Source organism: Neopelma chrysocephalum, unplaced genomic scaffold, assembly GCF_003984885.1.
Source record: "Neopelma chrysocephalum unplaced genomic scaffold, ASM398488v2 Primary Assembly neopelma1_45, whole genome shotgun sequence".
In the NCBI taxonomy this organism is placed as follows: Eukaryota; Metazoa; Chordata; class Aves; order Passeriformes; family Pipridae; genus Neopelma; species Neopelma chrysocephalum.
In genome coordinates this window covers 16,241,441-16,313,529 of record NW_020897704.1, presented here as the reverse complement: position 1 = coordinate 16,313,529, position 72,089 = coordinate 16,241,441, and the positions used below count along the sequence as shown (strand labels likewise).

The following is a 72,089-nucleotide window of genomic DNA, read 5'->3' as shown; positions in this document are numbered from 1 at the left end:
ACAGAGATGTTCTATGTTATATTCTAGTGAACAAAGAATAGAGAGGAAACTAAGTAGCTATGCTTTAAAATCACAGAATCATAGAATGGTTGGGGTTGGAAAGGATCTTACAGATCACCTAGTTCCAACCTCCTGCCATGGGCAAGGACACCTTCCTTTAGAGGCCAGGTTGTTCAAAACCTCATCCAACCTGGCCTTGAATAGTTTCAGGGATGGGGCATCCACAGCTTCTCTGGGCAATCTGTGCCAGTGCCTCAAACAGGAAATAATTTTTTCCTGATATCTAATTTAAACCTAACTTTTTTCAGTTTAAAGCCATTCCCCCTTGTCCTATCTCTACATGCCCTTGGGAAAGTCCCTCTCCAGCTTTTTGGCAGACCCCCTTTATGTTCTGGAAGACTGCTGTAAGGTTACTCTAGAGCCCCTTCTTTTCTGCAGGGTGAACAATCTCCTCAGCCTTTCCCCATAGGAGGGGTGTTCCATGCCTCTAATTATCTTTGTGGCCCAACTCTGGATTCACTCCAACAGATTTATGTCCTTCTTGTGCAGAAACCCATCACTTTCATGATGCTGGTTCATTGCTGAGATGGAACAGTAGCCTATATATCCCACCTAGTATCTTTTAAATGAAAAGGTCCCAACTACAGTCCCAGATGCCAACTCCACATTTCACCTTCACACCAGCGCTATGGTTTAGACAATGCAACCCCACGTGTGGTTGCCCCATCAGGTGTTAAGCAGTAACACTGATCTGCTGATGTTTTTCATCTGTTCACGCACCACAGTAATTTACAGACAGGGGTATAAATATTGGATCCCCATTTTCATCCCAGTGAACCAAAGGTATTTTAGTGGAAGGTAGGAGGAGAGTATATTGTGGATAATCATTGTTTGGAGGAGAGAGATGATGGTATGGGAATGGAAAACCAGAGGTCATACACCTGCTTCTGAGAGCTTGTCACAGGGCCAATGCTCTGGACTTTCCTGAAAGGGTCTTATGGACAGTGCTATCATGGCAAATTAAACCTGGGATCCTTTCCCTGAAACTTTTCATCCCTCAGATACGTACTCTTCCAACACATTCTTTGTTACCTCTGTAATATTCCGAGAGAGGGAATTCATATTGATCACAGCTGTCTGTTTCTTCAAGATTCCAGAAGCCACATGTTCATCTCCAAAACAGGACATCTGCCATGATGATGTCATGGGGATTTTCAGGGTATTTGCACTGATCTGACTGAGGATGATCAGCTCTTTGCAACACCATCTTCCTGCACAAGGGGTCTAAGTTTCTAGTGATGTTCTCACAACTTGGGTGCCACTGTGACGACAGATATTGAAAGTCTCAGAATCTGATCTGAAAGGCAGATCTGGATTTTGTCACATGCGTGAGTATCCCCACTGCACTGATTGAACTGTTTAGTCATTTGGAGCAATATTCCTATATCAAGACAGCTCATTCCATGTTGCCTACAGTGTTTCAGTGAACATGGATAAGTAGGTGTTTGAACTCATCCTTACTCACATCTCTTGCTACAGTTGAATGCCCCATATTACCTCCATAGATCATTTAATCAGTTAATTTACAAAGAAAAGGGATTGTAATGCTTCAAACACTGGTTTGTGGTGCTTTATTCTCTTCTGTACAGCTTCTTTCTGAGAAGGGTGATCAATTTGCTGTAGGTAATGTGAATGGTACAATCCATTAAGTGTTAATGTGTCAAACCATGCAGCTTCACCTCCCTAGATCCCTGGAATTTCTCCCCATTCACACGCAACTGTTCCTCATGTTAATGAGGAAATCATGCTCTTTGAAGAGGAAATACAAACATCACACTTCACATCCTAAAACACTCAAAATGTTTTTTGACCTGCCAGAGATAAGTAGTATAAGGCACAAATACATACAATACTTGATGAGGTATCTTACTCCTTGATGAGATACCATAATACACACATACTCACTCAGCTGTCTTCCACTACACATGCTGAGACTATCAATAATCACACTTGGTTTGGATTTCTGGGTAATATTTTGAGTTGAATTCAAATACAAGTATAATCTGGCGTTAAACCTTTTTTCCTGTGCTACAGGAAAAGCAGAGCTAATTTAAAAATATTGGATTCCATGAGAATTTTGAAGCATGTATCTGCAACTATTTTGTGCAACTTCTTTTTTTTGTTTTACATCCCCTTTCTTCTCTGTTTTTTCAGCTTTAACTTAAAAATGCACAGAAGATGAAAGTAATGATTTAGTTTTCTTATATTTATGAGAAAATTGTGAAAAAAAACGAACATAAATTGAGTCTCACTTTTTCTTTTTGACAAAAGTCTGGCTTTGGTCATCTGCCTTTGAAAAACAAAATAATAACTACAGAAGCTTGATCAGACTCAAAGGTCATGCTAGATCAAGAATCATAGTCAAAGAATTAAAACACATGTAACAAGCCAAAAATATGATAAGCATTTTAATGTAGTCATAGAATTAAAAAGAAAAAAAAAAATTGACTGGAAGACTGAGCACATGGAAACTTGCAGCTGGCAAAGAAAAGAATTAAATATGTTCAGTGGAGCATTTTAGACTCATAGATTGCTCCAGCAATTTAAAAATAGGGTTTGTAATAGGATCTGTAATCCTTAGCCAGAGCCTAGCTGGTACTTTTGTTTTCCATGTTGCCAATGAATCAGGAAGTAAATGCCTAAACTGCTCTGCAAATGGATGTGGGGTTTGCACTCATGCTATTATGTTTGCAAGCTCAGGTTCCTGATCTACTCATGTAGCAAAAACTCATGACAATGAATACAGATGTAAGAAGAATGCTGTATTTCACCTAATTTCTGTATTCAGTAAAATAGAACAAAATTTGGTTATAAGTGGTATGAAATAATCACTCTAAGAAAACTTCTCCGTCTGGATGTATGTACAACCTTCAAAGAACTACACATAATTACCTGGAAATGGACATTGTTTGCAAGACTAATGGATAAAATTTCAAAACCCTTTCATGAACTGAGAGCAAAAGTAGTAAACTAACCTAAATACTAAACTGCTCTGAGTTGTAGGCATGACCAGAGAGAGTAAAAGGATGAAATAGCATCTCAAGTCCCTGCTTTGACATGTAAACAGGACTCTGAATCAACTGTATTTTGATGCTTCCTAATATATATCTTGTTATAATTCCAATTTTCTTCTTTACTAGTTATATTTTTATTCCTTTACTGATTACATTTTTTGTGTACCTTTGTGAACCTTTAAGGGGAATAACTCCCATGAACTCCCAACTTCACTCAAATCTTTGGAAAAACACAGTGGGGTTTTGGGTTTCAGTTCTCTCCTAGCTCATGGTATGTTTTTATTGTTAGGGCCCTATTTCTGTTTCCAGAGATTACATAAAAATGGGTTTAACTCTTGCATTGATTGAATTACACTTCCTCCAGATTAGAAGACACGGCACCGAATATGGAAGCCTATACTGGGGTATCTTTGTCTATGTGATTCCACCTCAGTGTGAACATATGACCCTAACTGTCAATAATTAGGCTGATATCATAGTTAAAGTTTTCTTTCCTCAAGATATTTGTGAAAAGTGTGGATAAGGAATTTCAAGAGTCAGAAGAAGGAAACATGGGAATCTGACTACTCACACAGAATCACGTCACATAGGTCTGAGCTTTGCAATGGCCTTGACATGGGGTATTACACCTTTTCCTCTCTATCCAGAGTCCATCCTCTATTGCACTTCCTTGGTTATTAGATAAATTTTCATTCAGTGTTGGGTTTTGCTGATAGCTGAAAAACTCAGCACCTATAGTCAAATATATTCTACAACTTTGAAAGAAGGAACGTGAACTGAGGAGGACAAAATAAACAGAAAACACATACTTAAAAAGTCAGATCCTTACATGCCCCCTCGCACAAATGTATTGCCATTCTATTTTATTGTGTGATCCTCTATTTCCTGCAGTGCAACTGTATCCATCAGAGCACATGATGAGCAGTATTTCATGAGTGAGATCTCTGCATTTTTCTTTCATTTGTTACCCTTCAGTATAGCATTATGCCTCCATTACTCCCTGCTAGATGAAGTCTGCACAGAGGAATCTTCTTTGTTGTTGGCCCTCTGATTCTTATTCCAACAGTATTTGAGCGCATCTTCAGTAAGACAAAACTCCTCCTTAGCTCCCAATTTGAGGCAGAAAAGTATTATCCACATTTTGCAGAAGAAGAAGACATTAAGAAGACACTTTATTTCTATGAAATAGAGATCAAAAGCCAAGGGCTCAAAATATATCCAGCTCTGTCACATTGCACTCCAGTGACCTAATTCATAGAGCAATTAGTCTCTTGTGTGCTTGGTGGCTTAAATCGCTACACATGGTGGTCTCTCTGCAATGAATGTAACAGCACTAAGACTAGCAAACAGGACTGGGGGCAACGCACTGCAGGGCAGCGCTAAGTTTGGCTGTCCCTGCTCAGCAAGCAAACTGCACGTGAGCACTGTGGAACAAACAGTACGGGACCATCTAGCAAAGCCGCAGATCACTCTGGGTTTCAAAAGCTGTTTCCCTGCCAAGTGTGTCACTGGGACAGACTCATGCTGGTTTTATTGAACTGTGCAGCGGCAGAAGAAAGAAGCAATTCCACTTTGTAGCTCTATTTCCTGGGCAAATATTGGATAGTAGTCTGGAGAAAGGACAGCACTGAAATGGTAGAATTGTTTCTATGATTCAACACTGAGATGGTGACAAAATTGGTGGAAGTGTCTTTTTGCTGTGCCAGATACTGCCTTCCACAGCCAAAGGACCTGGTACTTCCATTAGCCAGTCCTACGAGGAGGGAGACAGAGGTTTGGGAAAATGGAGTTTTACCACTTTGTATTTGCTGACTCCTGACACTGTGGTAGGGCAGCAGGCCACCCCTAAATTTTGCCCCTAAGGTTTCTCCATCCTCATGGAGCCCTACTTGCTCCACTACAATTCTCATTCACAGGGGAGAATGGGGAGGTCTTTTCTTCTTGAAGGTAATGCAAATTTTCTACAAGGAAATATGTTTACTTTCCTGGAGCATTGTTATGAAGGACTGCTCTGCAAAGCCTGACATCCCTCAGTATGACTGATAGCTGCCACTTGACCTTGACAGGCTCGACAAGCTGGTGGGAAATATGTGAAGTTCAACAAGGCCAAGTGCAAGGTGCTGCACCCGGGTCAGGGTGATCCTCAGTATCAATACAGGCTGGGGGACGAATAGATTGAGAACAAGCCTGCTGAGAAGGACTTCGGGGTGCTGGTGGATGAAAAATTGGACATGATCCAGCAATGCATTTTTGTAGCTCAGAAAGCCAATTGTATCCTGGGCTGCATCGAAAGAACTGGGCCAGCAGGCTGAGGGAGGTGATTCTGTCCCTCTACACTGCTCTGGTGAAACCACAGCTGGCTTGCTGCATCCAGCTGTGGGGCCCTCAACACAAGAAAGACACTGACCTGCTGGAACAAGTCAAGAGGAGGATCATGAAAATGGTCAGGGAGCTGGAGAACCTTTTCCATGAAGACAGGTTGAGAGAGTTGGGGTTGCTCAGCGTGGAAAAGCGAAGGCTCCAGAGACAACTTACTTCAGCCTTTCAATTTACAAACAGGGTTTGTAAGAAAGAGAGAATTTTCACCAGGGCTTGTAGTGACAGAACAATGGGTAAGAGTTTAGAACTAAAAAGGTCAGGGTTAGGTTGGAAAGAGGGAAGAATTTTTTTTATAATGAGCATGGTGAGACCATGGCACAGGCTGCCCAAAGAACTTGTGGATGACCCACCTGTGGAAGAGTTCAAGGCCAGGCTGGGCAGGGCTTTTGTCAACCTGATATAGTGAAAACACATCCTGCCCATGGCAGGTGTTTGGACTAGGAGATCTTTAGGATTCTTTCCAACCCAAATCCTTCTATGACTGATTCTATGATTCTGTGATTCTGTGAGCTAAAAACTACTCTAGAAAATCTACTATGCTCATACAAAGGTATTATATATGTCCTTAAAGCTTTGACATATAATTCAGTTTACACTTGCTTTCCAGCAAGTTTCTGACCTTCCTATTACATTTCAAGTAGAATCCTGTAGTCATGATGTATTTGAGATTCAGTGGTAAGCTTTTCTAATAATGCAAAATACACAATTTCCCATCTATCCCTTATTTTTGAAGATTGGACTTTCTAGGGAAAAAATCATTTAGGACTACTACTTGGACTGAGCAGAAACAAGATATTCCAGATGGAAAAATTAAAACAGAGAGGTACATGGAACTGAAAGAGGTCTCAGAGAAATCTTGGTGTAGCTTTAGTGGCAGGAATTGCTTTCCATTCTGACTATAACAAACATGCATTTCATTGCAGCTTCAGCTCCAGCTGGGAGCCCAGCTATGAATGTTGTAAAGTAATACAGAGTGAAAGGATAGTTTAGTGGTAAAAACAAAGTACTGGGTAACAGGATGAACTAGGCGCTGAAATAAACTATTTAGTCTGTTTCTCTTTCCCTTTGAATAACTACTTGTAAAATTAATGTAGTGCTTACATACCTCTTGGAGGCAATGGACTGCTAAGTTGCTTTCATGGAGGACTCTTTTGGGTGGAGCACAAGGTGCTGAAACGTGACTTGAGACACTGATGGGAGTATTCCCTGTCTGCTTTTAGCATAATTCTCAATCATTTAGCTAAAAATATTTCTGTTGGTAACATGTTTTAGCCAGTATAATTGGTATAATCAAAAAGTGTTTAAATGTACTGTTTTGATGGAAGGCAGGATTTTGGGTTTGATATTCTTTATTTGTTTGTTTGTTTGGTTTTTTAGATATCAAAATTTAAGCCACTGAAAGTCTAAATTTAACTTAACAGAAGTCTTCCTGTGTTATCTGTATTACACACAGAGAAGACTATCTTCCACCAAAGGGTTGTACTGAATCCCTAAATTAGTTTCCTTTTAAACTGGCTTTCTGAAGAGTATTCGCTGACTATGCAGTGACTAGAGGATAATTAAATATGGGATGCACCAGGTTTCAATGCCTGATAGGTACATGTCTTTACCTGAGTAAGTCATTTAGGCTCAGTGGGGAAAAATAAACACTTCAGACTGCAAAATATACACATCTCACAAAAGGTGTATGTTTGTCCAGGCAGTCATAAACAGAATTCACCGCCTCCCTAAGATCCTGCTCTATGGTGAACTTGCCACTGGCTGTCGCGAGAGAGGAGCTCCAAAGAAAAGATACAAGGACTCCCTGAAGCAACAACTCAGCCTCGGGCATATTGATCACCATAACTGGTCCACTCTGGCCTCTAATCGGGAGGCCTGGAGACAGACCATTTATAACGCTGCTGATGCTTTTGAGAAAGCACGCAGGATCACTCTTGAGGAGAAAAGACAACGCAGAAAGAATCGAGCCTTGCAGAATATACCATCTAAGGAGTCTTTCTGCTGTGTCTTTTGCAACCGGACTTGCCTTTCTCGTATTGGCCTTTTTAGCCACCAACGCGCTTGCATGAAAAATGGGTAGAGCCCTTCCCAAATCTTCGTTCGCGAAGCCTAGCCATGACTGACACATAAACAGAATTTATAGAGCTGATATTAAGTAAACCTTTCCACTGAGGAAGTCTCTAGTTTTATCCCTAATGTTTAAATACCTCTTTCTTTCTGGTCGTCTACCTGTTCTGCCATGGAACACATGTCCTGTTTAATCTTAGCATTTAAACACTAATACCTTGATTTTCAACAAACCTTGAACCAAATATTGTTATACCCAAAGCATAAGTTTTGGTAGTATATAGTTTGGTCTGTCTCTTACTCTACAGTGACAAAACTTTTGTTAAACTAACTTCTTGGGTTCAGTATGTAACTTTAAGGCAGGAATGCCAAACCCAAAAAGCCCAGCACTCAGGGCAATCTGCCTGATTCAGAAGAGGAACATGAGGCTCGATTCTTTTCATGCCAGATGAGAACCTTATCCTCCACATTGTTGACAGCTCTTCTCTGGGCCTCTCTTTTTCCTCTGCCTCCCACTCCCCTTGTCTCCTTTCCTCCACCTCTGAAAAAGTTTTGCCAGGTTTGATTTGATTTCCTTCTCCATCAGAACAGAAACATATTTTAAAGTCTAAAATCTGTGAAAAAACAGAAGCTTTGTTTTCAGGTCAGTCTGCTTATAAGAATCCTTAGCATCAGCGGGGCAATACAATCAGTTTTCCTTAAGTGGTCAAAAGCCTCTGTTTAAAAAGGTAAAAAAATGCATTGCAGCAGCATTAAATGAAAAAGAAATGTATTTAGAAAATGAAAATCAAGATAGCCTTTCAAAATAACTTATAAAATAATGTTTCATTTCATTTTCTGGCTTCATTCAGTTTTCTGTTTCTATGTGTTCCAGTTGCAGTTTTGTAAAGAGATGTATTATTGCATTCTTTTTGCTATAGATACTGGTTTGTGGTAAACTGAGTTTGATCCCTCTTTTTCCAATACTTTTGTCAGGCTAAAGAAAATTGCTCTAATGCTTTCTGAGTTTTGTTTAACAAGAAGTACATTCACATCTTCTGATTTAATTTCTTTCAGAAAATTAAAGAATGAAAAATCATTCTACCTGAATATTTTTTACACCTTCATTTTTACTCTTTTTAACTATTACTCTCTCTGCTCTCATCCAAATAGTAGCACTATATTGGGCTATGATCTGAGAGACTGTCACAGGAAAACTGGCTCTTACACAGATGATTTTGCTGACCAAGGGTTACAAAAGTTTTTTATGAGACTCTAGTTGGTAACAGAAAAAGGAGTCCAGCACAGTCCTGTTCTGAAGATCCTTAGGTAACAAAGCCCATCTTTGTTTATCATAAAGGTTTTCACCTTGTGCTTGACCATTCTTCATCTTTAGTCTTGCTGCTCACTGTCTGTTCCATGATCCTCTTATCACCTTTTTCCTTCTGATTTCTGGATCTCCAGAAGCAAGGTGCTTCAAGAACCTGTGTTACATTTATATAAATCAGTTGCTTGTTCACCCCAGGCCACTTCTATGTCTCCAACCATTTAAACAGTGACATTACTATGGAGAGAAAAACTGATGCACTTAGAATCATAATCATTGAATCATTAAGGTTGGAAAAGACCACTAAGACCGAGTACAACCATTAACCCAGCACCACCATGTTTACCACTAAACTGTGCCCAGAAGTGCCACATCCACGTGCTTTTTTTGAACACTTTCAGGGGTGGTGGTTCCACCACTTCCCTGGGCAGCTTATTCTAATGCCTGGCCACCCTTGCAGTGAAGATTTTTTTCCTAATATGTAGTCTAGACCTTCCCTGTGTACCAGGCTCTCAAAGCAGGTGATTTTCAGAAAAATGACTTCTGCTGTGTTCCTTGTACTACAGCCTGTGCTAGATATGTTGTATCATCTTCTGCACAACTACAGCAGCTAGTTCAGGATATTTCTGCTCTATCTGATTCTTGTCTGGGTGTTGATTGTGTGCTCAGTCTTGTCCAGTGCTTAAGAACATATTGTTCTCTCACAGAAGGTTGTTGCATATGTATTGGATATACAATGCAATTCTAGACCTTAGAAGAGTTCTCTCAAAGTGATTTTTTTTCACTTACTAGTAAAAAAAGGTCAAAAAATCACTACATTTTTCAGTCTGAACCAAATCAAAAGCAGAGCTGGATGCATAGGAATTTGTTCTGCCAGAGATGATGTTATGCTTAGAGCACAGGGATCATTAAATATACCAGCACGCTCTTACAAGAATAAGGTACAAAGGCTTCAGCTTCAGTGATAGATACTAAAGGTATTATAAGACAGATACTAAGGCCTATTTAAATCTGAATCCTGCCATGATTTTTCAGGTCTATCTACGTACTTCAAATTTTATAATAAATTTCTCAATTCCTAACTACTGTCAACTACATTTTAGAAATTAATTAAATGATTACTGTGTAAAACACTTTTTGTGAATAAAGGTAAATGTATGTTGGCTTTCAACAGGAGAAAAATCCTCTCCAACCTCTTCTGGTTTAATTAAAACACAAGTTTAAACCAAACATGTCATCACTTAAAGTGGTGAACATATGCTGTCTGGAGAAAAATAATTTCTGCCTTTGAAATGGCAAAGTAGATACATAAATATTAAATGACTTGCCATGAATGAAAAGTAGATACAAAGTCCAGCCTTTCAGACTTCGTCATTTGTACCACATTTTCAGAGCTAGAACCTGGGAATGAAATCTTGCTTTCATTATGTAGAGTAAAAAAATCATCATCTGCTTTGAAGTCAGGTTTTCACAATGGGTTTTTCTAATAGATTTATTTGAGCTAAAGAAAACCTCTGGCAGTAGACAACTGCAGGAGACATTTTTCTTCTTAAGGCAATTAATTAAAGAGTGTTGCAGACATAAATACACAACTAGTGCTGTAGTTGGAACTGGTCTTGTTGCAATAAATGAAATGACGTGTTGTGCATCTTGTCTAACGTTGTTAGATGTCCCTCATGTAGATGTCTGTAGCAGACCTGACTATTAGAGAGCATCCAAAGAAGGGATATGAAGGGATATGAAGGTGGTAAAGTGTCTGGAGGGGAAGTCATACAAAGAGCAGCTGAGGTCACGGGCTTGTTTAGCCCAGAGAAGTGGAGACTGAGAGGAGACCTCATGGTTGTCTGCAGCTTCCTCATGAGGGGAAGCAGAGGGGCAGACACTGATCTTTTCTCTGTGGTGACCAGTGACAGGACTCGAGGGAATGGTCTGAAGCTGTGTCAGGGAAGGTTTAGCTGGGATATTAGGAAGAGGTTCTTTGCCCAGTGTGCGATTGGGTCCCCTGAGGAGTGTTCACAACACCAACCTGACAGAGCTCAAAGAGCGTTTGGACAACACTCTCAGGCACATGGTGTGCCTGTTGTGCAGGATTGGGAGCTGGACTTGATGATCCTTCTGGGTCCCTTCTAACTCAAAATATACTATGATTCTACGGTTTGTCAGGAATGTCTGTTTTCTCCATCACCTTTCAAGTGACTTTGCGGTGGCCTTCATATCCTGCCACTGACTTGATGAGGCCTTTTCTCACTCTCCAACCACACTTTCACAATTTTCCAATTGCAATTGTACTTCCATTTCAGCATTTGAATCCAGCTCCAAGGCTTCTCTGTCAAATAAATCCCAGAGTGGTTTAGCATCTGTACATGTGACATATTGCAGACACAGTACACTGAAATACGTCGTAAAAATTCAGATTTTATGTGGTACTTTAGGATACTTGAGTGAAAGCACAAACTGTGCAATCCAAGAGCAGATGTTAATTAATCAGCCTTGTATCATGTGTGTTCTTTGCTCTTTATTGTGCTGTTTCAGAAGTATATTTCCAGACTAGCTCACCAGTCTAAGAAGACAGTTAAATTCTTACCTTTTGGACAAGATATTTTGTCTGAGCAGTTCCATGTGTGCTAAAGCATATCCATCTGGCATCCCTGAGAGAACTCAGTGTGATAAATATTACTACAAATTAGCATAGTTTGAAACTTTGGCTCCAAAAGAAGTTTTTAATTAACTGTATTTACTGAATGGCCTTGAGATATGTTTAAAGACTACTCCCTGCAGAGACATGAAGGTAAACAGAGACTTTGACACTGCATGCATGTGTTTTTGTGTGCACGCATGTATCCTCTGAACTTTTTTCTTGTCCAAAATACAGGTTTTATTTTCTTGTTCCAAATGGAATATTCAGCAACTTAGTCATTGGCAGTAAAACTTCTGGGTGCCGCAGCTCTTCAAAATAAAATGTCAATAGCTGGGGTTTTTAACATATGACTCAGGGTAAAAGTGTTATTGCCAAGGTTTATCAGTCATTAAACTTTCACTCAGTGCAGATACAATCTCTTTGCCTGTGAGTTGAAACAAGAAAGAACACGTATTCCAAAGTATAAACAAAGATCTCATATGATTATAGTGCTGACCTATCTTTGGTTAAAATACTTCGCAGAACAGCGATCGATAACCAGACACATACTTATGGAGAGGTATTTGTTTGCTAGATTGATGGAGGTTCTCCTCTTGGCAGCAGCAAATATTAGGTGTAGGATGGACAGCAGTAGAGAAGCAGACAGTGTTGTGAGGAAAGGTAAAAGTAGCAGCAGAACATTATATAGGGCAATTGGAAACACTTCTGTGGTTAGACAGATGGAAATGGATTCAGACAGTTTGAAAAGCAAATTAAATTGTAACTCACGTATGTGCAAAAATTAAGAGACTGCTAAAAAAAAATTAGGAAAACCTAAAAATAAATAAAAAATCATTCAACTGCTCAGCTTTGCTGTGTTAGGTGAAATAAAACTCCAGATGGATCAATATCAAGATATGTAAATATAGTGAAGATACTTCAGATTCACATCATGTAACTATACTGTACACTAAAAGACTGATCCACCTGCAAAATATCACACATTCATAATAATGTTTTTGGGAAGACAGAAAGAATATTACTTCACAGTATGATACTGAGTCAGGTCCTCAGCTGATGCAAATTGGCATAGTTACCTTGATTTCAGTGGAGTTATGCCAGTTAATTCTGGACTAAATCATCAAGTGAAGTTTTTACTTGTAAAAGTTTCAAAAGTTTCACTTAATACCTTCTGTGCTGGAAAAATTCTCTCTTCCACTTTTCCTGTATGCTTCTGACTTGTTCCTATAATTTACTCAGCTTCTTTTTTCAATGATTACTGCCTTATTTTGAATTAATTAAATTAGAATAAATATGTTACAGGAACATGTAATAGGAATAAGGAATGTATCACTTGTATTCATCTGAAAGACAGAGCTATCCCAGTCAAAATGGTGTTTCAGTTATTCATTTTGGGAATCTACAGTTACATTGGTATTTGTCTTTTATTTGCTGGAATCTTGAATTTACTTTCATCATAATTTTGGGGTTTTTATAAGACTCTTGACTCAGTGCTGTACTATGTCAGATTTGGTGTCAACATAACATGTGGAGATATACATATGTATATATACATATATATATATAGTCAGTTTCCTTTGGGGTTTGAAAAACTGAGTCTAAAAAATGAGTAATATATCATTTTAATAAATAATATATAACATACTTATAATAGGTAACACATGGTGACATTAAGAATGATAGGGCAACCCCCAATATATTGCCCAAGGTCTTTCTAATTCAGAGATTTTTTTATATTATCCTTGGAAACTGCAAACTTATTTTACATCAGTTTCCTTTTACTTGTCCTGGTTTAAACCCAGCCAGCAGTCAAGCCCCATGCAGCTGCTCAGTCACTGCCCCACCAGCAGGATCCAGGAGAGAATTGGAAGGGTAAAAAGCTGGAAAACTCATGGGTTGAATTAAAGATATTTTTAGGTAAAGCAAAGAAAGCAAAACAAGTAATTAATTCACTGCTTTCCATGAGGTAGGTGTTCAGCCATGTCCAGGAGAACAGGGCCCCATCACATGTCAAGGTTACTTGGAAAGACAAAAGTCATCACTCCAAACATCCCCCCTCTTCTTCATTTTGTCTCCCAGCTTCAATACTGAGCATGATGTCACATGGTCTGGAATGTCCTTTTAGTCAGTTTGGGTCACCTGTCCTGGCTGTGTCTCTTCCTAACCTCCCACACACCCCCAACTTCCTCACCAGAGTGGCAGTAGGAAAAGCAGAAAAGGCCTTGGCTCTGTATAAGCCCTGCTCAGCAATAACAAAAACATCTCTACTTTATCAACCCTATGTTCAGCACAAATCTGAAACACAGCCCCATACCAGCCACTGTGAAGAAAATTAACTCTACCCCAGGCAAAAGCTGCACATACTTGAGTTTAATGACACACATTCTCTTTCCTTATCAGTAAATAATGAGGATAAAACTGCTGGTACCTGAAGTGCTATCTGGACATGGTCTGATTCATCCCACACAACTTTGCCTTCAGTGCTGTAGACTTTAGTCTACCTCCATAGACAAAAGAGGAAAAGCTACTTCCAGAGGATTCTTATTCTTACCCATCTCATATTCCTCTCTTATGCCAAGGTGAATCAATCCCGGGGAAGTCTGCTTTATTCTCCTTGGGCTAGAAGGATCTTAGATTTCTAGCTTTCAAATAGCTGAAATTAGAGGACATAATCACACATGTGGTCTGAATATTGGTTATATATACATTCAAATAAACAGTTTTGAGAAGACTAAAATTTATAAATTGTGACGTACATAAACCTATTCACATAATCACTATTGTTCATTGCTGGCTGGAAATTTCCCAACAATTCATAGAAGAAGTGTGTGAAGGAGGAATTTGAGGGGGAACAGATGATTGCAATATAATCAAGTCAATCTGTAGGGAATATTTTGCAGAAGATCAATCATCAACTATCTCTTTGTTATAATCTCCCAGGTATTAGACGAGCCATGTGTGAGTGCTTCTGAATTTGAAGGGGGCAGAATATTCATGACTTAAAGCAAAGTTATGTATACGTTGATAGGCATTGGGAAGATATAAAACTAAATTTAGCCTGGCTTAGGATGAATTACAGGACCATTACAGATCTATCTGAAGGCTTAAATGATGTGTCACCCTTAAGACCTATAAACTTGCCTGTTACACAGGCTACCCATTAAAGTGATCTCATGTCCCTAGAGCGGTTCAGCTCTCCCTCATGTTTTTTTTTTTTTTATTTTTCAATACTTAGGTTATTGGGCAGGCCATAAACTCAAGACCTCTGCCTGGAAGGCAGAAGCTCTTTGTTTGACCTGTGATTGCTATGTTTATGCCAAAGGGTTGGAGGAAAACAAAAAAATAAGTTAGACCTCTGTCACTAGGACACATTATTCTTGACCTCAACTTGCTTTACTGTTGCTGTAACATATGCCTGGCAATTACCTAACGTTTTTTAGTTACTTTGTCATTCTTCTTACAGACTGTTGCAGGCTGGTTAAGAGGAAGTTTTATGTTCCCTTCAAATCCGGAGTTCCTAGAATAGCTCTTGGGCAGATTCTGAAAGATATATATGTGCATGTGCAACATAAATGTATTCTTTTCACCATGATTCAGCTCCAGCATTTACTGGAAGTTCATCTTCAAAATGTTTCAGTTTTGAGGTGTTTTTTCCCTTTTGCAACCAAGTCTTTCCTGCATTCAAAATTAAACACTCTCTGGAAACAAACAAACAAAAAAAAGGGTGATTCTGCTTCTCATTTTATAATGGAGTTTAGTGCAGGGATAAGCTATAACTACCACCAACGACCATTATTATCAACTAGCACAATATATATTCCTGCAAATCTAATAATCAGAAGAATGCATTCTTCTCTGTTATTTAATGAGATCTAGAAGAGATCCAGGAATTTACTTAATCCCTTGTCAAGAGCAGGACAATCAATTGTCTTGAGTAGTAGAAATATTTGCATGATATTCTTTGGTAAAATCTCAAAGGCTTGTAAACCTCCTGAGTTATGATCATTCACCAAGAATGGGATAAACATGGTGATGGTCAGGCACAGTATCCTGTGTTAATTTGCATTTTGTTCTTGTGTTTTAATCTGTGATCAGTAGCCTGGATTGTCAGCTAGTGTTAGGGAGCCCAGAAGGTTTAGGACATGATTTGACTTGCAGTGTAGATACAGATCTACTATATCAGAATTACTTTTTCTTAACATGCCACTCAGGAGGTCTGCTACACTAAAATCTATCGATCAACTCCATGGGAAATTACAGAGATATGAAATGCTGCTATCCTAGCAGTAAAATACTGCATTTTATAATTCATATATTAACCAAGATTACCTTTAGCAAACTGCATAGTTGAAATGAATTTTCTGCTCCACACTGAAAATTAGACTCCTCTTTTAAGCTTTATTTCTCTCAGACAACTCTTTTCTCCTCTGGTTTTCACCTACCTTCAGAGATGATACATTGGGTCTCTGCAGCAGTTCATGCAAGGCATCACTCACTGACAGTGTACTAAAATTGGAGAAGAAGTCATACTAAGAATTTTGAAAAGACATTTTATGAATAGTATAATGAATAATTTCAATTAATTTTCTTTACAACATCTACTGCAAACCTCAGTGCATTGTTACATTTTTTTAACTTTCCATAGAAAGGGGTTTTTTTATCCACCAAATTCAGAAATATATATCTGATAAAAATATGTTAAATCTACTGCAGTATTTTAAACTAAAACCACTCTATGCACACAAACCACATTAACACAACTGTGTAGCTTTCTTTTGACTGAGAGCAGCTCCAGACAAGAAACTCCTAGATTAACTTTACTCTTGCACACAACTTCTTCTACTCAGTTCTAACTCACTGCTGACTAATCAGCTCTCTAGCAGAGCCTAGAGTATAAAAAGCATCAAAGTAACTTAAAGCCACTTTTGTTCTTCCAACACTTATGGGAAGATCTACAAAACACACAATTCAACTCATTATGCTTTATACCACTTCATAACCAGCCCTCATCCAGTTTTCCTCTCACTAAAGGCAGTAAAAGGATGCTGACTGACTTGGGAAAAGTATGGCCTTAAATGCTGGTGGTTTCGTGAACACAGTTCAGATGGTACATACATTCAACCTTTGTGTTTCCTGGGATATTGGCCTAACTACCAAGAAAAGTACAAAAACTTCATTCACAGTTCCTTTTTTAGAAGCAGAAAGGGGTATTATGTAAGTTTGGAAATTTGATAAAGATTCAGCTACAGAGATTGGGTAGTTAATGGAAGCATTCTGGTTTCCTCAAAAGAACTATGTCTTTTTGCAACAATCATGGCTGAAGAGTCCCCCAGGGCTTGGAGTCCCCTTCTGTACTACTGAAAGGATAATATTTACAACAGACACAATCAACTATTCATCCACTGCCCTGATTTATGTTGTACACTTTGGATAACACTCATGCAGTAGCGGAAGTCGTCAAAGCTTTGTCTATCTTTTAAGCTCTGGGCAAGGATGGAAGGGGAATAAGAAGCTTGAATGAATCATTGAATATGATACACTCTGCTGCTGTACAGGGTAGTTATAGACACATTAATATGCTTCTGTGGAAATACTTTCGACCTCAAGGTGTTCAGGGCCCCGTTGCTTTTGCCATGAATAAGAGCTATTTGTCTACAGAATCTGTTCTCTGAGGGACCATAGAGAGTGACTACCGTAGTTTATTCACAGTGTGACATGAGGCTTAAGGAAACACCCAGAAATACCTTGGGAAGAAGAGAGAAGGTCAGAAGACAAGGAAGACTACATTCATCACAGATGAATAAGGAAATCCTCAGCTTGGAAGAAAACCATGAGGTTTGGACATGTGTGTACGAAGACACGCAACTGATAACTCTGACAAGAATGGAGAATTTTTGTTTGATGGTATAAGAATGCTGGGATAAGAATGACGACTGATAGGGGATGTAACTTATTCACATCATGTTTAATAGTTTTGGCATAACTCAAAGAAAATATAGTCCTCTTCTCTATGCTTTTAGTAATTTATTAGACTTTGGGCCACCCAGTTGGACCACTGAACAAGTTCCCTGTAGGCAGCATTGGGGGTACTGGGGGGATTATTCTTCAGACAGCAATAACCCAAATTTTTTTCCAAATAGGTCAGTGGTTCTCAAACTAGTTTTCCTTTGCTTCTCAATGGGAGGCCTTGGGATAGGACACAGTAACAATTATTTGGCTCTATGGCTCCCAGGAACTATAGCCCCTGTCTTCTGCTTCTGCTTGTGAGGTCCATCTGTGCCCCAGTCAAAATTACTTCCACAACCGATAGATACTTTTTGACTGTAACTGCCCCTGCTTCTGGTGGGAATCTGCCTGGCAATGTGCCCCCTCCTACTTTCCACCTTCTTTGCCTCTAGTTTGAGAACTCCGATCTTAAGACTGATTTTTCTTATGTATATATATTTACATATTTGGTTTTAAATTTAAATTTAAATTAATTGGTCTCCTGAGGCTTGCATCTTCCTCGAGGACTTTGGTGAATCATTTCAGACTTTTGCCTTGCTAGTATCTTCTTTATTTCTCCCTTCTCTTTTCGTTTTCTAACTTCTCCTCCCTCATCTTTGTAATATTAAGTTGAGAATTTGGGAGGATAGGTGAGGAAAGGAATAACCCCTTTATATTCTCTCATTACCTTTACTACTCTTATTTTGACACTAAGAAGAACCACTATGATATTGTCATGTTTTTTCATTGGCACAGATTCTGAATTCTGAACAGCATCTGTATTTGCCAGCAAATGACTTATTGGCATATGAGTGGTTACAATCCTTGTTGAAACTGTTAGGTGTTCTAAACACACATGGATGTTTTCTTGGGAAGTGAAAGTTTTGGTTTTGCAGGCGTTCAACAAAGAAGTAATATGTACTGCCAAAGTGGAAAGGATCTTCTTGAATTAAATAGAAATGTTTACAAAAATTGTAAAACAAGAGCTTAAAGAAAAAGGGGAGAACCTTACCACAGATAATTTATTCTTTACTTTGTCTTGAAAAACAATCTCAGCAAGTTAAACCAGGCAGTCGCAACCCTGCCTATGACTGTTCTGGACTCAGCAAAAATATTTGTTAAATGAATCCTCCACCTAATCAGGTGTTAATTGCTCCATGTAGTTGACAGTGTGGTGGATTGACCTTACCTGTCTGCTAGAACCCCCACTCAGAAACTCTTTCAATCCCCCTCCTAAACAGGACGGCAAAGAAAATGAGACAGGATAGTTTGTGGGTTGAGATGAAGACAGTTTAATGAGAAAAGCAAAAACTGTGTGTAGAAACAAACCAAAAAGGTATTTATTCACTGTTTCTAATCAGGAGGCAGATGTCCAGCTTGTAAAGCAAGTCCTCAGTATGCACAGCAGTTGCTTGGGAAGACAAATACCATAAACACAAATGCATCCTCCCCTTCCACTCAGCTTTTATTATTGAGCACAATGTCATATGCTCTGGAACATCCCATTGGCCAGTTTGGGTCAGCTGTCCCAGTTATGTCCCCTCCCAACCTCTTACCCACCAGCAGTATGCTGGCCCTGGTGGGTGTAATTAGAGAGAAGGGCTTGATGCTGTGAAAGATCTGCTCAGTAATAACCAAAAACATTGGTGTTTTGACACTTTTTAAGCCACAAATGCAAAGCACAACATCATAGCACCTGGAGTGAAGAGAGGTCATGCCATCCTAGGCAGACCCTGTACAAGTCCATCACCAAATAATGACAAAGTTTTAAAAATTTTTAGTAGGTGATAAAATACTGTCAAGCAGCACAGGCAAGTGAAAAATGCTTTGGGATAAATATAGTAATAAGTTTAAGGAAATAAATATGATCCTGTATTTATGAGACGTGCAAGTGCTTTCAAGTATTTCCCTGACATCCTTCCTGACATAAGTAATGTTCTTATAGACATTGGCTTGCCTACTGCATTGCCTGGCCAGAAAGCCTTCACATACAGAGAAGGATGATAAACAGAAATTCTGTAGAAGAGGAAAATTCTCTGGGATTAATTACCTGGTTGGCTTCAGTACTTGGTATGGACCAAGAAAGCTATTTCAGAGTGAAGCTCAGTTCTGTTGTCTTTGCCCCAGTAGAGACTAGAACTATTTGAATCAGAAGTTAACATTTGAATGCTTGTAGCCATATTCTGAAATTAAGATAAAATCACCTGGCTTCTCGAATTATTTCTTGGATCCAATGGATTTCCTCTTTTTGAGGGTAAAATTACCATTTCATGAAAATAATATTCAATTAAAATTCATATATTGAATAAATGCATCCCTTGAAATTTAAGTACTAGCAACTGCAGTACAACTAAAGACCTGACATAATTAAATAATATTGATAACAAAAAAGCACATTACTAATTTAGATCTATTTAACTCTTAAACCTGTGAAAAATAAAAAATTTTTTCATCAATTTAGTGTGAGAAGGTGGAGGAAGAATGCATTATTAGTCAAATGCATAACTTTATCCAAATATCTTATATCTTTAAACAGCATAATGTTTATATACTGACCTTTCCAGAAAAAAACACTGGAAGATATTGGAGACGATAGAGTTCATTGTAAATGTTGTAATATCGAGACAGGATCATAAGCTTTCCTATAAAAGTATTCTTTTGGGATGATAATTCTGACCAGCCATAAAAATCACCAAGCCCCAACTCCACCTTCTGTGCCTGATACTGCACAATTGTACTGTCAATCATCATACTCAATACCGGGATTTGACATTTTCAACGTGACTGGAAGTGCTTATATGATTAAATTAAGCTCATGAAAATACTGCCAACTAGAAATCTTCATTGACAAAAGGAGGAAATGTCTAATACAGATGCACTTAACCCAGTTTAACCCTCATTTAGCTTGTGAGAATAAATCTTTGGGGTTTATCACTGTAAAGAATAAATGTGTGCATGTCATTGTTTTGAATAGGTTGGGTAAAAAAACCATTTAAACCAGTCCAGCACTCCAAACATTGACCATGCTTTAATCACACACAAGCACTGGCAGGCAAGGGCCTTAAATTCTAAGAGCATGTCCCAGTGGAAACATTAAAGACCTTGCTAGTGGAAATGGGCTATCTAATATCAAATTGAATATAAATCTGCTTGGAAAGATCATGATTATCCTGGAAGTCTAACAAATTGAGGCACTTGGTTTTTGGTTCAGAGAAAGCTTTCAAGTTCTGCAAGTGTTATCAGCCCAAGTTAATGAGCCATGACATTCATTCCACCTCATGAAACACTTTTAGATTTATACTAAATTGAGGTGTACAGGCACTTTTAATTTTATCATTATTATTTTTTAGTTTAACAAATTGTTTTAGAGTTCCTATGTCTGAGGCTGGATGAATTAAAACACAAGCTTTGGTGTGAATTGTAACTAGAAAAGCACATTTGATCAGAAATAAGAAAATAAAAAAAAATAGTTAATCTGTTACAGTCCTTCAGTTTTATATTGCCATTATCAGACCTAGAAAAATTACAATGAACCATAATCATTATGTAATTTGAATTTGGCCAGTGTCTAGTATGATGGATTACTTCAAATAGATGGTTTGAGTAAATCCTAGCTGCCAAGAAGATATTTGTAAAGGCCTTATGTCCATATAAATATTCATCTCAGACCTCATAATTTTTCTTGTGCACAAATAACTAAATTATTGTTTGGGAGTAGAAGAAGGAAATTTTTCATCCAAATCATTAATTTTTTGCTATTAAACTAGTCATTAGAGTTCTGAAAATAATCTTCTGTATGTCAGATGAAAACGGACTTTTAGGGAAGAAATGTTTTTTTCTTTGATGTAATAAAAGAAGATTCTGCATTTATTATTTGTTATTCAGGGATTTAAAACAATGAATCTTCTGAACAAATCCAGTAAATACTGCTCTGGTCGAAAAACTATCAAATTTCTAATATTTGGCTGATCGGCTTGAACAGGGGCACTCTGTGCTGGGTTAGGAACTGGCTTGAGGGCTGGGCTCAGAGGATGGTGGAAAATGGTACTGCATCCAGTTGGCAGTCAGTCACTACTGGTGTCCCCCAGGGATCAGTGTTGGGCCCAGTTCTGTTTAATATCCTTATTTATGATTTAGATGAGGGGATTGAGTCCACCATCAGCAAATTTGCAGATGACACTAAACTGGGGGGGAGTGTCGATCAGCTGGAGGGCAGGAGGGCTCTACAGAGGGACTTGGACAGGCTGGGGAGTTGGACCGATTCCAACGGGATGAGGTTCAACAAGGTCAAGTGCTGGGTCCTGCACTTTGGCCACAACAACCCCCTGCAGCGCTACAGGCTGGGGACAGAGTGGCTGGAGAGCAGCCAGGCAGAAAGGGACCTGGGAGTTGGATTGACAGGAAGCCGAACATGAGCCAACTATGTGCCCTGGTGGCCAAGAAGGCCAATGGCATCCTGGCCTGTATCAGGAACAGCATGGCCAGCAGGTCCAGGGAAGTGATTCTTCCCCTCTACTCAGCACTGGTGAGGTCACACCTTGAGACTGTGTCCAGTTCTGGGCCCCTCAGTTCAGGAAGGATATTGAGGTGCTGGAGCAAGTCCAGAGAAGAGAAACGAGGCTGGTGAAGGGAGTCGAGCCCAAGTCCTATGAGGAGAGGCTGAGGGAGATAGATTGGTCAGCCTGGAGAAGAGGAGGCTCAGGGGAGACCTCATCACTCTCTACAACTCCCTGACAGGAGGCTGTAGCCAGGTGGGGGTTGGTCTCTTCTCCCAGGCAGCTACCAGGAAGACAAGAGGGCACGGTCTTAAGCTCTGCCAGGGGAGGTTTAGGTTAGATATTAGGAAGAAATTCTTTACAGAGAGTGTAATCAGGCTTTGGAATGGGCTGTCCAGGGAAGTGGTGGATTCTCCGTCCCTGGAGATTTTTAAGATGAGACTGGATGTGGCACTTAGTGCCATGGTCTGGTAACCACGGCAGTGCTGGATCAAGGGTTGGACTTGAGGATCTCACAGGTCCCTTCTAACCCGTCTGATTCTATGATTCTATGATTCTATGATTATGAGCTTTAGGCTATGGATCTTACACTGGACCGATGCCACCAGTTACATTTATTAGTATTATCAATGACTGTGTGTTGTTGGTAACTTCTAATGCTTTGATGTCTTCTGGATAAGGCCTAAAATCATAGTTTATTTTGTGTTGCCTTGTATGCTTTAAGGATTCAAATTATTCATGCAGAGTGGAAGTAAGTATTTGATATAACTGATAAAATCTAGACATCAAAATCTGTGGTTGGTCACCTGAGACTCTCTCTATAGAGTTACTTAGCAGAGGTACATTTCATCACATCTTAAAATAGATGTCGAAAATAGGTCAAGTGTATCCCACCATGGAAGTCCTTATTTCTGTCTACTGACACTTACAAACTCAGCTTTTGATGTCTGCTGCAGAAATCCGAGCACAAGTGTTTATGCTTTCATTTTCAGATGTGATTAGGAACTTGCAAATAGCACAGAAGTGATTGAACAAACATTCCTGAAGCCTCCAATCCAAATCTGTCCAGCTATTGAAGAGTTGCATTATTTAACAACAAGAATTTTAAAAGAATCAATTTAGGGCTATGATAATTTTATTTTCTCTGACTAGGGATTCCAGTTGCACATGCAGGGGCACAGGTTTATGTATACTGATTGAAAAATTCATGACCAGGAAGTGAAGCCTGGCACGAGAGCTAATGAGGACAAATTTCAGATTTTGTCAGTAGTACAGGAAATGTTAAGTGATGACGAGTTCTGACTGATGTAGTCATGAAAAAAGAAAGCTATAGTAAGGCTTGAGGAGGATGGAATTCTTTAAAGTACTAGGAGGAAAAAAAAGTTATATTTAGAGCAGTTAAGCTGAAGAGAGGGTGTGTTGGTCAGAGAGGGAAAAGCAACTAATTGTTACAGTGGAGAACTCAACAGGATGAAAGAAGATAAAATCACAAGCAAAAGGCCGAGTGATTCTTTCTGTGTCTTTCAGAGTTGCCAATAATTGACAGTTCTTGGATTCAAACCAAAAGCTTTGCTACATTTGATATAAAGATAACCCCAATAGCTTGGAGGGAGTGTCAAGAGTGTATTTTATCTCACTTCATAAAAATGTGTATTTTTAAGTGATTAGTTCATTTCTGTAGAGTAGGAAAGAAAGGTGTGGAAAAATGACTGATTTCCAAATGTGATAAGCAAATAAGGTAGTGTTTAGTTTAGAAGATGTGTCTGACAGCAAACTTTAATTTATATGGCCAAAAGCTGTAGAAAATCTGGGGAAGGGGGAAAGAAATGTTAACAAAAATAGAACGACCATCCTTCTGAGGTATAATTTACCTCCATTAAGGAGACAATACACATTATGCCTTGTTTTGAGCAAGACCTCTGGATGTACAGAGATTAGATCCAGTAGGAATTAAACCATTGCCTCTGGAACACTGCATATTTTCAGATGTGTGACACAGGGTAACGAAAAAATTAGATTTATTCAACTACATGAGAAAGACAGCAGGAGAAAGACAAAAATAGAAATACATATATGTGTTTATTCAATATTCAAAATAATAGCATCAGTACATAGGATACAAGATTGAATTATCATAACTCATTACTGTCTGTCACCTAAGTCAAACTGTTTTCTAAACAATAATAGATATTATTAGGCCACAACCAGTTGTGACATCATAAATTAGTTGATTTACACTGCCTCATGTCTGAAGTAGGATGAGTTCAAATAAGTAGACACACATGAATATGCAATAACTTATCCTATGTACTCAAGTCTTTGAGCCACTGGATCTACACACAATCAGAATCACTTAAAAGTATGGGCATTTCTTTCATGTCTGTGGAAAAAATAATCTTTATTTCCCCTAGCAATGAGTTTGTAAACTGGCTATGACAACTTTCCCATTCCAAATCAACATGATTTTTGAAGATGAGAGTAAAGGAAATTTGTGTTGAGAAAAGGCAGACAGTCCAGTTTCTGAGAAGTTATATTTTATTGCAAGAACAGATTTAGTCCAATGAGACCAAAATCACATACTTCCAAAGTATCACGTGGATCAGAAATTCTGCAGTGTTCATTTCTGGTTTTTTTCTTTTTTTTTTTTTTTCTCCTTATTCACAAAACCTGATGGACAGGGAACCAGGTCTTGAAGTTTCATTAAAACTAACCCTGGTGCAATTGGCCAAAACTGAGTAAGTATTTCACTGAACAGTTGCACCTCTCTTCAAGGAAGACCATCCCTGAAGACAACAAAACCACGAAAAATCATGAAAGATTGATTAAACGCAGACTCTGTTCCAGAAAACTGAGGTTTGGGGCCATTGGAATCCTAACTGTAATTCTAAGAGTTTAGCCTAGCTAAAGGTCTGAGACTTCAACAAATCAGGGATTACAGTCTACCAGATGAATCCCTCTTCCAAGGGAAAGCATGGAAGCTGTGGCTTGACTGTGTTTTATAGGGAAGGAGAAGCCACTTAACCCTCTCTTGGTGTTAGCAAAATGGCCATTGAACTGGAAATGTTTCAAAATAATCTGAGTTCAATAAACCACTCCTGAATTAATGCTGTTAATTGATTTTCCAACAAGTTCTGAACAAAAACACGAAATATTTCAGTTTCTGGGTCTTTCAAATTACGGTAACTGAAAGGAAAATACATTTATAAATTTCTTTCCAATGTAAATTAACCAGGTTAGTGTACACACAAGGGTCTATTTAGAAAGAGAAATGAGAAGGAGTTTTGATTGTTCAACAGCCAACAGACTTATCTGCTCCCAGCAGAGTCTTTTTGGTGTTGAAATACCACTCTAGTGTCTAAATGGAAAGCAAAAAATGATCTGTTTCAAGAAAATTCTGATGTTGGTGTTGGGTACTTATGAAAGGTGGGACTTTTTAAGGAAACATGCAAGCTTCCTATGTGCAATTACGACATGCTATGTTTATTCCTTTAAATCTAGTACAGTTAAACATGAGCGTGCTTGGCAACCTGTAGAAGAATCTACAATAAAAGATGCAATCTGTTCCAGTTACAGTAACCTGCAAATATTTCATAATTCATAACTGCGGAGGCGTTGAATCTATACCTGAACCATTCACATTCTGGAAACACATAAACAACTTCAGTGTCAAGGAGTCTTTTCCCACAAATTTTCATTATGATATTAAAATTCCCACTTGAGGCTTCAGGGCAGGAATGTTAACAGCTCAATTAGAATAAAGCACACACTAGATAGAGTTTATTCTTTTAGACTGACTTGCCAGAAGTAGTTTCACTTTGTATTCTTTCCATAGAGCTTGATGTATCAAATAAAGGTATTAAATTAATGCAGTAAATGAAACTTGATTCTTTGTGTTCCAAACACAGATTTGTGTACAAATGATTGATTCCAATAAATGTATGGCTGTATTTTTCATAATGCAATGACATTTTACATAGTTATCAGCTGCTAATGATGTTTTAAGAAACTGCATTTTTAAAAGTCAGGCTACATGTGCTCATGGAATATATCTGGCAGCCTCAGAGAAATCCTGTCACACTGAACAAGTTATTTTTCTGGGAGTTATCTGATAAGTGGCCTGTATCCCTGCAGAGCTCTAATGTAAATCTTTAAAAAATGTAAGAAAGCCTCAATATGATCAGAATATGGTCCTGGATGTTTTGTAAAGCCAACAAGTCTTCCAGCCAACTGAATATTCCAGCACTGGGAGGGACTCCTCCCTGTGTTTTGGGAGCTCTACAAGTTGTTTCTGAAATTCCAATATAATCACTAGTTTTATACCAGAAATCCCATGGAAGAGGCTTGATTGGAATGCATGCATTTTAGAAAACTGTATGATTTTTTTAAAGACTTCTTTTTGCAGCTCTGTTTAGTGGAATTGACTCCAACCTCAGCCTCACAAGTACACAAATACTTTCCTTTCCAACATGCCAAAATATGGTCACTTGTTCAGCTTCAGAAAGACCATATTCATATTCCTTTTCATGCTGCTTCTCATGCCACATCCACAGGGCTATCCCTTTAACTTTCAAACCATTCCCTGGGCTGCTTATAAATAAGCAAGCTGACATCAATCTTAGAACTTTGACCACTATTAATCATCCCCAGATAGAGCAATTTTACCTCATTTCCTTAAAAGCCCTGGCATGCCCATGTATATCTGTTTCACCTGCACATTTACTTTTTAGCCTTTCGTGATACAGGTTCAAGATGCAGTGTGCCTCCTCTCTTCACACAATGTAGATACTGGGGTATTTTCAAAAAATAGATTTGGCATGGCATTTAGATCAAGATTAATATACTTACATGAAAGACACTTTCATGTGAGGAATTTAATATCCTTTCTTATTTAGTGAGAATATAGCCAACATCATCAATAGAATTTATGAAGCCGTATAGTTCACCTTTAAAGAGGCACAATAAATTCATCTCAGTATCTTAGGCATCTAAATCCATTTGGGATGCTTTAGAGTATTCAAGACACAGAGACAGAACTAGCAGATTTGACACACTATCAATGATCTCCTGAAGCAGCACTTTGGGTTATTTCAAATTACACCGGGGATCTAAATTGAACCTTTAGTCTGAATTCTACATTTCACAAGTAGAGGGTAATCTAGATTATGTAAAGGTATTCTATCATTAAGAAAGAGAGCCAAAATATCTCTGGTAAAAAAATTTGGGAAGTTTGTATTAGTGCTGGCCTACCTGGAGCCCATTAAATATTATCTCTATTCAGATATATATCCACATTTCTTCTTTTCTATAGACACCTTCTTGGGGTTATTCATCCATTCATTTGGTGGTCCACAGTTTGACAAATTCTATATTTCTAAAACTATGCAATTCCTGTGATTAATGCCTGATGCCAAGGCCAAGGAAAAGACAAGTATGTGCCTACACTTCTTAGAATTAATTCCCTCTGAAACACTCAATCTGTGGTGGAGACCCATGGACTAAACCCTGGATCAGTGTTTTTGACAGTTCTCTGTTCCCTGTACTTTTATCTAATGCACCCAACTCTCACATCATACAAACTGTGCGGAACTGGGACTTCTGAGCTGCTGAAACTGAGTCATTAATATGTTAGAGCCAGTATTTCTGTGGATGTTCTTGCTCTTCTTCTGAACATCCTCCTATTCAAACCGCTTGACCCCATGTATACATAAAAGGTACCAGCTGGACAAGTTGCCTGTATCTTTCCTTCCAGAAGAGAACGCTTTCTAAAAGACTGCTAAAAAAGACTAACTCTGATCCAACTGGTGGTTAAACTGGTTCTGATCTAGTAATTGGTCTTCTAAAATACACTTTCTACAGGACTGTAGCCTAAATTTAGCATAGTGAATGTTTTTGTTCAAAGGCCACGCTAGTCAACAATTTCCAGTGCTGGAAAATATTATAAAAGTTACTGGGAACAGCAGGCTGTCTGTTTTTTCCAAGAGCATTAGAAATTACCAGCTCTGAAATGAGACCCAGGCTCCCAGCTTGACTGGAAAAGAAAAAGAACCACCTATTTCTCCAGTACAGATCTTGAATTAATTCTGGCTTCTGGTTGGAAACATAATTCCTTTTCCTTTCATTTTTATGCTCTTGAAAGTTTTTTTTGATTAAAAATGGGAGGTGACGAGACGATAATGCCAACTTTGTACTACTTGTTTCTTGAGAACAAGAAAACTGGTTCCCTGATGGAGACCTCATGGAAAAGTTCTGTAAGTCTGAGAGGGGAGAGGGAGTGAAGGAGAGAGGAAAAGGGGAGAAGAGGAGGAGAAAATAGGAGAATAGTAGAAAGAGGAGATGAAAACAGAAAATTACAAAATGGACTGTAAAATTGTTGGGTTGCTGCTTCCAGGATTTTGTCCTTGCTGAGCTGGTGTTCATTCTGCACACTAAGGAAGGAGCAAGTTTGGGAAGACAAATAGAGGCAGAAATAGTCTATGGTCTAACCTGTCACAGTAGGTTTCTGTGCTGCTGTAGGGAGTCAATTTTACAGCAAAGATGATACAAGTCTGGAGACAGGCTTAAGCATGGAATAAGGGTGAACTCCAAAAGTCCCAGGTTTCTAAAGAAAAATGAGTGGTAATAGGTTGTGTAAAGTGTTGAAGAATGTCTGCATTAGAGAATTTGGCTATGCTGTTATGGTGCATACATATACAACTGTTTCGTCTTCACTGAGTGATGCTAATTGAAGTGCCTTGCTCTGATTGTTAATACTCTTCAGAAATGAAGGTGACAATATTTCAGTGAAAGCTTATGGGATTCATCTCTGTACAAATACCAATAGTTAGCTATCTCAGAGGCTTTAAGTAAATTTTAATATTTGCATAATTGCAGACAAACATAGCACTAAATAGTAAACTTTGAGGTATTCTGAAAAAGCTTCTTAAAAACCCCAACCTCAGAACAAACAAAAAAGTAATAAAAATCCTGTATGAGAATTGTTTCATTTTAGTTTATTCCTGCCTTTAATAGTTTAAAGAAGAATATTTTATTTTAGGAACATGTTTTAAGAATAAATCTCTGTACAAGTCAGCACTGGAGTAGTTGCTTAATTTCCATGGGCACCTCTGGGACCTAAACACATGATCCATATTAGACAGATGCTTAAGTGCTTTCCTGAATAGGACTCTGACACAGTGACCCAGCCCCAAAAGTGTATTAATGTATTATTTGCAGCCTCTATAATATGCCAGTAAACCAGAAATAAAATGGCTGCTTGTGCCAAAAACATCTCATGATATGTAGCTTGCAGAATGGTACATTGTAGGTTTACTACTGTAACTCATTTTTATCACTGCAATTCAGCTGATTTCCTGAGAGAAAAGGTAAACAGGATAGAAGAATCAGCACTCTGTGATTCCTCTGTACCTAAAGAGATTTAGTCTCAAATAAGCTTAGAAGCATTCCTTTTGCATTCTGAGAGACAGCAAGCAACTAGAAGAAAGGCCATGTTATTCCCAGGGCTCTCAAACAGTAGGGAAATAAAAGAATTCCTAAGACATAGATTGAAACTTTCTCAGCATTCAGCAGAAAATCCTCAAATGTAAGTGAAAGACTCCGAAAGAATAAATTCATTCAGCAGCTCCTCAGTATACCAGTTGAGAAATACCCTCCCATGTGACAACTGGGATAAGACAGATTTTGTTTCCTTATTTTTATCAACTTACATTGTAGGAGTTTCCAATTTTATAATTAGGTACCTTACCCTTTTTCTCTAGCTGGAATATCATTTGTCTTCCTATTGACTCCAGAATTCAAACTGATTAGATAAATCTGGAGGAGTACATAACACATGTTCAAGCAAAGGACCCAAATAAATCAGTGTTGCGAGTTCATTAGAGGGTCTATAGTTTGGGAGGAATTAGGGGACTGAAAGAGATGGTGTGCTTCTTGCTAAATTCCAGGGCTTGGTTAAAGGTCTAAAGGAAACAGAAATTGCTCCTAGATGGTAGTAGGCAATTTATGACTTAGAACTACACTATCTCAGGAAAATAAATCTTGAACTTCTCTTTGCATTGAAAAGTGCTAAAGCTGGAAGACTAGGATGGGAAAAAAGTGACATCTGGAGCTGGAGAAGGTAGGTGAAGATGTGCAGGAGATGAATTCAAAAAGGTGAGGTCCATTCTATGTAAATGGATGCAGTGGCTGAAGGAGCTCAGAGCACGGAGGAACTCTAGTTGGGGAACCAAAATTCAGGGAGGTGTCTTGATGTGGGAATTCCACATGGAAGATGGATCCCCTTTGAGAAGGTGGAACATGGAGCATACACCATAGAATAAGATAAATCTAGAGATTACGATGAAAAATATTATCTCCAGCAGGCAGGTGTCATTGTTGTAAACCTTCAGTAAAGTAGAAGGGGGGCAGAAGTAATTTGTGGTCATACAGGTTTGCAGCCAGGAAGATGAGGCGAATTCAGGATACACTTCCATAGTGTCTCATCAATGCATTTTTATAAAACTCCTTCAACTACCTTGATTTAAGGAAGCAATAAATTTACTCTATGTTGTAGCAGTGAACTAGTCTGTTGCATTCATTCTGCAATCCTGATAAGCTATGACAGTAGTAACAGCATGAGAATTACTTCAGAATTACTTCAGGTCATCTACTCACAGATGATGAAATGTCACTTCAAAGAGTCAACTACACATATTTCCGTGAAAACCAATTCAGAAAAAATGTAGTGAACAAGAGATTGTAAAGGTCTGGAAAGTATTACCAAGAAAAGTGGGTATGCCAGAGAGTAGTGAAGGCCATCTACTTCCTGTGGGACAGAGGAGACTCCTCAGGGTGAAACATCTCATACAGGGCCAGTCTCCCTCAACCAGAAGCAGAGCAGGCCAGGGGGCAGGTGGAGCAGCCCCCAACCTGGACATCAGGCACCTCCATGGGAATGGGGACAGGATGGAGCCAGCCTGGGACATCCAAATCAAGGAGGAGGATCAGAGTCAGCTGGAGACAGCAATGGTCATGGGAGGCAATGGGGATGGAGCAGTGTTATTGACTCCTGATTCCCAAGTCCCATGAATACAGTGATGTGTAGCTATGCTGACGTGCACTGAGGAACAAAAACTCCCCAACTGTGAATTTCAAATTTTAAGTGTTGAAGAGGTTTTAAATAACAATGTTTAAATTACTCTGTTTAAATTGATTGCCACAGTTTATGAATTGAACCTTAATTTTGGTACAATGATTGAATTGTAAGCTAAGTGATGAAAGACATACATGGCTGTTTCCAATGTTGCTGCCAAGTAGTCAATCACCATTCACATTTTATTAATACTTGTTACTTTTTCTAAAAGGTCTATACCATGTATTTGCTCTGACTTGATTGATATTTTAATTTTTTTATGGAAACTGATTTTATTTTATATTGCTAAGATGGGCCTGCAGATAAACTTTCTAAATCCTCTTATCTTCATTGAAATTACCCCAAAGAAATGGGGGAAGTGGGCTTGATTCCCACCTTGCCCAAAACAGCCATAGAGACTTGGCTTTGGTGGAGATTATCTTCTCTTGGAGGACTTACTGCTTTGAATTCCTGGGTTGATACAGATCTGAAATCATCATCCACCTCTCTCTTTTTTATCTTCAAAAGAATAAACAAAATTCCACACAACCATTTAAATGAGCTTAAAGTGCAACGTGTTAAAATGTTTCCCACAGAAAACTTATTGAGGAAAATCTGTTCTGCCATTCATGCATGTCCAAATCCATGGTTTGCATTGTTCTTTTTTTCAAATAAAAGTCCTGGTAGGAGATATTAAAACAAAAACCAAGGATTCTCAACTAATCAACCAATCAACCAAAACCAAAACCAAAACCAAAACCAAAACCAAAACCACAAAAAAACCCAACAAAAAAAAAAACGCAAAAAAAACCCAAAAAACCCAAACACCAAATGAACCAACCAACACCCCAAAACCAACAAAAAGTTCTGGTTTGATTGCACTTGTAATCTATTTGAATGTCTAATGCATCACTATTGTGTTGCTTTGTGATGCAAAAACCATTTTTATTTCTGGATGTTCTTTCATCCACTAATGGACTTTCTAATCAACATAAAAAATTTCCTACTTTGCTACCTTGCTATGAAGTGTGACAAAGATCCTATTTACATTGGGGTGGCACAGAACAAAATTTCAAATATTGCAGAAGAAGGTTGTGAATGTCCATGATGTCTAATATTCAATGTAATGTTAGGTTGCCTAGTATAATGTGGGATGGAAGATGCCTCATATAAAAAAAAGGCAATCCACACCCATTGTCTCAGTGCATTCACTTACAAAAGCAGATCTGGTCTCCTAGGTAACATCCCAGGCAGACACAGGCATTACCTGTGCCTGAAAGTAGGAGCAAATGAGTTTCTTTCTTACTTCATTTGGCATTGCTTTGTCTTTCCTCATAAGCCAGACTCAGTATCAAGTGTATAATAACCATTTGGAGGTGAAAAATAATAGAACAACACAATGCATTTCTTGACTAAGATGCTTATTCTAAGGCAGAGCTCTTTTAGAACATGGAGCTTGGCGTGCAATGTCTGTATTCAGGCAAGAACTGTGAGCTGGGTGGTGATAAGACGCTTCCTGCAACCCAGACTTTTTCTCTTTTAATCTGTCAAATGTTATTTGTCCATTTCCCTGCATGATTGTGATCCTTAATCACTTAGGACAATGCTCATATAATCATCAGTGAAAAGGTTAAGGGTCTTAATGTGCCCCAAGCTCTTTAAAAGCCTTGGAAAAGAAGTTCAGTGACTGAACAATACTATCTTATAGGCTAAAGAGATTTTTTTTCTGCTTAATGCATATAACTAGATGTGCTTTTACTGTAATGAGCAGAAGTAACCCAAAGGGTCATTGATAATATTCTGCATTTATAGAACCATTTAGAAATACTCCTATATCTTCATGACATCCATGTGGAGGAGTTTTACAATCCTTTTCTTTCATCAAGTTAGCCTGATGATGCTTTTGGAACATCGGTAGAACTTGGAGCAATAGTCAGGGATTTGGATGTATGTGGCTGGGCTGTTTCATGTTCTTCAGAATTAATAAAACCTTTACCTACTTTAGGGAGACTTTTGCAGTTCCATAGATAGAAAATAATGGATATAGATAAAAGAACTCTGAGACTGAAGCGATTCAAGGAACTTATTCTCTTCTGCCCAATTATGAAAGCAATCATGACCTACCTAACTGATATTTCAGTTCTAGGTTTAGTAGCATTGACATCTCACACTCTCTTTGTGTTTCTACTTAAAAAAATCTGATGGCCTACGACTGTTGTAGCAGACATTTTAATGGGTCACAGAACTTTTTTCTCTGAAGGGCCAACTTAGATACAACGCACACCCTAAATTAAATAGTTCCAGTAACAGGATCAGTGTAGCCAACTTGGCTTCACATTGATATAAGTTAGCCTAACACACTGAGTAAATCCTCAGGGGGCTGGTGTTAAGATACCAGAGATACTCTACCATTGACATCCAAAATACTTCCAGAAAGTAGTCATACATTTCTGCTTCAACATAGGCATATCTGAGGGAGAAAGGGGCTCAAGACCGAGTCATGTGGTTGTGGAGGCCTGTGAAGCTTTTGTATGCATTGTGTATAAAAAGAGTATTTCAGGGCCTGGGATGTCCAATTGGCAGTTCTTCAAGAATGTGAAAAGCAGGCTTAAATGAAAAATTCAGTGTTCTGAAATAGCTGATTTTTTCAAATAATAAGAGACAAAACACTTCCCTCCTTTACTGAAAGCTAAACCTTGGTCCAATAAAATAATTCTAAAAGCAACAAAATCTCTTTTTTTTCCATGTGATGTGATCAAGTGTATTTGTCATGGGTAGTTTGGAAAATGCATGTGTCTGACTGTGCATTCATCACAAGATTTGTACATTGTAAAGGCCCAGTAAAAGCTCTGAAAACAGATCCCTGCTCATTATAACTAGAGCATGGAACAGACTGATATCTGAGCAGCAAGCTAACAAATGACCCATCACGGAGGTTATTTAAATGTTTAGAATAAAAATGGTAATGCCTCTTCAGGTACTGCCAATGGCAACTCAGGAGCTTGAATACTCTGCTGTAAAGACAAAATGCTACACAATTTAGGGAGAAAAGCCCAAACTATTATGTCCTATGAAGGTCACATTAATTGAAATCTATGTATAAGCCATTTAACTGGAACACCTTGATTTTTCCTTTTCTACAGTTAGAGGTTATCATTACCCAAATGTTTTACACAATAACATTCTTACAGTTTCTCTTTTATGAATGAGAATATAACCTACTTTCTGTATGTCCTAATGGCTATTAGAGTTCTCTATTTTTCTTTACCTTTAGCTTAGTATTTTAAAATATTAAGCACTGGCAACCCAGTCATTCTCAGGACCCCAAATTCAGTCACAGTAAAATCAGTACTTTCATAATCTACACTGTGAATGAAAAAAAAATAAAATTAGTGGTTTTATGGAGTATCAAGTGTGAGGGGTTTTCATTGGAGATGAGAGAGCCTGAATTCTAGACTGGAGGTGACAAGATTTACCTTGTTCACCTCACATACATAGTGGGATTCTACAGGTACTGCAGTCTAGACTTCTGTGCAGTGACATGTCCAGAAGGTGATTCAAGTCACCCATTACAATCTCAGAATTACAGAATCACAGGATGTGTCAGGTTGGAAGGGACCACAGTGGGCCATCTGGTCCAACCTCCTTGCTCAAGCAGAGTCCTCCTAGAGCATGTGACACAGGATCGAGTCCAGATGGTTCCAGAATATTTCCAGTGAGGGAGACTCCACAACCTCTTTGGGCAACTGGTTCCAGTGCGTGGTCATCACACAGAGAGGTAATATCATCTATTGGGTACAGTCTGTTAAACATAAAGTGAGATCAGGCTGACTCTTCTGAATACACATGTCAGACTACAGCTAGTTGGATGCATATTTACAGGGTTGCTCATAAAAATTCCTGTAAACTGAATAACATTAGAAGTATCTTTAAAACATAAAGGAAGACAATTTTTCCATTATGATTCCCTGAGTGTGAAGGTTCTGGAAAATTTCAATTATTGGACTTTACTATGAAATATTTTCTATTCACAGAGAAATGAGCAGGATTAATTAATACTGACACCTGAAAGACTTGGAGATCTAAGTATCGCTATAGAAACACATCATCTGAAACACATCATCTTACTATATATCCCCAGAGTAAATCAATGTTCCTTATCAGTCACTGGATAAGAAATTCCACTGTCCAGGACTTGTTTTTCTTAAATTAAGATTGTTTCATATGGTCCTCAGAAATCTAGCAGAGCAAACCAACCTAATAGCTTTGTGTTTCATTTGCCTGAAACAACTATTCTCGTCTTTTCATTTGGGGAATTTTTTCACTCAGTGGTGATGACTAGAGTTTGGATAATGCTTTTCTGTCTGGTCAATCTTAAGTTTTGTTATCTGATACATGGAAAAAACTCCATACAACCCAATCTAAGATAAGCAAGACAAAACAAAACCTGGGTAAAATGGAAACAAACAAATGGGAATTGGAGAAGCATTGCGTGGGATGTAGAGCATCAGCAGGCTTGCTCTGCTGAACAACATTTCAGCTACAGAGTTGAGAGCTTTAGACAATTTCTTTTTTCCCATCTATAATTCTGTGTTAATTTTTATATCATGGACATAAATACAACTGCTGCTAAAACACATAAAAATTTATTCCCATAAAGCTGGATTTGTTGCAGTAAACAACACTTTTACTTTGTACAAGTAGAAAAACTCAGAACAGTTATATAGTACAATAACTAGAAACAGTTCTTTAGCAGAAAAGTTTGCTCTGTAACTAGACTGTATAAGGGCATAAGTGATGGAGTTTCAGTAAAGCAAAGAATTTTCATGGGAAACGTGGCTGTACAGTAGGGTTATAGCTAATATTAGAATAATTTAAACTTAAGTCACATTCTTTCTTGCAATTAGATAAAGTGATTTCAGGCCATTCTGACTTGTAGTCTTTAAGACTACTAAATCCTGAGCAAAGGTTTATACTTTTAGATCAGTCTTTACACTGGTGATGACCCATTCAGGGAAACTACTAAATTAGCCTTCTTCATCACGTTAGAGACAGCACAACGTTCTCTTTCATTTTTTCCCAGATCTTGTCCTTCTCCTAGGCTTAATTCATAGCCCTGTGTATGAGGTCCAGCACCTAACTGTAGTCAGTCACTGATCACAACGTTTGCCTTTTTTTATGAGCAGTCTCTCAGCTGTCATTTGCCACATTTCACTTTTCACATTTACTTTTTAATTGGAATGTCAAATTATTATCTTGATATTATCCTTTTACTTTTACTTATATTATTTAGGCAAACTAGAGAAGAAAATATATACCATAGTAAGAAGAAATTAATTTTAAAAGGAACTAATGGACAAATTTTCTGAACGGAAATCACAGAAGTTTCCTTACTGTTACTTCCATGACCTAAATCAGAATGGTGTTGTGCCATACAACCTGAAATAAAAACACAGATTTTCACTTTGAAATTAAAAATTGGGAGGAAACAAGAACTGTTAACAACTAGGCAGTTAGTAATTTGTAGGACTTGGGTCTAAATTTGGACCCCTAAATTTAGGAGTCTGTGACGTAAATATCTTCAGGTGAGTGAGAGACGTTGTTCTGTCTCTCATAGAAGTCAATGGAAAGCAGCACCTGGTTTAGTCTTACTAGATGTCCGGTGGCATCCGAGGTACCTTATGGCAGCTGCTTGGCCTCCCTCTGCCAATTGAGAAGGACATGGCTCTCCTGTGAGTGTTTTGATGCATCTTTCAGTCCTGTGCAACAGTCTCAGACTCCCTAAGGCATTTCAACTGGTGTCAGACACCTTCATTTGGATAAATTAGTTGAATACAGTAGAAGCTAGAGATCACAGTTGTCCAAAAGCCAGGTTGCCTAAACTAATCTAATCTAATGCCATTTGAAATATATCATAGTATCTCACCTGGGCACCAGCTATCACTCTGTCTGAGCATACATCTCCCTGTTGTTCTGTATTATCTGATAAACAGCTTGTCTTGCATGGCATTGGATGCACATATCATGCATAGATGTCTACTCTCAGAGGAGCTGAATGGCTTTTCCATATGCTGTTGATGGTGTTTTATCAAAATCTCTGTTTATAATTATGAGATCTTAGACACCTACTGGATAACTAAAAGTCTGCATGTATATTCCTAAATTTACACACATTTTAGACAATCTAAATCTGAACTGTCATTAATTTTTATTTATGACAGTCCTTTGATAGATCTAAATAGCCCTGTAGAGGGACATGCTTTCCACTTAACCAGATTCAAACATACAGACTCAGGAAAACAGCTGGGAGTGTCTAGTGTACGGATGTAAGTCAGCAGTGGACAACAGTAGCTGGTAGCACTCCACACTGATACCCAAGAGACCAGCTGACCTGTGGTTTTGGCTTTGTGCTTCACAGTCCAAAAACATTCCTGAGTGTGCTCAGTCCCAAAATGTTATATTTTGCTGCCTAATGACCTTGGTTAGACAGCAGTTCCAAATGGAGTGCTGTCCAGGTCACCTGATGGGAGGCTGGTCTTAGTTTGGTGGAAGTAATATCAGGTGGGGAGAGATCCTTTTGGAAACAAAATGGTCCAGCACAATTTTTGCATTAATGCAACATGTGTTCTTAGTTTCATTTGCATGAAACCTTTTCTGCTCATGTGCATTTATGCAATTGAAGAGAAAAGGTAACATTATATAAAAGTACACAATGCAACTTTTGGAAAGCAAAGTGTGTATTTGGGAGACAACTGTTCACATCAAGGCATGGTTAAATTTTTTTTAACACTAGGGCAACTCAATAAATCCACTGAAGAATTTTATTCTTGTAACTGAAAAGCATTTATCCCTTGCTGTCTCATTTTTACAGCTGCATTGGGCACAGTGTGTTTATTTTCTTCCTGACGCTGGATTTTTTTTCGGAAATGCTTGACGTGATTTCAGTTTACTGTGTGCCTCTTTCTGTCTGCTTTGCAATAGTACTTGATATTTCCAGGTATGTACTTCTGGTGTTTGAAACCTGAAGCATAAAATAAACCTCCAAAAAATAAAAACCCCAAAACCAACAGCAGAACACATTCAGAGTGAAGGAAACCTAAGTACGGAGGAACTCTCTGTTGGAATCTAGTGGTGAAGATGGGAGCTAAATTAAAGGGTCTGAGGAGAAAGCTTGAATCACGTTCAGTTTGGATTTTTCTTCACTAAAGTGTTTGGGAACATTTCTGTTTACGTTAGCTTGTTGTAACCTGGAAGAAATTATAGCTGTAATAATAATCATCTGTGAAAGTCTGAACAAACTAATTATGTTTAGGCATGCCTGGGCTGAGGTGTTACCCTAATTTAGGGCAACATTTTGTGGCTTAGAGGTGCAATAGTCACAAACCATAAGGAAATATTGAAGAGACTATTAAGTCTCCTCCTAGCAGGAAGAACTGTGTGTGGTCCTTCATCCTACATGTACTCTCCTACATGTACAGTAAAATGCAGAAATCATTGGAAAATAAAGATGATTAGTGGAGCAAGAGTAGCTCAGCACAGTGAATGGCAGCTCACATTTCTGGGTCAGCTGGAACTTAGATGTGTCCTTACTATATTTCATGACTGCTGTCAAAACCTTGGAAATTGCAAATCGTGAATGGAGCATTAATATAGAATGTCTGGGAAGCAGCCAGTTGCCCACGCAGTTGCTTCCCAAGAAATTAAAGGAGAAGACTTAAAATGTTTTCGGAAGTACTTTGGGCAAAGAACAACTTCTTATTGTATATTATGCTATTTTTTATTACTCCACATTTCTAAGTCCACCTTCAGAAAACAGTGTATTTGTCTCCTTGATTGTAGGAGCACCTAGATAGTTCACTATAATTTTACCAAGATCCTCAGTTGGGGATATAATCTGTTTTTATTAATGATCCTAGAAACTTAACCTGGCCTATAAAACTGTCTGGAGGAAGGATTACACATATATAACTTTATTTACTCTTTTCAACTCTACCTGGCAAACATTTCACAACTGCACAGTGCATTTCAGTGGAAAGCAATCATTATACTGCACATGGCTAAGAAGAGGGTCTCCATGCAGAGGGACGTGCATGGAGTTGTTTTAAATTCACCAATCTTCAGTGAGCAACACTGATTAATCCTGATAAGTATGTGATTCTTGAAAACTGTGGTCATAGCATTGCAGATCTGGGATGGAAAACTTGGCATCACATTTCTATTTAGAGTGGCAGATTCACATCTCCAGTTGCCATATGTTTTGCATACCTTAAAAACAACAACTGACTTACCTAACCTGGCAAGAATAAAGCAAAACAAAACAATTACCCTCCTCCAACACTCTTGTGAAATGGAGGGATATTAGAAACAAGCCAGTATGGCCTTTGTATCTGTCGTATCTTGCTGACTATTTTGCATTCCTCTGCTATTGCAGCAATTTCTAAGCATGAAACTTCCTTTTCAGTGGTGTGTGTGGTGGGAAGCTACAAATTAGACCTATAGACAAATACAAATCTGGGGCAATATGTTAGTGTGGATGAGACAATTTCTCTATTCACAGAAAAAGGAGTCGTCTTCACTAGAGCTATCAGTGACTCCCCTATCCCACCCAAAATACTAGATAATGGTCTGTAGAAACTAACAGAAGTATCATTTATAGATCTCTTTTACTTCCATATTTTAAAAAATTTCTTCAACACAAGTATGGTCCAGTGGGTATTTGGGGATTTAACTGAAATATGGTCATTTCCCTCACATTCTGATAAAACCATGTACAACTGAGCATGATCTTTTTGCAACTTGTAAAACAAAAATGTCTTAAGAAGAAAAATTCTGCTCTAAGGAGTTAAATCTCTGAGCCCATACTTTGTTCCTACTCTGTGTGACACTTTAAGCTGTCTTTTTAGTTTCCCTCTCATTTTAAAATTCTCTTGCAAGTGGGGAGATGGTGCTGTCATGATTAAACGCAGATTTTAGTAGCTTGCTGTATTAACAATGTTTCTGTTTCTGCCAAATGTTGTTGTTGCTTCAGGATTCTTTAGCGTGTACCAAGAGTTGGCACATCTTCCTGAATTTGTTCTGGCACTTTTCAGTCCCCACAGTGTAGCAGCACAGGCATTAGAAGAGTAATCCAGCAAAACGCCCCAGGGACAGAAATGCCAACCAACCAAAGCCTGACTTGAGTATTGCAGCCAGGAATACTTGAACTGTCCTGAAAAATAGGAACTGGAGGAATAGAATAGAATTTTACAGAAGATGCTATTAAAAAAAAAAAAAGAAAAAAAAGGTTTGAATTGAGTTCAGTTTTAAAGCTAATGTGAGCCTGAGCAGGGAGCAGAGAGTATAGCTGCTCCCAGGGCACAACAAGAATCGAACTGGTCCACATTTTCCCTGAGAGCATAAAAATGATTGATGGCAACTCTCTTACAGGCATTGATTACTTTCTGCTTAGTGCTGGCTGTTAGAGAAGAGAGCTGCCTGCCATGCATTCCCACCCACCTGTTGAAGAGGGAGGCAAATTATGACCCTCCCTCATTACGAAGGCTGAACATCTTCCAGAAACACAATTGTCCCCATGAGGGACACGGATCTGTGTCCTCCTTTGCTGGAGAGCAGGAGTGCTCTGTGCCCATCAAATGTGAGACAGGAGCACACAGAGGCTTGGGGGCAGAAACTTGAGTGTAAAGCTGAAAATGTAGCTGCTTCATGACCAAGAACCCACATTTGCACAAAACACCACAGAGCAGCAGTGTGGGAAGTCATACAGAGCACAGGCTGTGATTTGAAGACAAAGTTTCCAATGTGGGTCTGCTCTGTGATCTGCAGTATGTAGTGGGGAGATCTCCAACCTGCAAGCAGCTTGATCATGTTTGGGCAACTTAACCCACAGAGATTCCCCTGTCACAGGAAACAAACACCTCGATGTACTGAAAGTAGCTTTGTTAAGCCAGAGTGGCCTCACTCTCCTGGGGAGACCAGACATGTTCCAGCTCTGTTCCCACCCTAATCCTGAACTCGCAAGAAGCTGCAATGAAGCCAATTTACCACCCTATCTGCATTATGGGAACTGTGGTTCTTGCTCAAATTGCTCCAAGATCTGCAGCTAACTATGAACTATTGATTTCTTTGTTCACTGCTCAAAAGAGCTCTTGGTTCCATTTAAGAACAAAATATTTTTTCTCAGATCAGCAAGTCATTTTTTGGCTGCATCCCAAGTAAAATTATTATTGTTTATATTATTATATTAATTTTCACTTATTCAGACATGTGAAAAGTCTTATTAAATAATTTCCAGTGCTTTTCCAGAAGCTTTTAAAAGAAATGTAATTTATCTGAAGAGTCAATTTTTAACACAGTGTTTCTATAGAAATTAATTTATTTCTTTAGAAAGGACAGGTAATATTTTCTTTCTGGCATCCCACTGACATTTTGACACTCTTCTGCTTCTCTCTGTTCCTGGATAACACAGAATAACACTTAAGAAATTACAGGGGATTTATTTATAGAGTGACACATTCATCAGTGACGTGGCAATAGCCACTCTGGTACTCATTGCAACCATAAGAGCTTAAACAAATTCCCAAACAGACAGCTGTGATGCCTACTGTCTCCAGCTGTGCTGCCCATGACTATTTTAAAGATAATTTACAATACTCATGTAACAGCAAACTGTTACAATCTGCATGCAATGTAAAGGTTCCCTGACTAAACTAATAATTTTCCAGTACAATTCAAAACTGTTATTAATGGCAGGGATCTGCATATCTTAAAATATAATTATATGCTTAATTTGTCTTCTAATTACTCCAAACATACAGTGCTTCAGTAATGACCCTTTGGAATGTTTTCTGCTTTCTTGCTGAATTAATCCTGGCAGCTTCCTCACTCTACGAATTCATAGTAGTATTGCATAGATTTCAATCATAGTCTTGAATCTGAGTTTAGTTGCCATGGGTGCAGTTGAGCAGTGTTCAAGTGTTTAAGCCTTTCTGCTACCTCAACACCTTTTCACAAAAGCAATCTCTCAGTGTCCGCCAGGAATTAGGCATCAAAGCAAAGTTACCATGATCTGGGGAATCACTGAAGCATCAATCAGGAAGCCTTTTTTTCCCTTTATTTACTTGTTACCTGGAAAGGAACCCCACTGCTTTTATATTTGATTCTTCCTTGATTGTTATCTCAATAAATAGATTATATGTTAGTGCTCTGAAGGGTCAGGCCATTCCTGCTGCTCATTCTATTAAAAAGATACTGTCAGTTTGCTTCAAACTCACTAACACATGTGTTTCAATTTAAAACTGAAATCATCTCATACAGACCCAAATTGTCTTGTTGCCACCCCAGGGGTTTTGTGAATTGACATTCCCCATCATAACCTCTCAAGCTTGTGTGTTCCCTTAGAGCAGCCATTTAAATTCCTCCTTACACCTGCAATATTGCTCCCTTTAGAAAGAACTGCTTTCACTCCTTTGGGATAAGTCAGAATATAGTTGGTGGAGGCCAAAAGAGTGTTCGAAAAAGACTTATTGTATTTGGATTTGAATAATAAAGGCTTCTCTGCAAGACTGCAGGTTACCAGAAGTCCACTTAGACCAAAATCTCTTTAGCATTCAAATAATCATTTAGAAAGGAACTCAGCCACCTAAAGAAACTCCTTTCCACTTCATCATCATTCTGGGAATCAAGCCCTGAGACTTGTCCAACAGTCTGATCCCATGGAGTGAGTTCTACTGGTGTAAGACTGGTGTAAGAGGAAAATCAGAATCAGAATTTTCAGTTTTTCCAGCTATTAAGTGCCTTTCAGTTAATTTCCTTTTTTTTTTGCTATTAATACTGAAAAATGTCACTTCCCTGACCTTTTCCATTTCCCCCTTTTCCATTTGGATAATGAAAACAGAAGGGTAAGACTCATGGCAGCACTACAGCAATGAAATCATATTAGCACTGCCTTCAGTTTTCCCTTTCTGAGCACCATGCTCCCTTAGCAAGTTTGTATATATCTTCTTTTTGTAAATAAGATGAATACAGAGCACCCTTTTTAAATTATTTTTAAACAAAGCAATAATAAATACAGTCTTTTCTTTAGTTTCAAAATTAGCTCACTTGATAGATGTCTTACTGATGAAAGCTCTTAAGCAGCTCAACGGACTTATAGTAAAATAAAGGAAGGATGAATCAGGATTGGGTCATACCTAAATTTACTACAGATTAGTTTACTTTCTACAGGTTAGTTTAAAGAATTCTTTTTTACATTTTTACATCATACGTTGTGGGAGTAGCATACGTGTTTCACTTCTGCTTCATTGAAACACAAGCACCATTTGCCTCCTCCTCAGGCCAATCATCTCATATACTTTCCATTTCAAAACCTACCAACTGAATCTATTTGCAAGAAAATAATCCTGCATTAAAGGATGCCCCTGTGAATAAAGGCTACTCTGTGTAGGGCAATGCAAAATCAGCGTCCCTAAAATATAATGTTGACATTTCAGCTCTTTAGTTTCAGACTCCCAAGAGTTGTTTCCACCTTTTTGAGGTGGAAATAGTAATTTCTATTAGAATGTGACAACATATTTCCCTAGACAGTGCATCTCTGGGAATTTTTGAGAAATTTGTGCGAAACCTCTTATTTGGTTCAGTAGGTATTGGGAGACTGATGATCAGTTTTCATGGTTGCTTGGAATCCTCTGTGATAGAGAGTTCTATTATATTTTTTTTTTCTTATTGCAAACTTATTGGTTTAACATTCTCTGGGACCATGCAAACAGAATAAATTGTGGCCATGGTACGCAGACAAATGTGTTCCTTTGTTTATAGCAATCGCATAAATCTGTGTGTATTGATACTGGTGTAGAGGTCTCTGATGATTCTGAAAGGGAGAATTTGGGCAGGATATCAATCTCTTATGGTCCTGAAATAATGCCATGAGATCTTTAACTTCCACTTGAACAAGCACTAAAGACAGAGAGATGGAAACTTGGATTAACTTCTTATCCAAGTGACACCTCTCGCAATGTTTTTGACCCTTACTTTAAAGCTGTCACCGGTTGCCTTGATTTATGGAAACACTATCCTTTTAAATCCTCTTCCCTCTTATCTCTGCAGGCAGTTTCCTGATTTGCTTTTCTTTCTCTTAGATCATCCATATTATTTCTTGACAGGGGCTGTGTGGACAGCCACACTTTCGATGGTACTCAGAAAGAAAAATGTTTCTCTGTTTTCCAGTCGAACATAAAATATTGCAGACAGTCTTAGTAGTTTCATTCAGAAGACTACAAAACTTTTTGTTTCAGGTTACAGAAAAAAGAATAACAATTTTAAAAAATGCAGAAAAATATCACTGCAAACTCCTTTTCATCTTACTCTAATTTCACAAGCCAAGTTTCCCAGGGAAATCAGAAGTGTACTGTAGTAACAGGATACCATTTCCATCATTCCAAAGAGCTTTCGTCAGTAATAAAGAACCTGTTGGGTTAACACTGTTTCACAAACAAAAATAAAAGCTGGTCCCAGCTCCAGAGATTATGTTTATACTAGCAAATAGCCTACAAAACTGTGACCAAGGAACAGGTAGGAGCACGAGCACAGCAATGCCTCTGTTATTTAACAGTTGCCATGGTCCCTGCCACTGTTTTGCCTTGTGCCATTTAGTGTTGACCAGACAATACCTGGGCACAGTTCAAGGGACAGCACATGTCTGTGTCTGTTTCCCATGGGCTGTTTGGGTGTTTTCATCCTGCTGTCCTTTGGAGAGAAACGAGACGAAGTGTGTGAAGTCAGGCCATGCCATGTGTCATCGGGGGTCAGGAGCACAGAACAGCCTTTGTACATTGTTACAGACACAGACACAGCCAGAGAGTCTGCAGCTGAAGCACAAGAAAAGTGACAACAGAGGAACACAGTAGAGCATCCACCCACAGCAAAGAAATTTTGTGGGGCAGTGCATCATCTGGAGAAATATTGTCTATCTTGGCATAGCCTGGACTGTATTTAAAAAGAGTTTTTCTAGAATGTGGTGGTGAAGATGAAAGAAATAGTGAAGCCTGGCCTAAATGCTGAGAACAGGTAATAGGGTAGGACTTTCAATTTTCGGTTTATAGGCAGAAATACACATTAGTTTTAAAAATTATAAAGAAACAACCATTGGTAATATTCTTATTACCCCCTGCCCATACTGGTGGCTTTCACAATTTCTGTTGGAGACACTCAAAAAGCTAATTCTGCTCTCATACAAAAAAAAAAAGAGTGATGAGGTGGGACATGAATGAAGCAGAGCACATTTCTGCTACTCCACTGGTGGCTGATCTGCCTTGTGGAAGCCTGACCTTTCCCAGACGCTCTTTCACACACACCCCATAAAATGCTCAATACTCTCTATTATGTTGATTTTTGTGCCATGGGTTGGGAAAATGTTAAAAAAATGCCAGAAAGGTAATTTTGCAAAGATGACTACTGTTAACTTTGTTACCACATAACAGCCTTATGGTTGAGACTGACATCTCCTTTGGGATGTGAGAAACTTTAGAAATAGACTCATAAGAGTTTGAAAATAAGAACAAGCAAGTTGTACTTGACGTACTTCTGAAAAAGACAACCACAAAGGGAATAAAACCAGCAAAAAAAGTGTACAAAATCGTAAATCAAATGTATCACTTGAATTTAGACCAGTGGTCTCTACAGAGTAATAACTTGAATGACAAAGGCATTAAGGAGAAGGGTCAAATCCCCTCAACATGAAAATGAATGAGAAATAAACCTACCTTCAGCAACGGCGCTTTCTTTCTGATATTAGTATTAAATGTTCTTTTGCAAAGAGATCAAAACTGTCCCAAATTAATTAATTTACATGTAAAAACCATAAGTAGATTGATGACATTTTTCTTTTTTTTCTTTTTTTTTTTAACACAAACCTGGAGAAAGCTTACTTTCCTTTTTCCAGTTACTCTGGTGAAGAAGTGAACTTTAACATGAATGCCAGATCCTTCTGCAGACAGCATCTCCTGCTGCTCCAAACCAGCTAAGTGGGTAAGATCACAAACAGCCAGCACAGTCCCAGTAGGCTCCAAATATCCTGAACTTCCGTTCATTAAAGCTGGGCCTTAAGACAATACAATATGGCTTCCCCTAGAGATACTTTTTTCCAAAAAAAAAGAATAATACACTGAGTATTTTAGCTTTTTTACCTTGTCTTGAGACTTCTGTGATGAAGCAGGAAAAGTGCATCATGATTTCATTATGTCTCGAATATATACACTGTGAATACTGACCTTTTCAGTCAATAAAATTAAACATATCTTGCAAATTCCACACAGCTTCAGTACATGACCTGCACAGGTACTCAGACTGAGGGTATTTTAAGAACGTGCCCAGATCACAGCTATCAGGAGCAGATAATTTTACTCAATATATTTATTGTGGCTTTCTTAAATGACTTAAAACGTTAAAAGTTGAAGTCGTCTTTTTCCCAAAGTCAATTATCACAAAGCTATGGGAGAAAATAAATTTTTTTTCCACATGAAACCCAAGTTCTTAAGCTCTGTTCACACAGCTGGGCATGCAGAATCAGCAAAGCTCTTAAAAATTCTCCAGGGAATTAATCTAACTTAATGGCAGTGCAACAATGGGATAGGTCTTGTCACAGTCTTCCCAGTGACTTCCAAATAAAATAAAATATAAAAAATAAATAAAATGAAATAAAATAACCATTCAATTTTCTCTGACAGACACAGTTAAAATGGTGCTTACTGACAAATTCGTTCAGACTGAGGCTGTAACCCTTGCTGTGTGTATTCCAATGAGACCACTGCCACAGTCATTGGAAGTGTAGCATGCAAAAATTCTTCATTGTTTCTGCACTAGTTTGTTCTGCTACAGTAGCTGAGGCAATTTAAAGGCAAACTCATGGGAATTACTGCAGCATAAACTCTAAATGTGAACATTACATTAATATCACAAGCCAGTCTAATTTAGCTCTTGAAGGCATAGGACTAGATGGTCCCTTGTCTCCTTTGAACTGAAGATACGCCTTTTCTTACTGTGGGGACAATTTTCAATGGATCACTGACAGATATTTTGGCTGAGTATTTTACATAATTTTATGGTTCTTATAATCCTGATTCTTTTTTAATAGAGAAAAATTGGCTGGCTTTCTTATGTGAACCGGTCTGGTGTTGAGAAAGGGAAAACAGCCAGCAAATGTTACAAAAAAACAGGAGGGGAACTGAGTTACAGGCGTATCCCAAAGCATCCAAACCAGTAAAACATCACATATTATTCATGAACAGAGCAGCCTCTTCAGAGGTACTGGACTGCTCCTCCAAAGTCCCGTTTAATATGTGATTGACAAGAAAACTGTCCCGTTCAATATCTGATTGACTACACTCCCTGTCTTGAAGCTGACTTGACTACTGACATCAGTGGAGAGGTCTCCTTTCATCCTACCGAGCCTGAGCACAGATAGGTCATGCTGTGTCCATTATCTCTTTCCTGCTGTCAGAGCATCAGCTGTATCCCTATTCAGTTTGGGTTTCTGTTGCCTATCATTCCAGTCCCCAGTGACATAGCCTGGGGTGATGCTCTGTGCCCTCCTTGGGCATTGATGGACACAACTAGTCCGTGTCTTCTCCTTCTTCCAGACTTTCCTGCAGTTATCTCAACTGTGAGGCCCACAAAGGTGTGATAAAAATTAGACAGCTGGCATAGACTGGGGGGGGAGAGGGCTGTGAAAATAGTAGACCTGCAAATTTGTTTATTTTAGTTCCACAACTGAATCAAATGGAGACAGGGAGAAAAAGAAGGCCATATATGACTAGATGCAGGAGGAAAATCAGTTCAGATCTGGAAAGGCTAAAAACTGTTCCTTTCTCCAGGAACTCAACCTAAAAGAGAGTTCTGAAAAAAAGTTACTACTGGAAAACAGATTGACGCTCTTCTGACTCGATGTGCTGTCAGTATAGGCTAACAAATCTTCAAGGGTTTTAGGATTTTTCAGGGTTTTAAGGTCAGGTTCAATGCATCACTCTGTCTTAGGACATTTAAACCTAATTCATTCCCCCAGAAGAATACCCCAAATGCAGCTTTACAGCAGCATCATGATTCAACTCTTCCATGTTCTATAAATAAATATTCACAAAAGTGGAGCCTAACTATCACTTCCCAAGTGAATGACTCAAAAAAAGTGCTTGGGATAACTAGTGCTAATATTTTTATATGGAATAATATATATTTAAATCAGAGTTCTCAAACAAGAGACTAGAGGAACCTCCAAAATTTCTGACATTATAAAACTGCCATACTAATTAGAAATCATACCCTGTTTTATTGAACACTGAGAGGATTGCTGTGGAGAAGAAAACTTTGAATTGCTCTTTGTTGTTAGAAAAAAATTTGATCCTATGTTTTCCAAATTCTGGATGAATTCTACTATCACTGAGTAAAAATGGAGACATTGTTTCTGTTTGTCTTTAAGGCAGATGTAAGAAATTATTTTTTTTCCTTCCAAACTCATAAAACTTCCTGGACACAGAACTCAAGAGTTCTACCATTTCTCAAAAAAGAAGGAAAAAAGAATTAAAAATTGCCCAGATTTTACTTTAAATCTTATTCTTAGATTTAATCTAACCTAACCTAACCCAAGCTTCTCAATTTTCTCAGATGCACGACACAGTTCAGAGTCTCTTTACTGTGTCCACACATCACTATTTTGCCATTTGTTTATTGTGAAAGTTCTTTGTATCACCTAATTCATATTGTAGCTATGTGACTGATATATGGGCTTCTTGATAGAGAGAGGCAATAATTCCTTATGGAAAGCACATTAGAAATTTTTGGGAATGCAAGGGAGAAATCTGAAGAAGCCAAATCAGAGAGTGACAAAGTATATATTGGGTAGAAGATATTATTTTTACTGCCTGGTGTATCACAGTAAGACTGTGTTCTGCACTGCATCTGCTGTGATACACTTTATTTGAATAAATACAACTCCTATGGTACAATGTTTCCTAAAGCCAAAATTGAATATACACGTAGAATTCACTTAGAGAGAAGCTGAACTCTGAAATGACCTACAATAACTAGGTGTTCCTAGATTAAATACTCGAACTGCTTACTTTGGAGATCACATCTCAAATTAACATATCTGCAGATCTTGTTTTCCAAAGAGTAACAGTCTTGATTTCTGTTGGTTGGGACATAAAGTTGTTGTGGGAGGCTATTGTGGAGCATATACTTTAGGTGAGTGTGTTTCAGTTTAGATCATTGGACTCTGAGATGAAACCTCTGCTTTGGCAGTTTGCAAAGGTTATGTTCTTCAGAAAGATGCAAGTCCAAAAAAAAAAAAAAAGTAAAAAAATAAAGTCTAGGGAAAGACATTGGCCCTGGATTAAAAATATCTTTTCCAATCACTTCGGAGGAGTAGAAAGGAAGGCTGGGGGCACTGCAGACAGAGAGGGAAGCTTAATTTGGAGGAAGGGAGGCAACAGATTTAAATGATTACTTATCATTTCTTTTGTTGTCATGACATTTTATTGCATTTGGAATGGAATGGCTGTGCTGCTATAGGAATTTATGTTCATTCTTCATTCAAAGGAAAAAAAAAAGGAACAATTTGTTTCTAAAATAAAGAGAACATGCAGGAGCACCCACAAGGAAAATGACCTCTTTCATTTAGTCCAGCTTTAATAATGTGTAAAACCAGGAATTTACTGTCCAACTAGTTTGGTCAAATTCTGCTTCTGGAGTTTGTCAAGCAGAGGTAGAAATCTGCTACCCATGTTCAAAACTGAAAAAACATAGGTAAGATTTTCAAAGCTTGGTGGGCCTCCAAAGACTGTTTCACTCAAGTTTTTGGTTCTGGTTCTAGAATTAATTACAACAATTATCCATCACTATCAGAATTTATCTGAAGACTCCCTGAGAACTGAACACTGGGCAGTCTGCATGAGGTTGGATACACAGACTTGAAGAGCTAGTCAAGCGGAAACAGTGTCTGTGGAGCCTGGCGTGAGAAAACAAGACATCCCACCTCTGTCTAAGTATTTGCCTCTTTCCTGTCTCATCTCAGAGGTGGATCTATCAATGTCTCCATACATTTTCCCTGAAGCTCCTAGGTTGCTTTTAAAGCTGAGTGACAGCAGCACTTGCACTAAAGAGAAGTGCAGTTTAAATTTGCTGAACCAAAGTTCAGTGTCTGTGGGTGTTCTCCCAGTTAGACACTTGTGTGCCCATGGCAACTGACTTCTCATGATGTCCACTTTGTGGTGTTGTTCTTGGATGGCTGAAATAGAGAATGCCTTTAAAGTTTTTTGCTTCACTTGACTGAGGGTGGAATGGTTCCAGTTGTGTAAATAGCTCCTGGTGCTCTTCCAGTTTTTCTCCTCACTACCCCATGGAGATACGTTTTCTTAAGCAGGGCATAGTAGTAGAAGAAGCTCTGCTCGATTCCTCCTCACAAACCTTCCAGCACATCTCAGGCCTGAACTAGAGCATCTCTGTCAGTACAGCCCTTGACCTCTTCTTGAACAAAAAGAACGAGTTTTACCACATTAAGTCATGGTTTTGTTGGATGGACAACTAAGAGAGATAACTGAATGCATGTGATTCTTGGTAGGACTTAGGTCTCCAGAGACAACCAGTTAATATCCCAATCAACTACACATTTGTTTATTCTTATACAAGTCCCATGAGATAACAATTGCACAAAGAGGAATATTATCTAATTAACACATGCAGTTGGAATTTGATCTTCCGTTTTCCTTCGGAATATCTCAGTTGAAACTGCACTCACATCACTACAGGATTTATGAGGATTACACAAAGTGCTTTTTCCCATACATAGAGTGAGTATGAGTTTCATCCATCAATGCAAACTTGCATAAGCCCTGTGAATGAAGGGTTAGACATGACTTTGAAATCCTACCTCAAGCAGCAGAAAAAATGGAAAGTGCATAGAATATAATATACAAAGTGTGGATATGCATTTTTTCACACATATAGTTGTAATCTGTAGTTTATGAGTATTACATTGAGGCTGGAAGGTATAACATTTTGTATAACATAGTCTTCCTTTGTTTGATAACTAAAGAGCATGGGAATTACAAACCACATTTTGATAGTCTATGTTGGAGTAATAACATCTGAAACTTACTGCTGATTTTAGAGGCTTGCTTCCCTCAAAATATCCAAAGTTACTGAGGAAAAGAGTGAAAATTAGTACTTATAATCCCCTGGCTCCTAATTTTATGACCATATGGCTAGATGCTTCCTGGAAAAATTATGGAAAAAGGAACATGCCTGATTTCTGGTCTGATACAGATTCCTTGTAGCTACATTTGTTTCTGGAATTATGTTGTTGATGTCTACTGAAGATATGACACAGTTAAAAAAAGCATTTAACCAAAAAAAATAAAACCATTCACTGCTGACTCACAAAAATTACTCTCCTTCTCCATAGATATGTTGAGACTGAAGAATCTGATCACACAAGAGGTCTATCAACCTGTCCTCATCTGGTGACTATTGCCTGATTCACATGAAGAAAAAAAACCCACACGAAGAAATAGTAAAAATATAAAATGTCCTTTGTACTTTTAAGGCCTTTTAGCTTTGTCAAGGCCTCATCCAAGCCTTTGAAAGAAGTGGAAGATGCTCAAAACTTTACAGTACAGACCATATTTATTCTTTCTTTGTCAGCATTAACTTTCTTTTCAAGCCCTTCAGTATACTTAGATCTTCTTCCCCAAGGAAGTAGCAGTAATAACAGAAAAGTCAAGACAGAAAAAAATGTATTCTAGAGGCCGTAGAGACAGGGTAGGCAGTAGAAGAATAACAGTTCACAAATAGAAGACTATTCATGAAGAGCTGATCTTTGCACCTCTGGCTTTTTCACAGAGGTGGAAATCATGCCAGTTCTTGGGTTCTTTACAAAACAGTGCAAGAGAAAGGCCAGCAACATCCTCACTAACTTTGGAGGAGCTGCCTTAGTTCAGAGAGCTCAGAATCATAAAATGAAGATCCCAAGAGAAGTAGGTTTTGAGTCCAGCTTATGTAACTTTAATGGAGACTGAATAATTTGAAGGAGTGCTGAGCACTGACCTGGAAAATCAGTTGCCAACAGAGATACCTAAGAGGTGGCAGCAAAAATCTTCATTTAGTTTTAACAGCAGAGCCTACAAAATGCAAATTTAATTGCTCAGAGAATTCCTGATAGCTAAAAAAAATCTTGTCTCCTACACTAGATACTGATCAGGATGCTTTATTTTAATAATTTCTGAAAAATAGGACCCTATAAAACATAATGTATTTGCTGGTAAAAAGATATTAATTGCATTTGTACCTCATTCTGTCCAGCTGGATTAAGTTCTTGCTGAGCACATCAGACAGCTTTTATTTGCTTCTTGTCATGCTAAGTAAGAAGACATTTAATACTAGAAAATAGCTTTAAAACTATATAAATCTTTGCAGCCGCAAAAGGACCCACTCAGACTGAAAATCCTTGCTTTTTAAAACAAACTTACTTTGTTAATGTTTTTTAAATCCAAATATCCAAAGTAATGTTTAACCCTTGTCTTTTCTCCCCTCTTACACGATACCCTTGCTCAATTATTGTAGTATACGTGATTTACATTACAGCTCTTCACTTTTTGCTCAATACATTGTATTTTAAGCATGGTAAAGTCTCATTAAAACAAATAATGTAAACTTCAGATCCCACTCCACCTTTGGAACTTTGTATGGCGAGAGAACGGCTGCATGTCTTGCACTATGGAATGATGTATAACAATAAAAATGATCGGAAAGTTAAATGAACAAGCCTGGATCAGATATTCCCTCAAAAATGTCATCGTTCTGCAAAACTGAGAAACTCCATAGGACCCTTTGCACTCAAAAAAATTAATCATTTAAGTGTAGTGGTACCACAGTCTAGACTTAGCCAAGTCTGGGCTTCAGAATGTAACAACTTACTATATTGCTTAAAACAAGATATCTGACAGATATAAATCTGTATTTGTCATATACAGATGTAGATTTTATATTTTATTTTCATAATTCAGTTTTCATAATGAAAATATTTCTGGATCATATGATCACCTAGTTCAAATATCATATTAGAGAAACGTGACTCATTTTAGAGAATGTGGAATATTTTTGTGTCTAAGAAGTTTATTAGTGTTAGAGTTTTCCTTAAACTACCCAAAAATTGAATTACAGACTACATTTTGAAGAAAAAAATCATGAATCATAGGGAAAAAGGATTGATTTAGCCAACAATTCAATCTGAAATTCTAAATGAAGAGAGACAAGAGAACATTGCATCTGGAAACCACGTGTTAGGAAAAGATGCTAATACCAAGACTGGCCTCTGGCTTAGGCTTCTCTGTTTTATTCATTCTTGAGTTGTAACAGGTATAAACTTCATTGTTAACTCTAAATTCGGACAACATTACCAGGATTTATATCATCTGTATCCATATTCTACTACCAAATGAACTAGTTACTCCATTCCTAGAAAAGTTTTTATTACCTATGTGCTTGCAGTGATTTCCCATTCTCTGTGTCAGCAAAGATCCATGACAGCAGATTTCAGGTTGATTACCAGCCATCAACCAATTATTCTACCTGACCTAACAAATTCGTTTTTCTGGCTGATATTAATCTGGGACATATCTTTCAAGTAGGAGCCAAGATAAAACCACCAAACTCATTTTCGAATGTGAATTTAAGGAACTATTTGAAAGACCTTGCTAGAAAAAACAGAGAGAAAATACATAAAGGAACACCTGTATGCAGAATGAAAATGAACTGCCATGCCACCTTCTTGTTGAATTTGCCTAAATACTCCTATATCACCTATATGAAGATTTGGATTTCATTCAACTGGTGTTGCAAAGTCATCTGCATAAAGCTTTATTCATATAGTCTTTATTTCATGTGTGCTTTGATCAGTCAAGACCTAGAAACGAAAAATTCTTTTAAATGAACAAGAATTTATTCCAAGGATGAGAAGATATCCCTCACAAGTTTCAAAGGAACATGAAATGAGTAATATTATCAGGAATTCTATAGTCCAAATGAATTGTTACCATTCCAAACACTGGAAAAATCAGTTATTGGCTTACATAAGAGACTAGAAATCTGTAATGGTTTCCAAGTATGGTTTCCAGATATCTTTTATTTGCTTTTTATTGCTGAAGTTGTTATGGTTTAAATTTCCAAGCTTTTTCCTGCCACAGGCTGTAAACTGATGTTTTATCTATGTTTAATGGAAACTGATCTTATATGAACATAAAGCTTGGAGTTGAATGTTCAGAAGTCCTTTTATTATAGTAAGTCTTGAGATAATATGATGAGGTAGGTAAGAAACCACCCACCTAACAATGAAAATGTATTGTAAATTAACCCCGCATTATAAGATCAGTAGGACTTTACAAAGTGCAAGACTTTCCTACGCAGTGCTTGATGGGTTTCCCAGGCTGGTTAGATGCTGAGAATTGCCCAAGCTTTCAGTAGCTTCACTCAACTCCCTTAAAAACATATCCCCAGGTCTCTTTCATTGACAAAGTGAATAATTGACCTGTCTAGTTGGCATTTGATAGTGGGAAGCATTATGACATTTTGCTTCTATGATTCAGAAGTCACTTGCGAGCTTTACTTCCCAAATGACCCCAATGTTTTACTGGAAAACCTAAGACCTATTCCATAAAATTCTTACTCCAAAGAGAGGACCATAACAGTTTGGCAGGGCTCAAGAATTCATCCCTTGGGATCTTTTCATCAGACCTGTGCACTTCTGCAACATGCAGTCTCCCATAATGAGACTCCCCCTGGCTGTTCAGCCAGGGGGATCTGGCTGAGGGAGGTGGCAGAAACCATGTTGCTATATAGTGCTGCATCAAGGTAAACTGAGAGAATCACTTGCTGCCTCTCTATAAGAGAAGAAATAAATCCCAGAATGTGTGAGGGATGACAGCACAGTACTGCCACTGATGCTTGGAAAGCCCATTATCTATATGCACTGCACTTCCTTCATTAGATTGTAAGAATTGTGAATCTAAGGTAATTGTATGATGTCTTCCTTATGACAGTCTTCGTGAATTTATCTTCTCAACAGTTTTCAGGGAATTTGTATTAGACCTTCCAGGAAACTGGGAGACAGGACACAGATGGATTATCTTGGACAAACCTTCAAAAGGGTTAAACCTATGCTATTGCCAGACCACACACTTCTTCCTCACCCAGACAGGTGGAATTCACTCTTTGCTTCCCTTTCACAAAAATAGATCTCCTTATAATGACACTTAGAGTTTAAACTGCACTTTTACTTTCTCCCAAGGAAGACACTAGAGTCATAGCAGATTAATCTGCCTTTTCTTTCTGTCAGGCAAGTAGCCTGAATTTTTGACCAACCTGCTGTGATTTCTGAGTTGAAGACAAACAAAAAAGGCTTTTATTAAAACCAAAATACTTAGTTTTTTTGAAACACCCTGCTTGGTGTTTGCTTTCTACACATAAAACCTGTTTTTCTTTTATCCCTCCAAAACATTGTGCTGAAAAAAGACCATCAAGCCTTACTATTCAGCAATTGGGCCTTTAAAAACAAATTTTGGGTAATATGAGTTTTTGCAACACATTTATACATTTATTTCTTAGATTAGTGTATTTAAGGGCTGTGAGGAGTTGAGGGGACTGACGGCTTTTGCTAAACCACATGGGGTTCTTTTGGCATTAGTGATGAAGCTGTTCTATGCCAGTTAACTGAGGCTTATGAACAAAGCTACTTGATTTAAAAGTTCATGCACAGGTTACAGAAACACCGGTGCTGTGAGTGGGTTTTCTTCTCCTCGCCTCTTTTAAACCTTTAAACACCTATTTTTGCAACCACCTCTAACTCCAGCTAAGGGGCTTATATATGCCTGAAGAAAGCAAAAAGACTGTGCTCCTGCTTCTCCAAGCGTGCTCAGTAAACCTGGACACAGGTCCTGTGGCAAGCCTTCATTTACTGCTTAATTCTTTTTACAGGCAGCAGGTATTAAACAGGCTTCTTGCAGCAGCTGTTCTGGGAAACACTGGCATGACTGTAATCCTCCCAGCTGAAATACTCCGAGGTATTTACTGATTCTGACTGCTCACAGCTGAAGAGGCTCCAAGTCACTGGAGCCAGACTAACTCGGGGGTCCTGGTGTTAGTAGCCAAATGGAAAAATGAAGAAAAATATATGTTCAGAATCTCAATTTTAGGTTAAACAGGAAAAATACCCAGATCAAAAACCTCTACAGTGGGGCACCCAGGAAGTTTTGGTTTAGTTCTTGAGTCCTGTTCAAAACATGCTTTTTTTTCTTTAAATTTAATTCAACTTTTGAAAGGTAAACTATAATTTCAAACTGGAATTAGAAACATATTTGCTTATGCCTCAAAAAGATAAATCAATGGGGGTTTTTTCCCTGGTTCTTTGTTTTAGTTGAAACTACTTTTCAGATTTTGTTTCCTAATTTGGTAACTCTGAAGTCTGGGAGGGGGTTATTTTATTTATTTTTAAGCGATTTTAGAAATAAAGTATTTACTGAAAAGCACTGCCCAGCACTGGCACTTCACTTTGGAAGGAAATATAATGATGAATGTTCTCAAAGAAAACACTGAAAAGGAAATATCCTACTCCAAGATGAACAGAAATATGAAAAAATATAGACTTCATTAGGCAGATCATTTCCTCATAATAACATAATCTAATAATCAGGCTGACTAAGGACTTTGTATCCTTTGGTGAAAAGGATGTAAGGAATAGCTGCATGCTAAAGTCCTGGTTCACTGGCTTCTCTCAGGCACTTAGTTTTATATTACAGCCTCAGCTGAATTTTTTTAATATTATTATCATTATTTTTTTAATACTAGGCTGCTTTAACTTCCTTATCCAGGGACTAGAGTTTTATGGATTCAGCAGACAGCGTACCAGCAGCTGAAGTTAACATTCTTCACTTCTTCTTTTATAGAAAAACAGATCATTTTGAATGGAAAGCTTTTGTAATCTTTGTAACTAGGATGGGCAAGGTGGTTCTCAATATTTTCCATTCATGGAATAACTAAGATACATGAATTTCTCTGTCTAACTTGGAAATGAACTAGAAGCAGTTCTAATAGGAGCATAGAGATGGTTGAGCTTTCAAAGACTGGATGGGATTTCAAGCAATACAGCAGTGTACTGTTACCTCATTAATTCACTTATTTTTATGCAGTCAGATCATACCAGAGCATGATGCTCTATGTAGAAAACACATAGACACAATGAGGTCATGAAATATGTTGTACAGAAAATCTCTCAGTGAAAACTACTCAAACACTAACATTCTTTTTTTCAGCCTTCCCTGCTTATTTTTCAGCATAAAATGGGACATTTGAAGAAAAGTTAATGATCAGTGCTTCCTTAGGCTCACTGTGCTATTGGATGTGGTTTTCACCTGCTCATGGCTCTGCAGGGGCAGTAAGGCTAAACCACAGAAGTTAGCACTGTCATAAGCAGACTATGAATAGTTTGCCTTTCTCAACAAAGAACAAACCATAACTACAATGGTCATTTAGTCCAACTTTGTAACCACTTCAGAGCATATATTTATTCATGTTTCATATAACTTCTGTTTTGGGCTGCTGTTCTGGGATAAAAGCCTACAGCATGAATACAACCAGACTTGTGTCATCAGTTCTCTGATGGAGAACATTCCACTGGGAGCCTTGAGCTCTGATTCTGTTTGACAGCAGAGAGTGACTGGAGTTCCAGATAACTAGTTGTTTTAAGAAGGAATCAATATAACAAATTTTTAGATGGTAACTTGGTGTAAAACAAAATCTTTTTGTGACTCAAATCCCAGCCTCCTCTGTTAGTCTTGAGTGTACCCCTGTTGCTGTTATATGTAGTTCCTGAATTTCCCATACTCATCTGGCATCACTAAGGCTAAAATGATACTATAAATTGACAAAAACAAAAGACTACAGTTAGCGAGTTTGAGGATGAATGATTTCTAGTTATAGGAAACCAGAAATTGTGTACTCAGCTGTAACACAAAAAAGATCATTACATCACTGTCAGCAGTGATGCGAAGGATGGTATAAATTAGATCTGGGCTCTGCTGATTTAACTACAGAATTATTTTGACCATCACCTCTCATGAATGCCCTAACCATGACAGGCTACATACTTCTGATCAGATGCCTCACCCTCCTTACAAACCCATTACTGAAAATGATACATGTTTACAGAGCTGTGGTGTCAGTGTATAGGCATTTTTTTTCATCAAAATGTCCTAAATTATTTTCTTAGAAAGTTTCTGATTCAGTTCTTTGGGCCCATTCAAAACCTTGAGGTCCAATATAAATAAAACCATAGAGCAGGGAGGCACTTTCCAAGCAATCACAAATGATTTATCAAATTTGATGAATTTGATTTATTCAAAGGTATTCTGATGATGACTCATCTCTTAATCTACTAGGGAGCAGAGCATATGTTTTTTTGCACTGGAGAATCAGGAGCTGCAACAACCTCTTGGCCATTTTAGCTTCTGTTAAATTGTTTGGAACCCCAAACTAGGTGAGATGAATCCCACCCTTCATTTCTGATTCTAAACACTACTGTTCATATGGAATAAGATTTGTTATGAGAGCCCAATTTAGGTAAAGACAGAAAGGAGTAAGGACATTACACATGTTCACTGCCTTAACAACGTGTGTGTGATGCCAAGTGTGAGGTCACCTGAGTAGAATATATAGTGATATTTAGTATCATAGGAGCCAAATATAAAAATTAACAATTTAACAAAATCGCTGTCACAGTCAAAATAAAAGAATTATATTAATCTGTTTTAGGGCAACTGATGGTAGATTACAGCTAATCAATTAGCCATGCAGAATACACAATAGCCACCACACTAGGTCATCACACAAAGGCAGAGGATGGATTTTTGAAGAGTACCAAAGACACTTAGACACCAAATACATTGATTTCTATTATCTCTTCACTAAATCTTTTTATAACCCCAAAGTAACTTCCTTGACTGGTATACACTGACTTGGGTCAGTTGAGCTGAGTGGAATTAAACAGATTTACGAGAAATGACAGTTAATTCCTTACACATCCTTTTTCCCCCGTTCTGCTTACACAACTTAGCTTTCCTTGCAATTTCAATCTTTTTGGGTGGCCTCTACATCTTTTAAGAGGAAATTCTATGCAGAAGGTTTTTACTAAAAATAAGTCTTTCCACTATAATAGTTTCCTTGGTAGAACACCTCCTTCCTCCCTTGCACCTACACTTCGTGATCTCTGAATTTCTTCACATCTGACTGTAAGGTGCGGAGGGTTCATTATTATCTTTTCATTTTCCCTTCACATCAAAATATGTCATATTTTTTCAACATTTGCTCTGAACCCTTGCACATGTGAGTGGTTTTGCTGACTCCATTATTATGTGGGAGCAAAAAAAGGTTGCAGAGAACCAGTCTTCTGTGAATAGCAAAAAATGCTTAAAACTACATTATAACCCCTAAACATTAGACTCAAATTTCTGAATGAGCTAGCTTGAAATCTAATGTGAGCTCCCAGACCTCTGCAACTAACTTTGATAATTTCAGCTGACATTCCTGCAATGACAGCTTGCACATTCAGATACTTTTTATAGCTCACAGAATTGTTTTTTTCACAATTTTTATCAAATCAAGCAGAGGAAAAAGATTTAAAATTATTGATTTATTTAATGTTTCCCAGAACTTTTTTGCTATTTCTTTATATATCAATCCATCACTAGAAATAGTGGCAAAAGGTTAAAACAATCAAAGATGATGAAAGTCTTCATGGTAATGTAGCTATTGGTTTTTATGAAACTGTCAAAAAATACTGACATGTAAAATTTCAGTTTTAATACAATAGCTTAAATAATTTTGTTATTTTTATTGTAACTCAAACACATTTTGGATTTACATATCTACCAAAAAAGGGAATCTCTAATATGGATTATGGACCACAATATATGGTTGTGAACTTTCACATAAAATTGCTCAATATATACATTTTTTTAAAAGGAATGCATTTCAGCCCCCAGTTTTTGAGGCTAGTAGGAAAACTTATACAGTGAGTGACTAATTCTGATGGGGCCAGAATTCTTTGAACACTAAAGCTGCCACTGGGTTTGTACATAGTGGTTTGTTTTAATTATTCTTAGCAACTATGCCTTGGATTGCTAAACATGATTTCAATTTATAATGGTATTAACACAGCAGTTTGCTACATTGTCATTTTTGGGAACCATGAAATAAGACATGAGAGTTACTGGATTTGTTCACTGGCACATGGGAAAATTTCATCACAGAAATCATTCTCTTGGGACTGAATAGTTCAAACTGGGATTTTTTTTACTACAACAGGACAGACAGTAAATATTTCTGTTTTGTATGGGAGCTTCTTTTGGAAGAAGAGCCTAGAGGGGGTGAATTTAAATTTATATTTATTGTTAGTATTGATCAGAAAAGTCCCAAGTGTTCAGTGGGATCCCATTGGCAAACATATATCCTATATCATTCTGTCTGCAAACTATTTTTTCTTATTTCTGAACCTGTGGAAGAATAAATCAGGAAATTCTTCTAACTACATTATCAGTATTGTATGCAACTACAAATGTGTTTTCAGCATTTCCTGCAACATAGGGATATGTTTCATCATGTGGGTGACATACCCTGTGACCTTGTGGCACAGCTTCTTGCTAGGGATGATGACAATCTCCTTGCACACAGGCTGTTTGTGTGGAAGTTGTTCCCTAAGAGGGTGTAGTACTGCTTGATGGTCACCTGGACAACCTTTTTCACCCTCTTTGGATGCATCCCATGTCACTAATGTCTGTGGAAAGAGGAAATGAGGAAAGGCTGAGGGAGCTGGACCTGTTCAGGCTGGAGAAGAAACAACTGAGAGGAAACCTCATCAATGTCTGTAAATATCTGAAGATGCCAAGAGGATGGAGCCAGGTTCCAAACAACAGGACAAGAAGTAATGGGCAGAAACTGGAACACTGAAAGTTCCACCAGAACATAAGGAAAAACTTTTTACTGTGATATCATTTTTCTGTGATATCACTTTTCTCTGGTAGGGGCCTTCTGATATAAGGTCAATTTTTATGATTTTTTTTCCAATTTGCTTAATCCTTGTTTTAGTTCCTGTAGGCTTTTGACATCCACCATGGCCTGCCACAGTATACAACACAGTTTAACCCTGCACTGTGTGAGCAGATGTTTTCCTGATAGCTGGGACCTGATACTGGGTAATTTTTTTGACACTTACTGTTTCTTACATGACAGGAAAAAACAGTCATTTCCAGTATGATGTGATCAACAGTACCACAGATAAACAGATAAATCTAATGTGCAGATGTGATAAAGAACCTAAAGGACAACTACTAACTTCAAAAGTAACTAGCAGAGAACATAGGTTCCTTTATGTCAGCAACCTCTCTGAGAAATACTGTTTGTTTAAGCTTTAGTGTTTAGCCATAAACACTTTAGTCATAACACTTTTATGACTTTATTTGTAACGGCCTCTTCCATTTGCTCTGTGAGTACATTTTCTTGTCAGAAAAAGTCTGTTCTTCTCTAGCATCATCACTCTGAAGTTGCATCACAGTTGCCTAAACAGCTGGAACCTGGGATCTTCTGCACACTGAGGTGAAATGAAAATTCCATAAAACACCTGAAATGATTTTGAGGTGCGTAGCAGAGAAAAGGCAGGTAGATGCTTTGGCAATAGCATCTGGACGGTGTCAGGGATACGGGCTACGTACTGCTCCCACAAAAACCCATGCCAGCTGGGTCAGCATGGCAGGCACAGCACTCACTTCCACAAATGTACATTCATAATTGTTTCCAGATTGTCCAGCCTGGCAAAGTGTAAGGATTTAGTGATGTTGAGTAGAATTCATTCATAATGAACATCACCCTGCCATTTTCACCCCTGGGAGTTTTTCATTCCTGGTAACAGCCCTGCTCTTCCTCAGGTGAATATGTATCACAGGTTGCCTGTGACAGATCTGTACATGTGCTGCAATATGTAAACAGAAGCATTGGCTTTCCCTAGAAACGTTCAATATGTGTTTGTTAATAGGATCAAATTTTCTTCACACATTTTCCAATCTGTTTGTTAGTACGGTGCTCAGGCTACTTTGGCAACAGTAGTGGTCCAGCTAGCAAAACACCCTATCACTGTGAAACTTGAAAAGATGCCATTTTGCCATGAGATTGGTTACCAAACAATTTACATAGGCATTCTAGCCAATAGCTTATCTATTATCTGGGCTGCTCTTTTCCCATTGCATGTTCTTGAGCGTGGAGCATTCCACACAGCTCTTTCCAGTAAAAATGAAACTCTCTTCTTCTGTAGCAAAGGATTCAGTGTCAATCCCTTGTGATAAATAAAGAATGTGACCACTTTCTGATGCTTACCTGCTACCTCAAGTGTTAGGATGCTTATTCAATACCCTCACTTATTGTCCTATGCTTAAGGATTTAGGATAATTAGGCAATTATGTTTCCAAATTGGAAGACTTTGGATAAATCTAAGCAAAGCTAATTATTTTGCCGTTCAGAATGAGATTCAGCTTATGGACCAAACCTTAATATAGACATCTACATGTAGAGGTCTACCAGTGAAACTATGTGCTGATGTTGCCACTGTAGGCAGAGTACATGCAGATGTGTACTAGGGCACCTCAGATTACACTAAATTCCTACATTTACACAACTGCTCTGAGACCAGAGTACCAAAAAAAAAAAAAAGATTGAGAAAGATTATTCTAGAAGAGGGACCTATTTTTAACTTTACAACACTAATAAGAGTGAAACTTGTCAGTTCAAATGAGAAATATTAGTAAGGTTAGAAGGAAGCATGAAAAAAACCCACAATTATAGCTTGTTCCCAGGATGGCAACACAGTTTAAAAGAACATTCTAGTAAATGAACATTGTGTCCCATTATTTCAATACTTTTAGCATCTGAAAATGCAAGTGTGCCAATACAATGGTTCACTGGGACATAGCAACTCTTGGAGTAATTTAAGAACATTAAATAGAAACACTGGATTGAGTAAGTGAAAACATGCTCTCTAATTTCTGCTTTGACAGTTTATTTTATAGTACTGCCAGACAACATTATTTATAGAATTTAAATGTTTTTAATGAAAAAAGTTAACAAAAACATGTTCCTTTCATCAAATGGTCTGGTTACCTTTACACGGCAGAGTATGTTGTTTGTAGATGTGTGAAACTGGAAAGGCAGTGGTCTCGGACACACTTAATCCTCTCCATGGAGGTTTTCAAGCTGTAGTAATCATCCTCACTGAATTAGATAATGCTCCCATGCTGCAGCATGACTTCTGCCTTTCACAGCTTTATCTGCATTCTCCTTTTATCTGATGGAAGCAGACATTTTTTACATGACAAAGCTGTTAATTAGTTCTTGAAAAGATTGACAGGGACTTGTTTTGTAATAATTAGAACTAATGTTATTACTCCTGAGGCTAAGGCTGTGCTACAACAGAGACTAACAAGCTTTGTAGGTAGACGTAGATTCAAAAGCACTCCATAAACAAACCTGTTCTATGAAGGTTTAATAGACGTGTGTGGAAAAGCTGTGTATACTATGTGTGTTTTGTAAAAACATATTGTGTGAAAGAAAAACAAATTTTTAGAGGATGTAATGGAGTATAATACAGTAGAGTAGTTGTACTTCTCACAGGCATCTACATTTCTAGACTAAACCCCCTGTCTTCACAGTTTTGCATATCCACTGCTAGAAATAGAGAAAATTAGCTTTTCCGTAGAACTCCTAAAAAGAACACTTTGTTAAGGCTAAAACTCTGCCTTCAAACCCCTGTGTAAAACTGACTGGTTTATTTGGATGATTAGAACATAACAGCAGGCATTAATAGGTAATTCAAAAAGAGGAGTAACTATCCGTACTGTTTAAAACATAAAAATAATTGTTCAGACTCTTGTAATGATTTTTGTCAAGCTCCACAAGAATAAGTGCAAGGCAGGCCTTCATTTAGCACTTCTCTGAGCCATTGGCTCTTCACTGGAGGAAATAGGGACTTCAGAATCATAGAATAGTTTGGGTTGGAAGTGACCTTAAAGATTATCCAGTTCCAACCCCCTGCCATGGGCACGCACAACTCCTACTAGACTAGTTTGCTCAAAGCCTCGTCCAACCTGGCCTTGAACACTTCCAGGGATGGGGCTGCCACAACTTCTCTGGGCAACCTGTGCCAGTGCCACACCACCCTCACAAGACATAATTTCTTCTTAATATCTAGTCTAGATCTACCCTCTTTCATCTTAAATCCATTTCTCTTTGTCCTGTCACTACAGACCTGCAATAACATCTCCCTGGAGCCTCTTCTTGTCCAGGCTGATCAGCCTCAGCCCCAGCCTTTCTTCACAGGAGAGGTGCTCCCTCCCTCTGACCATTTTCATGTCTCTCCTCTGGACCCATTCCAACAGGTCCACATCTTTCTTGCACTGAAGACCTCAGAGCTGGATTCAGTACTCCAGGTTGGGTCTTGCAAGATAAGTGTAAGAGAGGTGTGAATTAAATACACAGAAATCATGGACCTGGTATACACTTGCTGGATTAAATTTGTATGACTTAAATACTTGAAAGTAATAACAACTATCTGAGTTTTGATCTGATAAAAATGTGTTCTATACCAGAAGAATTAGGAATCTGGTCCAAACTTCATTGACTAAGAGAAATAAGCATCACTAAAAGGTTTTACTAATATGACAATGTAATGTATTTCTTTATTAATGTATTTTGTTATTAGTATATTTCTTTATTATGAAGTAAAAGAGACTTTTTTAATATTTAAAAGTATCTTTGTCTTAAATCCATATGCAAAGTGCATATTCTAGATCCACTTCTTAATGTAACAGTCTGCAAAAAAAATCTGCTTTATGTTCTTAATCCATGACCTCTGCTTACTTGCTCATAGTCTCTGAGAAACCACCTACTTAAAAATGGCTGCAAGAATGCTTTATACTCGTAAGGTGTTATGAACACCATAAAAAGCCAGTTTTTTCCCAATACATACTTACTAATCATGCAGTTACTTAAAAACCTCAAACTCATAAGTAGTATGACAAAAGGTAAACAGGGAGTGACTGTTGACAAGCTCTCAAGGTACATGAGCTTTGTGGTATATGGGCATCAAATACTGCACAAGGTGAATGCTCAGAGAATCACAGGAAAGTGATTTAATTATATTAACATTTAATTAAACAATGGAACTCATGAAATGTGGACAATCAGATCAAAAAGCACAACTGACCAACTCATGAAAGGAATGAACCCTGGGAGGTTTTCTCACATGAAGACACTACCTCAAACTTGAGGAGGCCATTTTAGCTGCAAATGAGGTCTTTGGCATGGGTTGTTCGAGAAAGTCTTGTATAAAAGTACCACCTGCTTGCCTTTTTTCCTGTGATTATCACTGTTGGAGACCAGATACTGATACAGATGAGCCTTTATTCTGTTCCAGGACTTTTGTTCTGAGGTTCTGTGAAGTCGTTTTTTCTTTATTTAGATATGGTATACAATGTATTAAATCATAAGGAGCCTTCCTGCTCAAATAAGATATGAAGGATGGAACTGAAGCAGGGAAAAATTCAGAAACAGACCTCAAATTCTGACTTCCTGGTAATTTATATGGTAGTTTAACCCAAACTGTGAATTAAGTAGAACAAAGCCAGCCTGGATATGGGCTGTTTGGGTGGACATGTCCTTGGGAGCCAGACCAGACAGATGGTCACTGTGCACTGATGCCAATGGAGGAAGCCGGTCATTTAGAAAAGTTTCCTCCTGCCTTTTTTTCCAAACTTGCTTGCATGTTTTGAGTCAATGGGAGTAAGCCTTCTGAGGTCCCATTTTTGTGTCTCTGGAACAACTAGCATGCTCTGACCACTGAACTATAATAGCTTATGGGTTCAGTGCTCCACTATGAACCACCTCATCTGGTGCTTTAATCTCGATGCTATAATAGTGCTTTTGGCTTAGAAGACAAGAACAAAAGAAAGTGTCTTGAGAGTGTGGAGCTATGGAGCAACCACATGTAACATTTCTGAAATAAAGCACATTTGTAGGGCTTCAAACTGATCTCTTGGTAAAAAGAGAACACGTTCTTGTACAAGCAGTATTCCCTTCTTCTTAAACTTGAGTACAGCTGACCCAGTCTTGACCTTATCCAGCTGTATGGAAAGCTTTCTATGTGATAAATATGACTTAACTTCAGATGTTAATAATTTCTCCTCTATTTTTTCCAAGTCTTGTTTCTAGCCATATGAAACATTGAAACTTCAAAACTTTAAACAAAAATTCTAAGAGCAGGTCATTTTATCATTAAATGATTATAAGGAAGCGAGTACTCAGATTGAAAAAATTGTGCCAGGAAAGTCCCTCTGTTACTTGAAACAAAAAGAATTTGCCTAAAATTGGTATTCACAGCTACAAAGAGATGACAAGTGATCTCAGAAGCACTTTCAGCATCTGAATGCTGCACTAGGGATGCCACTAACACTCCTCAAAATCCCACCTGTGGATACCTTAAGTGCCTAGTTTAACAGATTAAGGTGTCAGTCACAGAACTTCAGCATCATGCTGCTTTTTCTGTTATTAATTGACAGAGTGTAACTCCTACAGCCTGAGTCCAAGTGGCTGCATTAGGCTTTAGCTCTGAAACGCCCTTCAGGGCAGATCCTTTCTCAGGAGGGAATAAAAAGGTGGACATTAGTCTCCCACATGCTATCCTTCGTGATTATTCCACATAATTCCCCGTGTGACACCTAAACTGAGAAACTCCAGAGCAGAAGGTTCCCGATCTGATTGTAAATCTTAGCCTGTCCTAACTCCACATGAGAGTGGGATTTAAGCATCCCCCAGACATCTCCCAAATCTTGTTTACTGGGAAAAGATAACTGAGGTACAGGCTGCCTGTCATCTATGGTGAAATGTTAAGAGCCCTTTGTTTTGAAACACTGCAGGGTCTTCCATGGTGCAGAGCTACAGGTCAGTTTAGGAGCAGTCCAAGACATTTGCATTTCTGTGTCAGGAATGTCTATTTTGAGGATGTCCAGGAGCAAGGTGCTAAACTCATGACTTCACCCTCCAGAATGACTTCATCCTGTTGTCTTGCCTAGCCCACCTGCATGACCTGAGCCAACAGACCTGCTTACAGCCTGTCTAACTCTAAAACAGATCGATAAATGTAGTGTTGGTACCTTCCCACACACTTGATATTTTCTAGGTTGTACATTCCATTCCTCTGAGAGTAAAACTGATTTTAAAGGAAATACATGACTATTCATTTGAACAGCAAGTGGAATGTAATTTTCTGTACAACCTGTTCATGTTCTTGTTATAATTATCTATAAGGTTAATTAAATCATGGGGAGATGAGTGCTCAAGGCTTTTCTTAAAGAAAATCTGTTATGTGCCTAAATCAAACTAAAAGATTTCTTTTCAAAACCTCCTGCCAACCAGATACACAGCGAAAGTTTTTCTAAAATTTTTTTAGCAAAACCTAGGGTCCTTTTAACAATATATATTTTTTTTAAAATCAGAACATTTCCTGAAATCGAGAAACTACACTAGCAGGCAACTTTGTCCTCTTTCTCAGTATTTTTCAGGTGTCAGAGCTATTCCCACTACTCTCAAACCCCTCCCAAACCTTTTCCTCTTCCTCAGAGTAATGCTCCAATCCCAAATCTGTTACTCATCCAGAGACAACTCAGCCCTTGCTGTTAACAAGTGCAAAACCAATGACAAGAAAACTGTGCAACACCACAAACCTTACTTGTTCTGAAAATGAAAAAAAATTTACTTACCTATTCAAAAAACAGAACAAGCAAAATCAATCCAAACACTACACACACAGGGCATTGTATTCTCCTTCTTGACAGAAAACAATGATGGAGATGAATTGCATGTGAGAGATGTTCATCATATGTAGAAATGGTTATAAAAATGTTGTCAGCACGTTTTCATCTGAAAAAGTCTGTTTTAGCAACAGTGATATATTTAAGTACAACTTTACACTGCTTCCAACAGGAGATGCTTTGATCTAGAGAAATGAACATTTCATTTATCATTGCATTAAAAAAATACCCTTCGTAAACTGCTATGATTTTTCATTTTGCATATTACTTTTGGCATTTCACAGAATTTTGTAACTACCACATATGTAATCACATAAAAATTATTAATGAAAATTAAAAGAATCTGGAAGTATTCAGGGTTATTCAAAGTTTTGTTTGGGTGCCAGCAACACTCTTTAACACATTTAGTGCATTGTTACCCTCCCAACTATATTTATATGCAGGTAGGTATATAGCTATCCTTGCTATAGTAGACAGATCTTCTACCGTGGATTTTCCACCTCTTTCAGCTCTCTCTTGAAACTTAAAAACTTATCTTCTCTCAGATTTAGGTCGTAAAAACAAACTTCCTGAAGAGGTTTATTCCACAGGGTATCAACTCCTGTAATTATAGTGATTTAAACTGTATCTTTTATAGTTTTGTATATACAAAACTTCCTGCCTGATTTGCTCAATTTCCCAAAGTTTGAATAGCTTGCTTTGTCTTCTATCCTATCATTTCTTATGGTTTATTTAAATTTAGTTGATACACTCAACAACTCATGCCCCAGAGTAAAACCCCTTCACAGATTTCTTTCCATATGGAGGAATTAGGTGTCTTTTATGTGCATACATTTAAGTTATTCAAGAATCATCTTTCTTATAGGCTTACATTGAGAAATAGAAAGTATTTTCTTTTTTCCCTTTCAAGGTAAAGCATAAACTTATCTTTTATTAGCAGTGAGCCAAAAACTTGTCCTGTTCTCATTGTGCTCACACATAATGAATTTTAAAGGTTTTCAATAATAATCTTAATGAACAAGTCAGGGAATTAGTTGGCTGCACAAGTGACTATGATCAGGTCACTTAAAGGGTAAGACAATCTTAAAATTAGTGCGGCACTGGGGAAGGCTATTTAGAACTTTTCAAAATGTATGCGTTGAGATATTCAAGAAACCTTTTTAACTCCATTTTTTGCTATGAAGAAAAGATCTCCCACTGGCTGAAAAATGACAAACCATCCATATATAATTTAATTTGTTTTGTATAATTTTACACATTATTTTATTTGGAATGAAAGGCACAACTTTTCAGGGCTTCTCAGCAAGTCTCTACTTTACTTGAATTTCTGCATTTTGGTAATGCGCAGCAGGATAAATATATGCAGCTTTTCTTTCACCCCTTAAGTAATGGAGACAGACAGTGGAATGGAAAAATATATATCTGTGAAAAGCACTCGATGCAATTCCTTTATTTCAGCAGGTCAGCAGAGTAGCAGTGGCAGCTGATGCCACCTGTTCGTGATAACCACAGTGTGCACGGTGTGTATGAATGTCTTTCCCTCCTACAGTTTCCGAGTCCATGGATGAAAACCTACTGCTGCTACCTGGAACAAAACTGTGGGTTCAGCCAGTGGGCACCTCATTCAAGTCAGTTTTCAGACTTTGACAGCTTTTTTTTTTCCCATGATCTAAACAAAATGAGAATCCTCAGGCTATATTTAATTTAATCTTCTTTCTGGTTTTGATTTTTATTATCGATCAGGACAGTGGATTAAGTGTCAAAAGTATTTAAGAAAACTTTTGCGCGCTGCGTAGAGTTTTATTCTCACTAATGGTCTCTTTTTATGTTACAATGTACAGCAGAAATTCTGAGTCTTACACACATACGGCTGTGGAAATTTAAAATGACAAAAGGCAAAACTGAGATGATGGCGTGGGTTTGCCTGACAAGCAGAAGCAAAATAAAGCAAAGATAGGATCAAACTGATATGGAACAAAAAATGATGATGGCTGTGAACACTTAAGAAATGCTTTTATATGAACAAGTAACATGTTGTAAACACTGCTGATATTTCACAGTTGATTGTCTCTGCTTATAGTTTGAAGAGGATCTGTGTAGAATTCCAATTCTATAATCAGGATTAAAAGCCAAAGGCAAAACTCATCCTGAGGAAATTAATGTTTGCCAAGGTAAAAATGCTTTTGAAGTTCATGTTTTCATTTTTTCTGAAAATAACCCCCAAACCAACCCCAACCAAAATCCCTCTCACTGCAAAATGTTGACACTTTGAAGGTATTTCACTGCTTTCATTTCACATATCACATGAGGTCTGCTTACACACAGTGCTAATTAGCCATTCTGTATTGAAATTGATTTTTCTGAAGTTATGGCTACTATACAGAGAAGAGTAACATGTTTAGTATACTATAGATCGAACTTACTCCTGCAATGGAAAACGAGTAATTTCTAATTTTATTTTAATAAATTATTTCACGACTTGTTCTTTTTTGAGACAACAGACTGTATTACTTGGCATAAGTGGTGGGATATTGTGCAATACACAACAGAGTTCATATTTTCAGTTCATTGCAATGTTTCAGCACAGCTTCACCGAGGTCAGTGCTGCTGCAACAAGCTGCATCAGCCAAAGATCTGCTATTGAACTGAGCTACAAATTTAGTGTGTAACATATAGAGACAAAAACAATGCCCCATTCAAAATGAAAAGGCAAGAACAAAGGCTTGAGTCCCTAGTCAAAAAAACTCCTGCAACCAACAAATTATACTGTTACTGTTAATTTCGATGACTCACAATTCACTCTTCACTAAGCCATACTAGATATTTGTTTTGGGGTATTTTGCTTGTGTATACCAGATACTGAAAATAACACAATTCAAAGGTCAAGGAAGGAGCAAAGTGACATAATGAAACACAGACATAAAGAAACCAGCAGAGATACTAGGAAGAAAAAAAATACCACAAAAGATCCCCTCTAAGAAGTCTATTTTTTATGTCAGCATAAAGGCTTGACATAAAAAAAGAGTTGAAAACGTAAAAATTTTTTCCTTTTTTTTTTTTAAAACAAAAAAGTATGTTTGCTTTAATCAAATCTAAGAATCTAAAGCACCTATGTAAAATCCCTCTTTCTGGTTCCAGAAAAGAAAAAAAGAGCACAACCGTTCCAAGCAATAACAAATCTTTTCCTTTCCTCATCCTGGCTCCAGCAAATGCCACTTTTTTTTTCAAGTTTTGGAGGAAGGTGAAAAGATTTCTCTAAAGAACACATGCAAAATAATCTGCTAGAAGGGCAAGTCTGCTGAGAAAAATATATGCCACTTTTGAATGTTGCCCTCACTGAAAAATGGTAGAACTGAACCTTAAGTCTACTTTCACACGTAATCTTTCAAAATATATATCAGACCATGAATGAAAAATGTTAGTGCCATTGTGGTATCAGTTAAGAAAAATACAGGAGGTTTTTATACTACAGTTTCCCTCGCAGATTGGTGAGTTTATGTCTGCCAGAAGATTATCTAGTCTTTGGAGAACATATGTAATATGACAGTTGTAAATTCTATCACATTTTTCTTCTTGAGTGTTCATGGACAGGATGCTGCACTTTAAAGGAATACTGTGAGACTAAAAATTTGAGGTCATTGGGGCTGGATGACTATAATTGAGTGGACTTTCTATATTTAATTAAGTGGCTGATCCTGAGAGAATAATCATCTGCTGTTTCTCCTAACCTGAAGATGTGACTACTCAAAACTTTAGGAGTCATTCTCTAAAAGTTGAGATTAGCAGTTGAAGCATCCATCCTGTGACTCATGGGATCTGAGATTCAGTCCACCACAAGTCTTAACCTCCCCTGTTTTGCAGGGGAGTAGTGAAATTTGGCTGGTTCTGGGAATTTTCCCTGGAGTTTCCTATCTTGCTTTAATTACTCTGCAGACTTCTAACTTGCCCATGTTCTCCTTTGAATGGCTCAAGAATGACAGGGACATGCTGGGGCTATGGTGCTTCCTGCTTAAGAAAACCAAAATCTTGAGGGCCCTTTCCCCTCTGCGGCAGTACCTATGTTGAATGAGGGCTATGTAGAGGTCTTCACATGAGACAAC

The 72,089-nt window shown here is 38.0% G+C and overlaps 1 long non-coding RNA gene across 1 annotated transcript; it reads left to right on the top strand.

The window, feature by feature from the left end:
* Nucleotides 1–24,224: 24,224 nt before the first annotated feature.
* LOC113965547 lies at nucleotides 24,225–25,019 on the top strand. The gene is made up of 3 exons (XR_003533566.1): nucleotides 24,225–24,304; nucleotides 24,624–24,680; nucleotides 24,778–25,019. It is a non-coding gene; the product is annotated as an uncharacterized LOC113965547 (long non-coding RNA).
* The last annotated feature ends 47,070 nt before the right edge of the window (nucleotides 25,020–72,089 follow it).